Below are 63640 nucleotides of genomic sequence, written 5' to 3'. Positions count from 1 at the left end.
GAGAAGATATTTGCAAATGACACTACAGATAAAGGGCTGGTCTCCAAAATCTATAAAGAACTTCTCAAGCTCAACACTCAAAAAACAAATAATCAAGTCAAAAAGTGGGCAGAAGAGATGAACAGACACTTCTCTGAAGAAGACATACAAATGGCTACCAGACACATGAAAAAATGTTCATCATCATTAGCCATCAGGGAAATCCAAATCAAAACCACATGAGATACCACCTTACACCAGTTAGAATGGCAAAAATGGACAGGGAAAGAAACAACACATGTTGGAGAGGTTGTGGAGAAAGGGGAACCCTCTTACACTGTTGGTGGGAATGCAAGTTGGTACAGCCACTTTGGAAAACAGTGTGGAGGTGCCTCAAAAAATTAAAAATAGAGCTACCCTATGACCCAGCAATTGAACTACTGGGTATTTACCCCAAAGACACAGATGTAGTGAAAAGAAGGGCCACATGCACCCCAGTGTTCATAGCAGCAATGTCCGCAATAGCCAAACTGTGGAAAGAGCCGAGATGCCCTTCAACAGATGAATGGATAAAGATGTGGTCCGTATATACAATGGAATATTACTCAGCCATCAGAAAAGATGAATACCCAACTTTTACATCAACATGGATGGGACTGGAGGAGATTATGCTAAGTGAAATAAGTCAAGCAGAGAAAGTCAATTATCATATGGTTTCACTTATTTGTGGAACATGGAGGACATTAGAAGGAAGGGTAAAATGGGCGGGGGGAATTGGAGGGAGAGATGAACCATGAGAGACTATGGACTCTGAGAGACAAACAGGGTTTTAGAGGGGAGGGGGGAGGGGGGATTGGTTAGCCCGGTGATGGGTATTAAGGAGGGCACATACTGCATGGAGCACTGGGTGTTATATGAAAACAATGGATCGTGGATCACTACATCAAAAACTAATGATGTAATGTATGGTCACTAACATAACATAATAAAATAAAAAAAAAAGATTTTATTTATTTGTCGGAGACAGACAGCAAGAGAGAGAGAGCACAAGCAGGGGGAGCAGCAGGCAGAGGGAGAAGCAGGCTCCCTGCTGAGCAAGGAGCCCAACGCAGGGCTCAATCCCAGGACCCCGGGATCCTGACCTGAGCCAAAGGCAGACGCTTAACTGACTGAGCCACCCAGGTGCCTCAAAATACTTTTATCACATCACAAAAAACCCTGTAATTTTTAGGTCTAACCACCCCAATTCCCCAGGCGCCCCGCAAAGTGAGTTTCTACATATCGAACCCACGTTTGCCACTCTAGCTTGGCTAACTGCCAGGTTTCCTCACAGAAACCCTGGTAGCCTTATATTTCCACTGGTCATTGATAATTTGCTAAGGATAATGACAGTGCTTCTTCGCCTCTATTTCCCTGCTCCCATGAAGATGGAGATTCTTCCCCAGGAAAGATCCTATTATTTGGTGGACATGCAAAATGCCCCCAGTTCTGATACAACATTTAACAGGAAATGAACCAGCCTTCTTCAGAATTACCCTATCAGTGATGTGAAACAGTTTCAGCTATAAGAGGCATAAAGAAATGAAATGAGGAACAACAGCAGTACTATCAAATGGGACACAGCCATAGCAAAGCAAAAGAAAAAATGACTACCTAGATTTTCCCAATTCTTTTCCAGTTGCGTATTCTGAAAAGAAGAAAAAGAAATTCTTCCGCACTTTATTCTGTAGGAAATGAGGATGACTCATCTTTCACAAGTTTTCACTTCTACTTAACATTTCTCACATCATTTTCCTTTTATTTTAATGCAAGCAATACACATCTTTAAACAGTTTTAAATTCCCAAAGTCCCATACTTTTATTTCTACCACTTTATTATCTTTCTGTATTGGTTCCAGACCTTGACTTCCTACCTCATCCCCTCCCCACCCGCAATTTCATGCAAATAACTTCCTACATTGTTATCACTCAAATTCTGAGTAAAATCATCAATATAAGAGCAGTACTTTGTATAGTGAGATGATGAAGGCAAGCGATAGAGTTGGTCTTATTTTGTTTTTGGAGAAAAGGATATTTTCTGACTTTATTGTAGAAAGTCACTCCGAGTTGTCAAAAGATATACCTCCCCGGCACTCACCTGTTATTCTCAAAGTATATTTGGCACCAATCTGCTACTCCATCTATCTCTGGATTTTTTTTCTCAGAGCAGTTATGAGGATTCCAATCACAGCCATGGAAGGTAGCACAGCATGAACTGGGAATGGCAATGTAAAAGAGTCAATCTCTACAGAAAGATTAGACACTGCTTGATATTATGGACCCCAAGTAGCCAACCATAAAAAAGGTTCCATGTTCTAAGAATCAGAAATAGCAATTTCCTTGAGGGAATACCCAGCTTTGGACTGAGTCGGGAGTTAATTTCCTATAATCACAGCCAAGGGACTAAAGAAAGCACAGTGAAACCGACTACCTCAGATTTAAGAAGTCCCCTTACTCAAATTTGTAGAGGACTATAGTCCAGAGCTATTAGAGAGTGTTTATCTTCCTCCTGCTTATCAATAAGCAGATACTTAGTACTATCTTGACTGGGGTATTTACATACACGTTCTTTAGGAAGATGACAGCATTAATACAAATATTTAGAAGATATGTAGGAACATAATCAAATGTTCAACACTTTGAGTATTTATACCATACACATATCAAGGGCCAGTACATTCTAGGGGATAAACCGCAGTGTTCAAAAGGCAGTAGATAGGGAGGTATTAGCACTCCTTGTATTACTCCAGGTGGAGTTTGAAGTTATTTGAATCATAGTCTAGTGAAGAAAATGATGAGAAAAGAACATATCATGCATGAAAATCATGGGAGAAGGTTCACAGGTATAAAAAATATGGCAATCTTATAGGGGGTGCTGACACTCAGGAGGAAGAATTTAGACATCGCCCATAGTGAAATAGGAAGACTCTTTAGGATAAGAATCACATGAACAAAAGGAAGATAATTTCTTCTTAAAGGAATCACTTTAAAGAGCTCCCCTAACAGTTAAGGGGACACTAAATTTGCTAGGAAGATAATAAAACATTTTAATTCTATTAACAAAAAGAGATTTGGGGGGGTGCCTGGGTGGCTCAGTAGGTTAAGCGTCTGCCTTCAGCTCAGGTCACAGTCCCGGCATCCTGGGATCAAGCCCCATGTCGGGCTCTCTGCTCAGCGAGGAGTGTGCTTCTCCCTCTCCCTCTGCCCCTCCCCCCGCTCATGTGCGCACACACTCTCTCTCTCTCAAATAAATAAATAAAATCTATAAAAAAAGAGATTTGGTGTTCAGTTCACTTTTCATATTTGAACAACATGATTTTTTTATTTTTGCTTCTTGCAAATTATTTTATTTTTTTTGATGTAGTGAGCCACGATTCATTGTTTTCGTATAACACCCAGTGCTCCATGCAGTACATGCCCTCCTTAATACCCAGCACCGATTTTTTATGGTCTTGAAGAAAAAGATTGATAAAGACTCAAGAGTAGACTGAACCTGAATATGGGTCTGAGGAAGAGATAGCTACTTAAAGCCAAAGGTCCCTAGAACTGTCATCTGCATACAGACCCCCACGTGCTTCTCCAGTACGAGGCAGTGACACCACCTGCAGCATCTTGGTGACGATCTCAAAGGAAAACACACACCAGGTCACATCAAAAAGATTCCTAGGGAAAGAAATACAAGGGAAGCTGAGTAACGGAGGCATCAAACAAAAATGGTGAGGGTTCATAGCTGTTCGTGACATTATAGTAGCTAGTTCAGATGAGTACAGAAATGAGACTAGTAATGATAGCTAACATATGAATACTTACTGCGTGCCAGGCACAGCAGAGCATGTGCTCTCTATTAGTTAATCATCATCCCAACAACCTCATGAAGTAATTATACCCATATTACAGATGAGGAAATTGAGGTTCACAGACACACAACTATAATAATGTCAGAGTTGCATTTAAACCTAAGGTTTCTGACTCTTAGTTTATGCTGTTAAATTACCTCCAATCGTAAACTATCATTCAGCAGAAAATTGGATTATGACCCTTCCGGCTTTCTCTTCTTCTTTGGTCTTGTTAACCACCTTCTACACATACATACCCTTCCAAATGAGTTTCTATTGGCTACTACAATCTATTAGACCTTTCATATTCTGGAAGACATCTTGATTTACTAAAAGGAACCACAGCTCTTTGGATGACTGATTCTCCAACGGCTAAGGCAGGGAATATACAAAATAGGCATCCTGTAGTGTAAGAAAGTAAGGAAAGTGCACAAAAAACACAACAGTGGGGGCATGCCAAAGGGACATGGGCACCAACATGGAGCTTCCAGTGGACAAAGCTGAAACAGTCTTTTTTTTTTTTTAAGTTTGTCAGTCTTTTTTTTTAAGGTTTTATTTATTTTATTTGACAGAGAGAGACAGAGATAGTAACAGAGACAGAGAGAGAGAGCATGAGTGGGGAGGAGAGGGAGAAGCAGGCTCCCTGATGCGGGGCTCAATCCCAGGACCCTGGGATCACGACCTGAGCTGAAGGCAGACGCTTAACCGACTGAGCCACCCAGGCACCCCAAAGCTGAAACAATCTGAGAAACAAATAATTCTTCCTACAGAAGAATGCTAAATAATTTATGTAGCTTCTCACCCTCCAGGAAGTAGAACTTAATTTTTCCCAACCCTTCTTAACTGTGGTATATAAAGTGGAAAAAGTAGGTTTACAGAGCAGAAACCTGGCAAACATTACCTTGGCCAGCTGATCAAGGCCTTGACATGACATGATAAAAATGGTCTTCCTCCCAAACACCCATAACCCAGTCTAATCATGAGAAAAGCCATCAGACAAATTCCAACTGAGGCACAGTCTACAAAATACCTGAGTGGTACTCCTCAATACTGTCAAGGTCATCAAAACAAAGAAATTCTGTGAAACTGCCACAGTCAACAGGAGCCAAAGGAGACATGACAACAATGTAATGTGGTATCCTAGACTGGGTCCTAGAATAGAAAAAAATATATAAGTTAAAAGTAAGAAAATCTGAATAAAGTATAGACTTCAGTTAAGAATAATATATCAGTATTGGTTCATTAATTGTAACAAATAGAGCATACTAATCTAACATGTTGATAAAAGGGACAACTGTGTAGGGCAGAGGGTGGGTGGATATGGGAGCTCTCTGTACTATCTTTGCACTTTTCCAGTAAATCTAAAATTATTCTAAAATATAAAGTTTAGGGCGCCTGGGTGGCTCAGTTGGTTGAGCGACTGCCTTCGGCTCAGGTCATGATCCTGGAGTCCCAGGATCAAGTCCCGCATCGGGCTCCCTGCTCAGCAGGGAGTCTGCTTCTCCCTCTGACCCTCCTCCCTCTCGTGCTCTCTGTTTCTCATTCTCTCTGTCTCAAATAAATAAATAAAATCTTTAAAAAAAAAATAAATAAAATAAAATAAAATATAAAGTTTATTTTTAAAAAAATCACAAAACCTGGAGAAAGAAATACAGTCAAATCCCAGCCTTTATCCTTATTAACTGTGTAACCTTGTACAAGTCACTATCTGAGCTTTGATATCCCTGTTTATAAAATAGATACTCTGTTTTAGGGGACATCTGCAAGTTAGCAGACTAGGAAGCTCTGTCTAGGCCTTCCATCCCCGACCCACACTGACATTTAAAAAAAAAAAAAAACTAGAGGAGACAGGGAAGATGACAGAGTAGGAGGATCCTGGGCTCACCTCCTCCAAGACACACCAAGGCAATGACTTCATGTAGTGCAATGCACTCTGAAAATTACCTAAACACTGGAAGAACAGATCCTCCCAAAGCCAATGACATTACCAAAAAAAAAAAAAGGCCATATTGAGAAGAGTAGAAGGGGCAGAGACATAGCCAGTAATCAAATGCCTGCCATGGTGACCCACAAGCAGAAGGTATATCACAGGCATGGAGGTCCTCTCCTTTGAGGAGTGAGGGGATCAAGACCCAGACTGGGCACCCCCCAGCCCTGGGGAACTACACCAAAAGGAAGAGCCTCCATTATGTTTGTCTGTGAAAATCAGCAGGACTCAAAACTGGAAGATTTGGAAATCAGCAGGGCTTGACTCCAGGAGAGCCATGGGGCTTAGGAAACAGACTTCGCTCTGCACCCTCTACACTCGGTCTGAGACTCAGCACGGAAACAGCAGTTTGAAAAACACCTGTGTTATACATGAAGGAGATTTACTAATTTTAGGTATGTGCTGGAGACACAGGGATCTCCTGGAACTTTCCCCAGGGACGGGAGTGCTGGTGGGCAGCACCATTTTTCCTGCCCTCCTTCAGTCTAGCTGGCCCAGCGCTGGTGGACACCAGTTCTGATGCTCTCCATCTACCTTGCTAGCACTGCTTGCCCTGCCTCAGTCTTCGCCTGCCAGCCCGCCCCGGCAGGAGCCCCTCCAAAGCAACTACTGCGTCACCACGCCTGGCAGGTAGCCCAGCCTGGGACAGGCACCCCTACAAAGTGACTTCTGCCCTGGGAGGAGGGTAGGATTCCTGCCCCATCCAGCAGCATACCCACAGCCACTCTGGCCAGCCCACTCAGCCAGCTGTACCAAGAGACGGTTGCACCCAAGAGCCACCAGCATCTATAGCCCAGCCTCTCAGCCAGCTACAATGGGAACTAATTCCACCTACCAGCACCACCAGCATGCTCGCAGCAGTCACACCAGTCATTGCTGACAACAGGGCTGAGGGCCAGCCACGCCCCCGAGTGTACCAGACACAACAGGAGGACATATGAACCCACAGAGGGGACACTCCCACAGTGGCTGGTTCTGTTGACCAGGGAGCCTGCACTATTGGGCACCACAAAATGCCTTCTTCATAAGGCCACTACTTTCAGGACCAGAAAACATAGCTGACCTACCTAATTCAAAGAAACAAGCACAGAGACTCAGACAAAATGAGGAGACAGAAGAGTATGTTCTAAACAAAAGAATAACACAAAAGTTCAGAAAAAGAACAAAATGAAATGGAGATCAGCAATCTATCTGATAAGGACTTCAGAGTAATGGTCATAAAGATATTCACCAGACTTGAGAGAAGAGTGGATGAACTAAGTGAAAACAGCAACAAAGAGACAGAAAATATGAAAAAGAACCAATTGGAGCTGAAGGATAAAATAACTGAAGTGAAAAATACGCTAGAGAGGGGCGCCTGGGTGGCTCAGTCGTTAAGCATCTGCCTTCAGCTCAGGTCATGATCCTAGGGTCCTGGGATCGAGCCCCTCATCAGGCTCCCTGCTCAGCAGGGGGCCTGCTTCTCCCTCTCCCACTCACCCTGCTTGTGTTCCTGCTCTCGCTATCTCTCTCTGTCAAATAAATAAATAAAATCTTTAAAAAAAAAAAAGAAAAAATATGCTACAGAGAATCAAGAGCAGATTAAAAAATATAGAAAAACAATCAAGCAATCTGGAAGACAGGGTAGTGGAAAGCACCCAAGCTGAAGAGCAAAAAGGAAAAAGATTTTTTAAAAATGAGGATAGGTTAAGGGACCTCGGAGACAGTATGAAGCATACTAACATTCACATTAGAGAGGTCCCAGAAGGAGAAGACCCAGAGAGAAGGGGGCAGAAAACTTATCTGAAAAAGTAATAGCTAAAATTTCCCTAACCTGGGGAAGGAAAAAGACATCCAGGTCCAGCAAGCTCAGAGAGCCCCAAACAAGATGAACCCAAGGAGGTCCACATCAAGACACATAATTAAAATGTCAAAAAGTTAAAAATAAAAGGAGACTCCTTAGGGGCACCTGGGTGGCTCAGTCGGTTGGGTATCCACCTCTTGATTTCAGTCAGCTCAGGTCATGATCTCGGGGTTGTGAGATTGAGCCCCATGTCGGCTCTGTGCTCAGCGTAGAGTCTGCTCGGGATTCTCCCTCACCTTCTCTCTTTCCCTTTCCTCTCTCTCTCTCAAATAAATAAATAAAGAGAATCTTTTAAAAACAAGAGAAAAGCAAATAGTTATGTACAAAGAAAATCCCATAACACTATAAGCTGATTTATTAGTGGAAAATCTGTAGGCCAGAAAGGAGTGGCATGTTATATTCAAAGCACTGAAAGGAAAATACCTGCCACCAAGAATACTCAACCCACAAGGTTATCATTCAGAACTGAAGGAGAGAGAGTTTCCCAGAAACAAAAGATAAAAGTACGTCACCACTAAAACTGCCTTATAAGAAGTGTCAAAGGGAATTTTTGAGGTGGAAGAGAGAAAGCCATAACTAGAAGAAAATTATAAAAGGAAAAAAATTCACTGGTAAAAGCAAACCAAGTAAAGGTAGTAAATCAAACACTTATAAAACTCATATGAAGGTTAAAAGACAAAAGCAGTAAAAACAATTGTATCTACAAAAGTTAGCTAAGGGATGCACAAAATAAAAAAATGTAAAATATGACACCAAATACATACAATGTGGAGTGGGGGAAGTAAAAATGTAGTGTCTTTAGAATGTGTTTGAACTTGAGTGGCCATCAACTTAAGACAGATTGCTATATACATAGGATGTTACATATGAATCTCATTATAACCATAAACAAAAAACCTATAATAGATACAGAAAAAGTAAAGAGGAAGGAATCCAAGCATAACACTAGAGAAAGTCATCAAATCACGAGTGAACAGAACAAGAGAAGATGAAAGGAAAAGAGAACTATAAACACAACCAGAAAACAATTAACAAAAATGGTAATAAGTACACACCTGTCAATAATTACTTTGAATGTTAATGGTCTAAATGCTCCAATCAAAAGACACAGGGTGAATTAATGGATAAAAAAACCCAAAACCCATCTATATGCTGCCTACAAGAGACTCACTTCAAACCTAGATACATACAAACTGAAAGTGAAGGAATAGAAAAAGATATTCCAGGGGCGCCTGGGTGGCTCAGTTGGTTGGGCAACTGCCTTCGGCTCAGGTCATGATCTCAGGGTCCTGGGATCGAGCCCCACATCGGGCTCCCTGCTCTGCGGGAAGCCTGCTTCTCCCTCTCCCATTCTCCCTGCTTGTCTTTCCTCTCTCACTGTGTCTCTCTCTGTCAAATAAATAAATAAAATCTTTAAAAAAAAAGATATTCCACATAAAGCAAGAAAAAAAAAAGGCTAGGGTAGCAATACCGATATAAGACAAAACAGACTTCAAAGACCATAACAAGAGACAAAAAAGAGCATTACATGATAAAGGGATCAATTCAACAACAGGATATAACAATTATAAATATATATGTACCTAACAGAGGGGCACCTAAACATATAAAGCAAGTATTAACAGACCTAAAGGGAAGCATTAACAGTAATTCAGTAAGAGTAGGGAACAGCCCACATACATCAATGAATCACCCAGAGAGAAAATCAATAAGGAAACCATGGCTTTGAACAACACACTAGACCAGCTGGACTTAACAGATATATACATTCCATCCAAAAATAGCAAAATACACATTCAAGTGCACATGAACATTCCCCAGCATAAATCACGTTAGGCAACAAAACAAGTCTCAATAAATTGATGAAGACTGAAATCATATTTATCAAGTATCTTTTCAGACCACAATGGTATGAAACTAGAAAACAATTACCAAAAAAAAAAAAGGGAAAAACACAAACACGTGGAGGCTAAACATGCTACTAAACAACCAATGGGTCAACTACAAAATCAAAGAGGAAATCAAACATACATGGAGACAAATGAAAATGGAAACACAACAGTTCAAAATCTTTCGTACACAGCCCAAGCAGTTTTAAGAGGGAAGTTTACAGTAATACAGGACTACCTCAATATGAAAAATCTCCAACAGTCTAACCTTACACCTAACAGAACCAAAAAAAGCCCAAAGTTAGTAGAAAGAAGGAAAAAATAAAGATCAGAGAAAAATAGAGTCGATCCTTCAACAACATAGGTTTGAACTGTGCAGGGCCACCTACATACAGATTGTGTTTATTCTTTTTCAAGATTATTTATTTATTTATTTGACAGAGAGAGAGAGAGAAGAGAGAGAGAACAAACTGGGGGAGTGGCAGACAGAGCGAGAGGAGGAAGCAGGCTCTTCACCGAGCAGAAGCTCAATGTGGGGCTCGATCCCAGGACCTGAGATCATGACCTGAGCTGAAGGCAGACGCTTAACTGACTGAGCCACCCAGGAGCCCCCAGATTTTGTTTTATAAAGTACAGTACTGTAAATGTATTTTCTCTTCCTTATAATTTTCTTAATAACATTTTCTCTTCTTTAGCTTACCTAAATGTAAGAATAGAATACATAAATACAAAATATGTGTCAATCAATTGTTTGTATTCTCAGTAAGGCTTCCAGTCAACAGTAGGCTATCTGTAGTTAAGTTATGCAGGAGTCAAAAGTTGTATGCAGAGTTTCGACTTGGCAGGGGTTGGGACCCCTAGCCCCCACACTGTTCAAGGATCAACTGTAAATGAAATAGAGCCCAAAAAACAATCGAAAATATAATGAAACTCAGTGCTGGTTTTTTGAAAAGATAAACAAAATTGATAAACCTTTAGCCACTCATCAAAAAAAAAAAAGAAAACTCAAAATCAGAAATGAAAGAGAAGTTACAACCAACACCAGAGAAATATAAATGCTAAGAGACTACTACAAAAAATTATATGCCAAAAACTGGACAACCCACAAGAAACAGATAAGTTCCTAGAAACATACTCTTCCAAAACTGAATCAGGAAGAAACAGAAAATGTGAACAAACCAATTACTAATAACAATATTGCATCAGTAATCAAAAAAATCCCAGCAAACAAAAGTCCAGGACCAGAGGCTTCACAGGTGAATTCTACCAAACATTTACAGGAGAGTTTAATAACTATCCTTTTCAGGGGCACCTGAGTGGCTCAGTCAGCTAAGCATCTGCCTTTGGCTTGGGTCATGATCCTGGGGTCCTGGGATCAAGCCCCGTGTTGGGCTCCCTGCTCAGCAGGGAGTCTGCTTGTCCCTCTCCCACTGCCCCTCCTCCTGCTTGTGCTCTCCCCCTCTCTCTCGCAAATAAATAAAAATCTTTTAAAAAAATAACTATCCTTTTCAAACTATTCCAAAAAATAGAAGAGGAAGGAGTATTTTCAAATTCATTCTACAAGGTCAGCACTACCCTAATACCAAAACCAGACAAAAGCACTACAAAAAAATTTACAGATTAGTAATCTCTGATGGACAAAGATGCAAAAATCCTTAACAAATTATTAGCAAACAAAATTCAACAATACATAAAAGGTTCATTCACCATGATCAAATGGGATTTATTCTAGGGATGTAAGGATGGTTCAATACCTGCAAACCAATCAACGTGATACTCCATATTAACAAAATAAAGGATAAAAATCATATGATCATCTCAGTAGATGCAAAAAAAGCATTTGACAAAACTGAATATCCATTCAGAATAAAAACTCTTAGGGCGCCTGGGTGGCTCAGTCGGTTAAGGAACTGCCTTCGGCTCGGGTCATGATCCCAGGGTCCTGGGATCGAGTCCCACATCGGGCTCCCTGGTCCGCAGGGAGCCTGCTTCTCCCTCTCCCACTCCCCCTTCCTGTGTTCCCTCTCTTGCTGTGTCTCTCTCTGTCAAATAAATAAATAAAATCTTTAAAAAAAAAAAAACCTCTTATAAAAGAGGGTCTGGAGGGAACACACCTCAACATGATAAAGACATTATGTGACAATCCCACAGATAGCATCATAATCAATCATAAAAAGCTAAAAGCTTTTCCACTAAGATCAGAAACAGGAAAAGGATGTCCACTCTCATCATTTTTACTCAACATAGTACTGAAGTCCTAGACAGAGCAATCAGACAAAAGAAAAGGATAAAAGGCATCCAAATTGGTAAGGAAGAAGTAAAACTATCACTATTTGCAGACTGCATGGTACTTTACATAAAAAACCCTAAAGATTCCACCAAAAAAAACTATTCGATGTAATAATTGAATTCAATAAATTTGCAGCATACAAAAATATACAGAAATCTGTTGTTTCTATACACTAATAATAAAGTAGCAGAAAGAAAAATTAAGAAAACAACCCAATTTATAACTGTACCAATAAAAATAAAATACCTACGAATAAACTTAACCAAGGAAGTAGACGACCTGTACTCTGAAAACTATAAAACACCGATGAAAGAAATTGAAGACTACACAAAGAAACGGAAAGACATTCCATGCTCATGGTTTGGGAGAAACAATATTGTTAAAATGTCCAAACTACCCAAAGCAATCTACAGATTTAATGCAATCCTTATCAAAATACCAACATTTTTCACATAACTATTAACAAATGATACTAAAATTTGCATGGGAACATAAAAGACCCCAAATAGCCAAAAAGATCTTAAAAAAGAACAAAGCTGGAGGTATAACAATCGCAGATTTAAGATATACTAGAAAGCTGTAATAATCAAAACAGTATCATACTGGCACAAAAACAGACACATAGATCAATGGAACAGGATAGAAAACCCAGAAATAAACACATGCTTATATGGTCAAATTAACCTAGGACAAAGGAGGCAAGAATATACCATGGGGAAAAGACAATCTCTTCAACAAATGGTGCTGGGAAAACTAGACAGCTACATGCAAAGGAATGAAACTGGACCACTTTCTAATGCCACTCACACACACACACACACACACACACACACACACAACCCCTCAAAATGGATTAAAAACCTAAAAGTGAGACCTGAAACCATAAAACTCCTAGAGGAAAATATAGGCAATGATTTCTCTGACATCAGTTTTAGCAACATTTTTCTAGATATGCCTCCTCCAGCAAGGGAATCAAAAGCAAAATTAAACTATTGGGACTACACCAAAATAAAAAACTTTTGTACAGTGAAGGAAACCATCAACAAAACAAAAAGGCAACCTACTGAATGGGAGAAGATATTTGCAAATGACATATCTAATAAGCAGTTAATATCCAAAATATATAAAGAACTTATACAATTAAACACCACAAAAACAAAGAATCCAATTAAAAATGGGCAGAAGACACGAACAGACATTTTTCCAAAGAAGGCATCCAGATGACCAACAGATACATGAAAAGATGCTCAACATCCCTTATCATCAGAGAAATGTATATCAAAATCACAATGAGATATCACCTCATACCTGTCAGAATGGCTAAAATCAAAAACACAAAAAATAACAAGTTTTAGCGAGAACGTGGAGAAAAAAGGAAACCTCATGCATTACTGGTGGTAATGGAAACTAGTGAAACCACTCTGGAAAACAGTATGAAGGTCCCTCAAAAAATTAAAAATAGAATTACCATATGATCCAGTAATTCCACTACTGGGTATTTAGCCAAAGGAAAGAAAAACACTAATTTGAAAAGATATATGCACACCCTACACCCTATGTTTACTACAGCATTATTTACAATAGCCAAGATATGGATGAAACCCAAATGTCCATCCATAGCTGAGTGAAGAAGATGTGGTATGTGTGTGTACACACATACAACGCAATATTACTTAGCCATAAAAAAGAATGAGATTTTGCCATTTCCAACAACATGGATGGACCCAGAGAATATAAAGCTAAGTGAAAAAAAGTCCATCAGAGAAAGACAAATACCATATGATTCCACTCATATGTGGAATTTAAGATAAAAAATAGAGGAACAAAAAAAAGGCAATCAAAAAAACAGATTCTTAAATACAGAAAAACTGGTGGTTACCAAGGGAAGACTGGTGGGGGGAGGAGTGAAATAAAGGAGATAAGAGTACACTTATCTTGATGACCAGAGTAACACACAGAATTGTTGAATCCTTATACTGTATTCCTGAAACTCACATATAACACTGCATATTAATTTTACTTAAACATGGACATTTCTAAAGAAGAGTAAACTTAACAAAGGAGGTGCCTTTAATGCCAGAAACTACAAAAGGTAGCTGAAAGAAATTAAGGAATACACAAATAGAAAGATGGCATCCCATGTTCATGAGTTGGAAGATTCAATATTGTTATGATGTTAATACCACTGAAAGCAATCTACAAATTCAAAGTAATCCCTATTAAAATCCTAATGACATTTTTGCAGAAATAGAAAAATCCATCCTAAAATTCATATGGAATCCCAAGGGATTCTGAATAGTCACCATAATCTTGAAAAAGAACAAAGTTGGAGGTCTCACATTTCCTTATTTCAAAACTTACTAAAAGCTACAATAATCAAAACAGTATGGTACTGGTATGAAGACAGACACGCAGATCAATGAAATAGCCCAGAAATAAACCCTCACAGTTATGTTCAAATGATTTTCTTTTTTTTTTTAAAGATTTTATTTATTTATTTGAGAGAGAGAGAGAGAGAGTACAAGAGGAGGGAGGGTCAGAGGGAGAAGCAGACTCCTTGCTAAGCAGGGAGCCCAATGTGGGACTCGATCCCAGGACTCCAGGATCATGATCTGAGCTGAAGGCAGTCGCTTAGCCAACTGAGCCACCCAGGCGCCCTCAAATGATTTTCAATAAGGGTGCCAAGACCATTCACTGGGGGGCGGGGGAAGCTGTCTTTCCAACAAATGGTGCTGGGACAACTGGATATCCACATGCAAAAGGATAAAGTTGGACCCTTGCCTAAACCATATACAAAAGTTATCTCGGGGTGCCTGGGTGGCTCAGTCAGTTTAGGAACTGCCTTTGGCTCAGGTCATGATCCCAGGACCCGGGGATCGAGCCCCATGTCGGGCTCCCTGCTCAGCAGGGAGTCGGCTTCTCCCTCTGCCCCTCCCCCTGCTTGTGCACTCACGCTCTCTCTCTCTCAAATAAATAAAATCTTTTCAAAAAAATTATCTCAAATTATCAAAGACCTAAATGTAAGAGCTAAACCTATGAAACTCTTATTAGAAAACATAGGAGAAAAGTTTCATGACACTGGATTTGACAAAGATTTCTTGGCTGTAACACCAAATGTACAGGGAACAAATAAAAAATAGGTAAGTTGGAATCCATCAAAATTAAAATCTTTTGTGCATCAAAGGACACTGTCAACAGAGAAAAGGCTACCCATAGAATGGGAAAAAGTATTTGCAAATTATATAACTGACGAGGGATTAGTATCCAGGATAAAAAAAAAGACTCCTACTACAACAAAAACAATCCCATTAAAAAATTGAAAAGGACTTAAATAGACATTTCTCCAGAAAAGATATACAAGAGGCCAACAGCACATGGAAACATGTTCAACCTCACTCATCACTAGGTATGAGATAACAGAAAATACATATATGGGTCTCTGCACCTGGTTCCCCATTTAGAACTCCTAAAACCCTTATAACTTCTAAGTGATAAGAGCATAAGGAGTGTCTCTTATTCTAATATTTGGTCTTTAACCTTGTACCTGATACAGGGCTCCTAAATACCTTGTTATTTCCTAAGTGATAACAGCATTAGGAGTATCTTTTGCCCTAATGAGGCAACTCTGGGTGGGCTCCTCGATGGGGGCTGGTCACCGAATAACTAAGCCATAATTAGATGTTGGAATTTTCAGCCCCACCCTTCATCCTCCAGAGAGGGAAGTGAGGCTGGAAATGGAGTTAATGACTGATCTTGCCTAAGTGATGAAGCCTCCATAAAAATCCCAAAAGTAGGTAGGAGATTCACAGAGCTTCCAGGTAGGTTAACACATCCAGGTACCAGTCAGGTGACACATCCCAACTCCAAAAGGACAGAAGCTCCTGCACTCAGGACCTTCCCAGAGCTCACCTTACATATCTCTTCATTTGGCTATTCACCTGTATCTTTTATCATATCCTTTAATAAACTGGTAAATGTTAGTAACTGTTTTCCTGAGGTCTGTGAGCTGCTGTAGCAAATTAACTGAACCCAAGGTTATAGCCAATCAGTGAGAAGCACAGGTGACAACCTAAACTTACAATTGGCATCTGAAGTGGGGTAGGGGGAGTCTTGTAGGATTGAACCCTTAACCTGTGGGATCTGACACTATCTCCAGGTGTCAGAATTGAGTTAAATTATAGGACACCCAGCTGGTGTTGCAGAGAATTGTTTGTTGTGGGAAAAAAATCTCCACATATTTGGTGCCCAGAAATGTCAAAAGTAAAGTGTTCTGTGTAAAAGTAAAGGAGGCACACAGGAGAGGAAAACAGTAGGTTTCCCAATATAGTAGTGAAATGCCAATCAAAACCACGATGGAGGGGCGCCTCGGTGACTCAGTTGGGCATCTGCCTTCAGCTCAGGTCATGATATCAGGGTCCTGGGATCAAGCCCAATATCGGGCTCCCTGTTCAGCGGGGAGTCTGCTTCTCCCTCTCCCTGTGTCCCTCCCCACTGCTGGTGCTCTCTTGCTCTCTCAAATAAATAAATAAAATATTTAAACAAACACAATGGAATACCACTTCACACCCATTAGGGTGGCTATTATTCCAAAAACAAAAAAGGAAATAACAAATGTTGGTAAGGATGAAATGGGAACCCTGTGCACTGCTCATGGGAATGTAAAATGATGCAGCCACTGTAGAAAACGGTATGGCGATTCCTCGAAAAATCATACATAGAATCACCACATGATCGAGCAATTACACTTCCAGATATGTATGCAAAAGAATTCAAAGCAGGAACTCAAACAGATATCTGTACTCCCATGTTCATAGCAACATTATTCACAATAGCCAAAAGGTGGAAGCAACCCAAGTGTCCGTTAATGGACGAGTGGCTAACCAAATTTTCATGTGTACATACAATGGAATATTATTCAGCCTTAGAAAGGAAGGAAATTCTAACACACGCTACAACATAGATGAACCTTGAAGGCACTATGCTAAGCAAAATAAACCAGTCACAAAAGTAAAAATAGAGTGTTAAGATTCCACTTATATGAGGTACCTAAAATAGTCAAATTCATAGACACAGAGAGTAACATGGTGGTTGCCAGGAGTTGGTGGGAGGGAATAATGGGGGATTAATGTTTAATGAATACGGAGTTCCCGTTTGGGAAAATAAAGAAGTTCTGAAGATGGATAATGATGATGGTTGCACAATGTGAATATACTTAGAGCCACTGAACTGTACACTTAAAAATGGTTAAAATGCTATATTTTGCTATGTATACTTTGCTATAATAAAAATATATAGAGAGAGCACACTAAAACAATCTCCCAAGTGTTGTGAGACTGAAGACCTATGTAGAAAAGCTTTGTAATCTATACAGCCCTTCACAAATACTAGCTCTTTTTAATCATTATCACCCTGTTTACCCCAACCTGATACCATTATCCACATGTTCTGTCCAGCCATGTTCACCCAGCAGCACACTGTTGGAGTGTAAGTGTGGTACAGTGATAGCCACCTTCGTTTTGCTAAACCCTGGATTTCACGTGTCACTGCAACAGTCTCCCAGAGTTCTGGTCCTGAAACAGAACAAGCCCCCCAAAAGACATAAGTTTTAGACAAGCCTGATTGGAGTCTCGAGAAAAAACTCAGAGACTTCCTCCTCTTACCCAGTTTTCCCCAATGCTTGGTTTGGAAGCAGTCCTCATTCAGCAGCAAGAGGTCACCATGCCATTGCCAAGAACAAGGAAAATCTTCCTCCAATTCAGCTGACCAACTAACTCCCTGGCCTGCTACCACGCAATGTATCTCATAAGACAGCCCTTGAGCAGGTGAACAATCGGGAACCTTCCAGATTCTAGGAAACAAATATAGGAAATGTATTCGTTGAGCATGAATTGAGAATAGAAGTACTTAGATAAGAAATAAAAAATGAGGGGCACCTGGGTGGCTCAGTTGGTTGTCTGCCTTTGTCTCAGGTCATGATCCCAGAGTCCTGGGATCGAGCCCCACGTCGGTCTCCCTAATCAGAGGGGAGTCTGCTTCTCCCTCTTCCTCTGCCCCTGCTCTCTCTCACTCACTCTCTCTCAAATAAATAAAATCTTTAAAAAAAAAAAAGAAATAAAAAATGAAAATGCTAAAATCAAAAGACCAGAATGACCAGCTTTGATGGACTGCACAATTCTCGATATTGTAGCCTCAGAGCTGAACCCTCAAATACTCACAGAAAGTATAAATATTGCTGCAGAACAGGTATGATAATGCAGTAGTGCAAAATTTAGGAATGTTTCTTTCTGGAAAGCAAGCCAATTGGAACCTACATCCAGATACTGACCAGGATCTGTGTCAGCATTCAGGTGCTCTCTGAGAGCCCCAAGTTTCCTTAGCTATTACAGGTGCTGCTCATTGAGAATTTCTCCAAACATGGATAATGCTGCAGTGCCATCTGGAATCTTCTTCATGCAGTGATGTATATCCAGGGGTTGCTGCCTTTGCAGATAGTCCCTGGAGACCAATGAGGGCTCTTATTCCATAGCTCTTTGAGGAACTTAAAATGTAGATCAAACATGAAGTAGTACTTACCCCAGCCTTGGAAGTTTGACCTTCTATGGCCAAGTCTCTGTGCCCTCACAATCTTGAATGTCTTTGCTTGCTTCATTTATACCTTATCCAAGATTCTTAGTATCATCAACCAGACTAAATAACAACTGTTTTCCACAGAACTTTCTGCCAGTGCCCCACAAATCTTGACTGCGGTTTCCCAAATTCTTTGATTCTCCACAACGCACCCTTTCTCTTCTGTACAATTCCCCCCAAATAACACTTATTCTAAATATAGTCCCACTTGTGTAGAAATGCATCTTTCCTAGTTTTCCCCCCACCTCTGCATACTGCACCTATGTTGTTGTGTTAACTGAGGTTCAGTCATAACACCTACAACAACAGCATCAGACGCCCTATCTTCTGTCTTCATTTTGTTATAACCTATAGGCTAAAGATACGTATCACTCCAAGATTGCTGCAGTGAAGGAAAACGACTCTGAGGAACAAGAGGCACTGAGGCAGGAGTCACTAGCACGGGGCCTATAAATGAAACCCAAATATACAAAAGCTTACGAAACATCCCCTGCACACACCTCCTCTTTTATAACCAGTAGAGTAAGGTTGGTTGAAGAGAACCAACAATCCATTCTCTACAAATGACCGATGACAGCACAACAAGCCCCTGGTTATAGGTGCCTCGACCTATTCTTGGGTGGTTCATTGTTATAAGCCACCAACCTAGGGTCACCAAGTCAGATGCTCTAAGTTCTTTTCCAAAAATGGTAATAAAATATGTTGAGTCACTCATATTCCCTCAGTTATACTGGGAGGCAACAGCTACAGCAGTTAAACATTCAGTCTCCGAGCCAAAGCAATCTGAGTTCAAATCATGCTTTAGCCGCTTGTTGAGTACCAGCAGTCAATGATCTTTTCTGAGAATCCCGTAGCGACGCCCTCCGCCAGCTCGCTCCCTCACCACCAAACGCATGGAGCCCAGGGGCTACACAAGAGCAGACAGGGGTCTGTTCTCCCTTTACCTCCCCATCTCCTCGGCTATGGTGACGCCTTGAATTTGAGCGCTCCGCAGTCTCTCATTCCCTAGACTGCCACGACTCTCTCTCCTCATGTTGCTTGGTACACTCCAGCTTTCACAAACTAACAGGCACGCTGCTGGGGCGGGACCAAGCACTTCCCCTCCCCAACAGGGCGGAACTAAAATGAAAGGGCCAAGGTTGTTAGCGAATGACTTCCCTATTACCATGGTAAAGCGGCTGCCGCCATCTTTATTGTGATCGATGATTCCTCGTGTTGGTCTAAGAAAAAATGAATAATAAGGGATTCTACAGACTAAAATCCTGCAAGTTAGTCTGGCGCCGCCCTACTCTAGGTCGGAACGGAGTTCTCTTCCGGCCGCAGCCCAGCCCGGAGTGGTTAGCTCTTGGGGACAGAGCGTGCGCCGGCTGATGACGTAATGACGCCAGGGGAGGGGCCATGTGTACGCCCCGCCCAGGTGCTTCCGGCTTACGCGCCGTGCAGAAGCGTGTTTAGCGCAGAGCTCACGCGCCGTACGGAAGTGTGCTCTGGCGCACCGGAAGCTGCCGGAAGAGAGCGATGGCGGGTTTGACTGTGAGAGACCCTGCGGTGGATCGTTCTCTGCGTTCGGTGTTCGGTGAGACGAATTCGTGGAGCCAAGCATCCGGGAGGGACAGAAAGAGACAGGGAGCAGCAAGGAATGCCCCCTGCACCTCTTGAATTGTTGCAGGAGCTGGTGATGGGTCGGGCTTGCAGCTCTACCTGCCTATCCTTTGGGGCGGCCAATCTAGTGGACTCGCGGGCAAAGTGATGCTCTCTTCCCCTGAGGTCTCAAAGCCTTTCCATGATGTGGCTGAGGAAGTTAAACTAGCGTTCAGCTTCTATGCGTTTCTCCTTTTATGAGCTTCAATTATTGTTTGGAATCGAGGGCGCATGGCAACTGTCCCGTACTACTTCCCACTCCCTATCCCAGAATACAGATTATATGCTGAGTATATAGAACTATATGTCCACTTCCCGCCCTCTCAAAAGGACTTTCATCCTCTGCTTTTTACCGTAACATTTTAGTTCGATACTGGTAGCGGCCACCTGGAGTCTTAAAGTGGATTGTAAATGAATGAATGAACGAATGATTAAGATCTCGTCGAAGAAATTTTAAAGAGGATCAGGTCTATTCTGAGTAATCTTTTCAGATGAAATAGGTTTCTTTTAAGTACGTGTGGTGATTTTAAAGCACCTTTTGGAAAGAACATAACAAAACAGATTAGAATAATTTTTAAACATCCTCCACTACATTCATGGTTATTCTTGAGTGTGTGTGTATGTGTGGAAATACGGACATAATGTGCCAGTTTTTAAAATACCAAATACATTGGTATTTTTAGTAGTTATCGATAAGACTTGCAGATCTTCAGGTAAATACCAGTGCGAAGGTATTTATTTTCACCGAAGTTAAGGAAAATCATAACACTTGTCAGATAAGTCTGAGAACTTTTAAAAGTGCCTATACCTTTTATATTTTAGTCTTAGTGGTTTATTTGTTTTGTAATTAAAGTCAGCAGACAAGATTGAAATGTCTGAAATACCATGGAACTGGGATTGTAGGAACACTATTTTGAGGTAGTTGTTACATTTTCAATGATGTAAGTTCTGATTCTGTTTACTTTCTCACAAGGGAAATAGGTTACAAACTCAAGAGTTTTAATATATTGTCTATTTTCTTTCATAGTGGGGAACATTCCATATGAGGCTACCGAAGAGCAATTAAAGGACATCTTTTCTGAGGTTGGACCTGTTGTTAGTTTCAGGTGAGATTCTCCTTTGACTACTTGGCGTTTTCTTTAAAATCACAAATGTGGCCCTTAGTAATAATAGCAAGGTTTTTACTGGTGACTTTTCACATGCATCCTTCTATTTGTAACAGCTTTATTCAGGTATAATTCACATACCATACAACTGACATTTATTTTTACTAAAAGATACTTTTTTTTTCATTTAAAAATGTTTAAAAAAATATTTCAGTGAAGCAGTCAGTTATAACGTTATTTGTCTTACAGTGGACCAAATTAGAACATAGCCATGTTAGCAGGAACACTATATGTGTGTAACATTTGTGCCTGATACTTGGTTCTGCTCTTCCAGGTTGGTATATGATAGGGAGACAGGAAAACCAAAGGGTTATGGCTTCTGTGAATACCAAGACCAGGAGACAGCACTTAGTGCCATGCGAAACCTGAATGGGCGTGAGTTCAGCGGGAGAGCACTCCGAGTGGACAATGCTGCCAGTGAAAAGAACAAAGAAGAACTGAAGAGTGAGTATGAACCTGATTTGTACACAACATGAATTAGTAAAGATGTAACAATGAAGATTTTTCCATTTGTGATATATTTTAGCACTCGCTGAAATGGTTAGCCTCGTAGCTTCTTGACCCACTTTAGGCGCCTGCGTTAGGGAAGTGTATATCTTTGAGAAACAAGGTAAAGTTGACTTTAGAAGTCCTTCAGTTGTGAAGGAGTTGGTTGACAGTTGAAGATGAATTCAGGCTCACCAAGTCATTAGTTGCACTATGTCATTAGTTTACCACTGCTGTAACGGTTTGTCAGATCTGTAATTGGTGGGATTACTAAGGCATTCTGGCTTCTTTCACGAGGCAACAGATCAGGGATTCCATTTTGAAATTAGCATCTTTTTCTATTCTTTTGCTTTTAAAAATTAGCATCTTTATCTATTATTTCTCTTCTGAAATGACTTGTCAGAGGAAATCGATATGCCTCATCCCTAATTCAGGTTAACATTGTCCACCTATGTGATCCTAGTCCCAGCTTTCTTCTGAGAGCAGAAAATACACTCTTGTCACTTTCCTCTGCAGAAATAAGGACTTGCAAATCACTTACTTCTCAGTTCCAGAGAATTTAAAGTTACAACGGGTCCTGGAAAGGAAGCAGCCCTGGAAAGTAAATACTTGAAATGATTTAGCTCATAATTTTGCCTCCTTAACTTTTTGTACTTTCTTCCCGATCAGGCCTTGGCACTGGTGCCCCTGTCATTGAGTCACCTTATGGAGAGACCATCAGTCCTGAGGATGCCCCTGAGTCCATTAGCAAAGCAGTTGCCAGTCTTCCACCAGAGCAGATGTTTGAGCTGATGAAACAAATGAAGGTGGGAGGAGGCATTAGGTTAAGAACAAATCAAATCACATCAAATTTTCGAGGAGCTAATTGATCAAGTGAATGGAAATAATTCCCTGAGCTCAAATATAAGGTGTGCCTGTTGACCACCACTTCTTGCACCTTCGATATGCCATATGTGCACAGCATATTTTACATTTCGTACAAAGAGCTTTCCATTTTTTGTACACAGACACAACTATACAATCTGGCTTTTTGTGACCCATAGATATCAGATGTAGATATTCAAATGTGGCTTTTCTCCTAAATGGTGGTATTATGGTATTTGAAATGCCTCTTCCTTCTCTTGCCTGACATGACCAAAATTTTGTGTGCTATGCCAAAACCGATGATAGCTTAAAAAGCTTCTTGAATATTATATTTCTCAGATGGGAATGGCTCTAAATCGCTATTAATTTCTAAGTACTAAGTATTGAACCTGATGATGAATCTATTTATCTTCTCAGCTCTGTGTCCAGAATAGTCCCCAGGAAGCACGGAACATGTTGCTTCAGAACCCTCAGCTGGCTTATGCTTTGCTACAAGCACAGGTAGTGATGAGAATTGTGGATCCAGAGATTGCCCTGGTGAGTGCTTCTTATTCTTTTATGGAAACGCCACGGTAAACCTTGAGTGGGGTAGGAACTGCCTGATTGCTTTGTTAAACAGATAGCTCATAGATTTGTCTTTTCGTTTTTTAGAAAATTCTGCATCGCCAGACAAATATCCCAACGCTGATTGCAGGCAACCCTCAGCCAGTCCACAGTGCTGGGCCTGGCTCAGGATCCACTGTGTCAATGAACCAGCAGAATCCTCAGGCCCCTCAGGCCCAGTCTTTGGTAGGGCTTTATCTCCTGACGTTTCTTTTACGTGTTTTGAATGCCATTTTCATGTTAAGAAGATAATACTGAGAGAAGAACAGTCAGGAGCTGAAGATGATAATTTCAATTCCCGGACATAAAAGCAATTTTCAGTTTGCAGAGTACATGGCATCTGTGCCAAGTTTGTGAAACAAAGAGATCCTTCCTGTGTGTCCTTTTATATAGGCTAATTTGATATTTATGTGCATGTGTGGTACTATGGTTGGCACTTTGTTATTCTACATCCATTATCTCATTTAGTACTTAGACTCTAATTGAATGAGGTTGGCACTCTTACTATCTCTTTACCAGTGGTAAAAAGTAAAGCTTGCTTGCCAAGAATGACACAAAACTGAAGCCATAAGAAATCAGTACATTTGAAAACTGAAAATCTTCTGTATAGAGAAAAAGAAACTGCAAAGACAAATGACAAATTGGGAAAAACTGTTTGCCACACACATGACGGACAACAGGCTGATTAAGAGTTCTTAGTCATGTTCAAGAATGTTTATTGCCACATTATAATAGTGAAACATCGAAACATCCTAAATGTAAATCAGTGGAAGAATGGGGAAAATGTTGTATATTTATCCAGTGAAATACTCTATAACAGTTAAATAAATTGCACAGGTCACCATGAATGACTTTCAAAAACCTAATTCCATGTAGTAGTAAAGATGAACTAGGATACATGGTATTAACACAGATAACTCAAAAGTTACAAAAGTGAAAATAAGTGACTGTGGAAGCCTTCCCAAAATATGGGATGTATGTGTTTGCACATATCCCAAAACCATGTTGAATGAGTTGCAAATATGTCTAGTACATAATGATTTACATACAATTTCAAAACATCTGTAAAAATTCTTACGTGCTTGTCTTAAGAAGGGGACACAGGATGCAATTGGGGAAGACCATAAGGCAGATTTCAAATATATATATTTATTTCCTAAACTGTATATTTATTTTATTTTCTATGCAATTTATATATCTGGAATTTTTCATAAGAAAAGTGTTCGACCTCAAAATAAGGTAAACATAAACAGAAAGAACAGTAATCTACCATTTTTTACCATTCAGATTAGGAGAGGTAAAGAACTTGAAGTCAACCATAGGTGCCACGTATGGCCTCACAACACAGATCAGACTTGTCAGTCTCTGCTTTTAGAATATGGTCCATCTTAATTGTGTTCTATATAACCAGGCTCATCATGTGTATTGTCCAGAGGCATATACATACTCTGTTTTTTCTTTTGGTTAGGGTGGAATGCATGTCAATGGTGCACCTCCTCTGATGCAAGCTTCTATGCAGGCTGGAGTTCCAGCTCCAGGGCAGATACCAGCAGCTGTAACAGGACCTGGTCCTGGTTCCTTAGCTCCTGGAGGTATGTTTCAGTTACAGTCTTCACCATTTTGGTATTTTGCTAAAGTTTTGTTGTAGCAAATGTTCTAATGTCGCCAAATTATTATGTGGTAATGAGATCTTTATATAAAATTAATACACAGCTAGGAAGCATATATCCTAGGTGGAGGAAATAGTTGATCTCTTATATACAGAGAGCAGGGAAAAGGACCACAAAATGGAAAAGTATGGTAACACTTCCAAATTAACAAAGGGGAAATGGAATGAATGGAAACTAGCCAACAAAGCCAGCAAATAGAGGGAAAAGAAAACAACATTGTGGAAGTAAGTAATAATAAACATAGAGTAAAGAGGAAGGAATAAAATCTCATACAGTCGTTATTCTGCTAAATGTGAATGGACTGAATTTTCCCACTAAAAGCCAGAGACTTAGATTAGGTTAAAAGGCACATTAAAAAAAAAAAAAACAGACACAAAATACAGAGTCACATTTGTTATTATTATATTTAACAGATACGAAATTGCATTTCACTAAATATAATCAGACCAAACAACAAAAGGAAAAAAGAATTTTTAAAACTGTATATTTTGGGGCACCTGGGTGGCTCAGTTGGTTAAGCGACTGCCTTCGGCTCAGGTCATGATCCTGGAGTCCTGGGATCGAGTCCCGCATTGGGCTCCCTGCTCAGCAGGGAGTCTTCTTCTCCCTCTGACCCTCTCATGCTCTATCTCATTCTCTCTCTCAAATAAATAAATAAAATTAAAAAAAACTGTATATTTTGATTGAAAGTGTGTATATAGAAATTACTACTGACTATTGCTATTATGCTTGTAGCTTTTATCATTCAACAATCATAACTAAAAAAGTTATGAGTGAAATAGTGGTTCCCTATATGAAACTCCTATATGAACACATGATATATATCCATATTTAAAGTTTTTTATGCAACATATTTGCCTCTTGTTAATTTATCTAATCTGGGTTAGATTGACTACAACACTACTCATAGAGCATAATTGAATCTAAATTGTTCTGTTTTGTAGAGAAACTGGTCTACAGAGCAAGTTGACAAGGAATAGAGGAAGGGATTTTATTTTTTTTTTTTTTAAAGATTTTATTTATTTATTTGACAGAGAGATAATGAGAGCAGGAACACAAGCAGAGGGAGTGGGAGAGGGAGAAACAGGCTTCCCACCAAGCAGGGAGCCCGATGTGGGGCTCGATCCCAGGACCCTGGGATCATGGCCTGAGCTGACGGCAGATGCTTGACAACTGAGCCACCCAGTCGCCCCTAGAGGAAGGGATTTTAAAAGAAATTTCAGCAAACTCATGATTTTCATTTATCTATAGAGTAAATATCTTTCAGTGAAAGAAACGGATTCTGTATTTTATACATTTTTGAGTCATGGGTGCCTAACTTACCTTAAAATATCACAAGTTGAAATGTGGCCCTACTACACATGACAAGTATGCAACCCATGACATAGGCAGCTCATAACATGAGCTGAAAAACACCCAAAGTTGTCTGTATCCTGTTCAGTGACAGAAGTGCCCTGATCATGCACTTGAATGTGACAGGAGTGTCAAATTGCTGTAAAAGTTTCTAAGTGTCTGCTCTCCATTTCTGTACTTGTCCTGAATTGTTAACATACAGTGTGTGGATCAGCGTTGTCTGTGGACCACACTTCGAGTACCTTTGTACTAATAGACAAGTAAAGATATTGAGGAATAAAGTAGTGGAACCAATAAGCACGATTTATTATGGGAGATTTATGTCTTTTGACTGAAGAATACACTTTCGCCCCCAAATGACCATGGAACAGTTAAAAAAAAAAACAAAAAACACATACTTGGCCATAAAATAAAAACAAGTTTAAAAAGTAGAGATTTTGCAGGCCACATTTTCTTAATATAAGCCAATAAAATTAGAACTAATTTTATTGTAATAAAATTTACAGTAATAAGTTACTGAAAATAACCTTTACTTGGAAAAATAAGGAACATACACTAGGTAATCCTTGAATTAAAGAGAAAATAAAAAGATTTATAAATTACCCAAAAGACAACAAAAAGTGTATCTTATACAAAAAAGTATGGGAAATAGTGAAGGCAGTACTTAAAATGAATATCTTCAAATGCCTGTGTTATTAAGGAATAAAGGATCTCTACTAGTTTTAAAGAATTAAGAAAATAATTTTTTAAAGAAACAAGAGATCGGGCGCCTGGGTGGCTCAGTTGGTTAAGCGAGTGCCTTCGGCTCAGGTCATGATCCCGGAGTCCTGGGATCAAGTCCCACATCGGGCTCCCGGCTCGGCGGGGAGCCTGCTTCTCCCTCTGACCCTATCCCCTCTCATGCTGTTTCTCTCTCTCTCTCTCAAATAAATAAACAAAAATCTTTAAAAAAAAAAAAAAGAAACAAGAGACCAAAAAGAGGAAATTAATAAATACAGAAGTTGAAAGTAAATGGGAAAGGAACTTAAATTACTGAATTTTCAAGTGGTATTTTTTGTGAGTTTGTAGCATTTCTATTTCTGAAGTTATTAAAACATCACTCAGATTTTTGAAATACCCTGTGCAAAGCTCCATTGACAGTTGGTGAGAAGGGGAAACAACCTAGTAGAAAAGGAGGCAAAGAAAATGAGTAGGCACTTAATAGAAGAGCAAATCCAAATGGCAACAAAAACAAATGCATTTGTAGTCATGGGATTGCAAATTAAATTACAGTATTTCACTTTACTTAAACCCATCAGACGAACCAAAGTCTCAAAGAGAGATGACACTATTGGTGGGGAAAGTGGGATCATAAATTGCCAGTAGAAATGTGAAGTGTTTCAGCCTTTTTTTTTTTTTTAATTTTTTTTTTAAGATTTTATTTATTTGTCAGAGAGAAAGAGAGAGAGAGAGCACAAGCAGAGGGAGTGGCAGGCAGAGGGAGAGGCAGGCTCTGTGCTGAGCAAGGAGCCCGATGTGGGACTCGATCCCAGGACCCCGGGATCATGACCTGAGCCGAAGGCAGACTGAGCCACCCAGGTGCCCCGTGTTTCAGCCTTTTAAGAAAGTAGTCTCACATTTAAAATTCATGTACACTTTGACCCACCAATTCCACTTCTGGGAAGCTAGCCCCATACAAATAAAAGTGCCATCATGTGATAGTGTATAATATGAGAAATTATGCCCATAAGTCCTTCTGCCACTGCTTTCCTCAGATTCTAAATCTTTGTATTGTTTTAGTGAATGGTCTGAATAAATCAGAGAGTGGTTTGTGGTTAGAAGAGACCTTTGAAATTATGTAGACCTGTGGTTCTCAAACTCTAATGTACAGTAGAATCACCTGATTAGCTTATTAAAGCGCAGATGCTGGTCCCCACCGCCAGATTTTCTAATTCAGCAAGCCCGAGGTAGGGCCCTGGAATTTGCAGTTCTAACAATTCTTTGGTGATACTGACACTTCTGGTCTGAGCAGCACATTCTGAGAACCACTGGTTTAGACCAACTCATTCACTTTACAGATGAGTAAGCATGGGCAAATGTTAACTTTATCAAATCACTTGTTCAAAATCAGTTACTTAGTAGTAGGGGTGGGGCTAGCACGGGTTCTTAATCCATGGCTCTTTGGTGCCTGGCTTATTAAATGGAATAAGAGAATATGATGTGGGGGCGCCTGGGTGGCTCAGTTGGTTTAGCGTGTGCCTTCAGCTCAGGTCATGATTTCAGGGTCCTGGGATTGAGCCCCATGAGCCCTGCATGGGGCTCCCTGCTCAGCAGGGAGTCTGCCTCTCTCTGTCTCTCCCTCTGCCCCTCCCCACCATTCGTGCACGCTCACTCTCTCTGAAACAAATAAAATCTTAAAAAAAGAAAGAATATGATGTGTACTTGATCTTTTAGTTAAGTATTAATGAACTGCAAACAGTTCAGCTTGTCTTTTCTCCCTACTTACAGCATATAAATTTCCTTTGAGGAAAAGAGAATTATTGCTACGTAGAAAGGACGAGACAAGGACTTGTGGTACATAATTTTTCTTTGTATAGCAGTCCTCCTATCCCAACTGGTTAGGGTAGAGCAGTGGTTCTCAACCCTATTAGACCCTGTGGCCTCTTTTTATTTTGTAGTGACTTTTTACTATCCTGGAATGAAATGCACAGATGTAACCTACTGAACATGAGTTCCCAAAAAAATATAATACCCTAACTATAATATAAAGAAGTTAAAAGGAAATTAACCTATAGTAAAGAATATTTTTGATATGCACGTGTTCAGGCACAACTACACAAGAAACCAAAAGGTAGCAGTCAGATGCTTGCACCTATCCCATCAGTGTAAAAGCTACAGATGCAGACAAATACAGGTATGATGTTTTGGCAACTCAAATACCAGAGGGACTGTTGACATTAGTGTTGTGATTTTCTCAAATGGTGAAAACTTTTGGTAAAGTTCTTAACAAAAAATGCAGTACCTGGAATTGACTCAGTAATTGTATTTCTGGAAAATTCAATATATATGTTTACAGCTGTAAATAGGGCAAAGAGCTTTTTTGTTTACAAATATGGCAGACTTAGGTTCTAAGTTCAGATGACTGTAAACAGATTTTCATTTGTGTTAACGTTCACCAAGACATTTGAAAATTTTGCAAAACAAGATAATTCTGGATTTTGGAGGACTATCTCAGACATTGCAAGGCATCTAGTATCCCTGTTGGCTTCTCATTAAATGCCAGCCATGCCCCATAAATCTTTTCACAACTAAAATCCACAAATTTACAAAATACCCTGGGAACAGTATTGCCTCCTCTGAGAGGAGTTTTGTGGGCAAGTGCCATCATTCTCCTATATCACAGAACTTCTGCCAAGGTTTTAGTAACCAGTGAGATTAAGTATTCTCATTTAACTCATTTTTCTGTCACTGAAGCCTAGAGTTTACTAGCAAACTTTATCTTCTGTATAACTGCATTGTTTAGTGATAGTTATGATCTTTCTTTGTAGTTTTCTGCCTGGGAGGCACAAGAAGGGAATTTGTTAATTCAGCCACTGTCCTAATTTTTTTCTACACGGTCCTAATTTGTGTTTTTCTTTCCTTCCCTTTATCTTCTAGGAGGAATGCAAGCCCAGGTTGGAATGCCAGGAAGTGGACCAGTGTCCATTGAACGGGGACAAGGTAAATAAATGTTAATATCTGATTAATGTGGACTGGACTCAGAAATGTTGTATTTATCTGCACTGTCTTAATATGGCAGCCACTAACCACTGGTTATTTGAATATTAAATTAATTGAAATTAGGTAGAACTTAAAATTCAATTTCTCATCACACTAGCCACATTCCAAGTGTTCGACGGCCACATGTGGTTATGGCACCACATACTGGATATGGCAGATATAGAATATTTCCCTCATTGCACAATATTCTGTTGGGGACAGCGCTAGTCTAGACTTTCCATCTAGTGACTCAGAGCCCAGCTCTACAAGAATCAAAGCAGATGGATCCTTTGTTTCTATTTAATTTATATCACCTTTTCATAATAGCCTAATGACACTGCTGACATGTTCTCTCTCACCCTTGTGGATATCTGTTGACTGAGTAAGGAGCTTTAATAATGAGCATGTAACATGTAGAAGCCTAAATCTAAGCCACAGAGAAAACTGGGAGGGGATCAGAGGTCTGTGAAGCCTACTTGGTAAGAGTATGTTGTACTGTGGCAGTAACACTGGATACCACAGCAAGAGCCACTCCAGAATCTCCAGATTATTTCCCTCTGTTGCTGGAGTTTGAAGAAACAGAAAATGCAGTGGTTTGGTTGAAAACAACGTTAGGAGGAGAGAGAGTGAGAAAACAGAAGCAACTAACAGTAGAACTGAGGGCATACTATAGGCCAGGCACTTTAATTTTCATAGACAATTGTGTGAGTTAGGGGGCAGCACCTCAGTATTCAGATAAAGAAATGGAAGCTCAGAGTTTTAAGTTACTTATTCAAGGGCACATGGTAAGTAAATACTGCTGAGTAACGTGGACAGGACTTGGGGCACTCATCTCTTCCAGCTAGTAAGTGGCAGAGCAAGATTCTGAAGTCTCTGACTAAAATCTTCCTCTTTCTGAAAATCCACACCGCCTCTATTAACTTCCAGAAACACTCTTCAGTGTCTTCCATTCTTATTCATGTTGTCATCCTGATGAGAAAGAACTGCTTTGGGCAGCACAGAGAAACTTAAGTTACTTCTTCTTAGCATATGGCCTATAAGTGAAACCCATTTTTTAAAAGCAAAATATTAAGGTGGAGCCTGTGTACTATATTCCTCGTCTACGGTTTGTCCATTAGGGTTGGTTGCTGAAGTGACAGAACGGATCATCTGGTCAGATGGTTGACAGTGGGACAAGCTCTTGACCAAATGCCTCATCTAAGCAGCCTGTGCTTTTGTGCTGTTGTGCCCCCACGCCCTTGACCACTCTCAGTAGATGGTGTGTGCACCCACAGTATTTCTGCACTAGGGAGAAGGCATTGGGGTTCCAGTCATATTTTTCTTCTTCCCAAGCCATCAATCAGTCAAACTTCAGCCGTTTAATATATATTTCCGCAAGACCTCTTTTTTCCCGCTATAGTTCTCTTCATTTCTCTGGGTCAAAAGTTAGCAAAGGGAAATGACTTGAGTTCTGAAGGTATATGAGGTGTGTCTTCTCGAAGAGATAAAGTGAGATGAGTTTCTTTTATAGTTTTTGTTCAGTACCCAGCAGAGGAAGCAAGAATCTTTCCACTTGTACCCAGTTTTCTTTCTTTTCCTGGAAGCCATACTTCTTATGCACCTTTGTAATGATAAAAGGAGACAGTGAGGTTAGTTTAAGAAGACACTTCTTGCCTTCTGCCACCTCTGTGTAGTGTTGGTGCCCTTGTCATCTCATTAGTCTTTGTCTGCTGTTGTCATGGTGTTTGGTTATCACCGGGGACTCGTAGCAGCGGAGTATTTTTTGAGGAGTGATATTCTCTTTCTTTGTCTAAAGGTCATTCGCTGCATTTCCCACAGAGATTTTTGTGCTTTAAAATATGGCAAAAAATCGTACGGTCCACTTCTGTTATGGGCCTCTTCAGAAAAATCTTGCCTTCCAGATTCAGTACAATCTCTTTCATGTTTTGCTTATGAAACTATGTTTATGTTCTTTGCCTAACTAGAGGTTTAGAACCATACTTTTTATGTTTTGTTTCTTTTCTTGTAATGGTATAAGGAGATTTAGGTGGACTCGTAGTAGCAGAGGTGAAAATGGAGAGTGGCTGAATAAAATCAGGGGCCCACCGGTTTCACCTTAGGAGGCAATCTCATTACAGCAGAAGAGTTTCAGATCCCAAAGAAGCTACTTATAGGAAGATTTTGTAGCCTGGGGCAGGCTCCTGAACTCTTGGCTTTTTAATTTACATGTGTAAATCTCCACCGTCTGTATGTGTATGATTCTGTGTGTGTGTGTGCGTGCGTGCGTGCGCACGCGTGCAAGCTATTTTAAGTGTCTGCTCTTTCTCCTTTTGAACTTACTGCTCACCTAGGAACCCTACAACACTCGCCCGTGGGACCCGCCGGGCCTGCATCAATTGAGCGAGTTCAAGGTACCCATTGTATCTGCGGGTTTCCTTTTGCTTGTGGTGTTCAGGGTGGGACGTTGAGAGGACAAGGGCTGCTTGGCAGTCATCCTCACGTTCGGAACCCAAAAGGGTAGTGTTTTGGGCTTTTGTTTTTACATTTTTTCCTGTTGGGGCCACAAGCCTAAGATTGACCTCTTCACACAGGGCAGAGAACATGGATGATATGGGCATCTGTCCGAGGCTGTACTCCCTCCCTACTGGTGTCAGGAGGCTTGGATGGAATAGCAGTCTGTAAGGAGACAGCAGGTTCTTGCAGAGCCATGGCAGTGTTCACATATGCCAAGACCCTACCTCTCTTTTGTGACTCTGGTCCTTGAACTAAGATTGATTATAAGGAAAACCAGGAGCCTAAGTTTCTTCAGGTTGCAGTGCTAGTCCTTGGCAGGTTACTCCCCACTTTGCTCTTTATATAATTCCATCCATACCTCTGACATGGCACAGATGCTGCCTACACCCTGCTTCTGTTCTTGAGCTGCAAGAGGAGTCTGCCGTGGTGAGGTTTCACCCGCTCTCAGGTGTCTGAATTATGTTGTCAGTGGTATATAGAGTCATTTCTTGTTTCCTTCTGTGTCCTTCACAACAGTAACTCCCTGTTTGTTTCCCTGTCAGTGCCGATGCAGGACCCCAGAGCCGCTATGCAGCGTGGGCCCTTGCCTGCCACCGTCCCAACTCCTCGAGGTCTACTGGGAGACGCTCCAAATGACCCGCGTGGAGGCACTTTACTTTCTGTAACTGGAGAGGTAGAGCCTAGGTAAGCGCTAACATAGAAGGAAAAGACTGCGGGGATCCGAACTTTCCCTTGGTCTGAGAACACTGTCGTTCTGTACCTGTTTGCCTACTTCAGCAGATAAATAAATATTCATGGCCGCTGTCCGAGACTAAGGATGCACTTCTCCTTGGACAGAACTGTATCTGTTGAGTATGTCATTTTGAATGAACCATGGCTACCCGAGTCTTTAGAAATTGGAAATTCTAGCACATACCCAAACGGGAAAAACTTCTGTTGCTTCTCGGTATTAGCAATAATGATAAGATGATGATGATTGATATGAATGGGGATTATGCCTCTGACTCTGCTGTGAGTACTTTACTTAGATCATCTCATTAAATCCACACAACAGCCCTGTGAGATTGGTACTAATACAGTCCTATTTTACAGATGAAGAAACCGAGGCATAGAGAAGTTAAGTAAATGTGCCCAAGATCACACAGCTAATAAGGGATAAAGCCTAGATTTGAACCTATAGAATAATCCACGTTCTTAAGCACTGTACTACATACTCGTTCTATACAATGGATATCCATTACCTCCTCCTTAATTATGAGTGCCCCAAGCAAATATGAAATTCTAGAATACGTGCGTTTATATCTCCATAGCTTTTTTTTTTCTTTTTGGACCTGTTTGGTGTTTATTCTCTTAGCATTTATAGACTGATGTTTGCATCAGTTCTTTGATTTTTTTACTTAACTGATCCTTCTGGTTGACTCTTTTCTTTGTTGTTTTGTTCTGTTTTAAAATGTAACATTTTTCTCCATCTCTAGAGGTTACCTGGGACCACCTCATCAGGGTCCACCCATGCACCATGTCCCGGGCCATGACAGCCGTGGCCCACCCCCACATGAGTTGAGGGGAGGGCCATTAGCTGAGCCCAGACCTCTAATGGCGGAGCCAAGAGGACCCATGCTAGATCAGAGGGGTCCACCCTTGGATGGCAGAGGTAAGGGGAGACCACGTCACAAGGCCGACTGGTAGTTGTGGGCTGATAATAAACCCAACTGTCTTAGGTTCTAATCTGGGATAAAGAAGGCTGGGGCAGTGGGATTGGCAAACATATTTAAGATTTATCTGCAGACCTGTAAAACTGGGAAGGAGAAAACGGTCTCGTGTACAGTTGACTGTTGAATAACACGTTTGAACTGCACAGGTCCACTTACACATAGATTTTTTTTTATATAAATATAGTGCAGTACTGTAAGTGTATTTTCTCTTTCTTAACGATTTTCTTAATAACATTCTCTTTTCTCTAGCTTACTTTATTGTAAGAATGCAGAACAATACACATAGCATACAAAACAGGTGTCATCAACTGTTTTATGTTTTTGGTAAGGCTTCCAGTCAGCAGTAGGCTACTAGTAGTTAAGTTTTGGGGGAGTGCTCCAATCCTCGCCTTGTTCAAGGGTCCCCTGTAGTTGGGGGGAGACGTGACTGGAGGAATAGATTTCTTTCTTTGATTATTGTTTCTTTTTGCAGTAAAGATGAGTAGCTACACAATGGTTTTCTTACAACTTACTTTACAGGCGGAAGAGATCCCCGAGGCATAGATGCACGGGGGATGGAGGCACGAGCCATGGAGGCTAGAGGATTAGATGCCAGAGGATTGGAGGCCCGTGCGATGGAAGCCCGTGCGATGGAGGCCCGCGCGATGGAGGCCCGCGCGATGGAGGCCCGTGCGATGGAGGCCCGTGCAATGGAAGTCAGAGGGATAGAGGCCAGAAGTATGGATACAAGGGGCCCGGTTCCTGGCCCTAGAGGCCCTATGCCTAGTGGAATCCAGGGTCCCAGTCCAATTAACATGGGCGCAGTTGGCCCCCAGGGATCCAGACAGGTATGTGCGATACTCACGTCTTGCTTCTACATGAAATCGTGATCTATTCCGGAATTGACCGTTGAGCCTGACTATGACTGCTTTCTGATTTGGGCTATTTCTCAGCTTGTTAGAACAGGAAGATTAGAAAACTCCCTTCTTCTAGTTTCTTTGTCCCTTAAGGTGGTTATTTTCTGGCCACCAGGATTGTAGCAACCTTGTCCCACAGTTTAAGGAGTTCTTCCATTCAGAGCAGAGCCCCTGCAGATTTAGGAGACAGAGTGTGTATCACTAGAATCTAGGCATGGATAATTTGAAAAACTTCCCCCAAGCGATTCTAACGTACAACTGTAAGAACTGCATTAGAGCATGTGAAGAGCTATTAGCAGTCATTTTGATAATCTTAGGTTTGCCGAAACCTATTTTAGTTTACTTTCATCACGTAGCCTAAGTGAACAGTGGAATATGAAAGGCAGGTTTTACTAACGTTCACCTTAAAACCTATGGAACTGAATTCTTATCTCTTCTTTCTCCTTATTTGGCTCTCTCTAGCTAAGTGTATTTGGCGATCTCTGATCGTCTATGTGTTGTCATCTCCTCCTTCTCCACACACAATTGGTTGTGGGGAGATGGTATGTGTGTCTGTTCCCTGAATTTGTATGTGCTAGCACCTTCGTCTCCCTCTTACCCCTCCTTCCTCTATGTACTTCTTCTCTCTTCCCTCTTCCATATGTTTATGTGTCTTGCTCCCCTGTGTGTGTATGTGTGTGTGAGACAGAGAGAGAGAGGGAGGGAGAGTGTCACTAGAATGGAACATGTCAGTCATCCAATTCTCTCATTTTATAGGTTTGGAAACTGAGATCCAAGAATTCAGGTGGCTTATCCAAATTCACACAGCTAAAAAGTGACAGAGCAAGGAGTAGAACCCCCTGTTTTTTTCAGTGTACCACTCAATCCTGTTATCTGCACATCATGTATTGTGTATGTGTGTGTCTACCTCCCCCTCTTTAATAGGAAATACGAATATGTTGTTTTCTGGCACGTGTAAAAGAAAACTGTTCTCCTTTTTTCAAATTGTGCTTTTTAAAAATGTGTCTGTGGGCCTTGATGTTTATTCTGCCCTCTAGGATCAGTAGCCTTATAATAGAAATGGTTTTTATTCATTTATTCAGTCATTCAGCAGATATTTATTGAGCACCTACTGTGTACCAGAGAGAGCTCTAGGTACTGAGGATATAGCAGTGTGAACAAAACAAAGTCCCTGCTCCCGTGGAGCTTGCATTCTAGCTGGGGAGACTGACAACAAGTAATTACATGATGTCATTATATAATTCTGTCAGTAGTTTTGTGGAGAAAGACATTGAAAATAATGTTTGGAGGGCGCCTGGGTGGCTCAGTCGTTAAGCGTCTGCCTTCGGCTCAGGTCATGATCCTGGGGTCCTGGGATTGAGTCCCACATCGGGCTCCCTGCTCAGCAGGAAGCCTGCCTCTCCCTCTCCCACTCCCCCTGCTTGTGTTCCTGCTCTAGCTATCTCTCTCTCTGTCAAATAAATAAATAAAATCTTTAAAAAAAAAAAAAAAAAGAAAAGAATGTTTGGAAGACCATTCTGGATAATGTGTTGCTGTTTTGTCTCTGCTAGTGCTTGAACTCATTACTCTGTAATATTAGGTTTATATAGTTTTCATTAGTAGATTGTATAAAGCCTATTGGATCTGAGTGGAAAAAAAAAAAATTTTATCTTCAAACTTTTTTTATATTGTTTAAATTAATATGTTTACTCATATATAAGAGAGATAGACCCTTGCTTCCTCCCCTGTATCCGTCTCCCCTGTGACCCCCATCCCCTATAGATCATTGCTTTTATTCAATTTTGGATGTATCTTTCTAAAAAAGAAGAAGATATTAGGAAGAAATGCATCTGTATTTCCTTTCTTTCACTGTTCTGTGCTTTGTTTTTTTTTTTAACTTTACAGTATATCCCTAATTCATAATTTTAAATCAGATTTTAAAATTAACTCCAGTTCACCTAGTTGGAAATTTGTTAGTTAAAAGGCTTATTATTACTAGGGTGATTATATGACTTATCCAAACAGGGACATGTTTGGAGTGAGAGTGCTGTTAAATAGTTACTCTGGGGCAAAAGCATAAACTGGGACTTAGGCAGACCTTGGATGTGTGGTCACCTATATTGTGACTTGTCTGCCTAGAACATGTTGGCACTCCTGGAAACTTTATAAATGGCCATTATTGAATGGTTAGCTCATGATAATAATACCTCAAATTAGTATTAACTGTGAAGCTTCCAAAACGTTCTCCTAGATGTTTCAGATCTGTAACGTAACTTTAAGGTTCAGACCGGTCTCTGGATTCAGTATTGATAAAGAACAGAAAGTGATAATGAAGTGTATTATGCTTCCTTCCCTTCTTAAACAAGATAGTGAAAAATGATTTTAACCATTTTTGATTACTCAAGGTCATCATTGAATGTGCCTGTTATTGTATGTGCTATAATAGAAAGTACAGTTACCTCCTGTTTGGTTTCTGGTCTCCTTCACCATCAGGCTGTCGCCTGGCTCTTCACATTGCTGTCATGGTATCTGCTCCTAACAGTGTATCCACATTTTGTTTTGTGCTTTGCTGCTTCTGATCTACTGGGGAAGCAGGTAACTAAGTTTGTTCACAGTTTGTGTTTCATAAGAGTACCTAAACTCTGGGTGAATGCCTGAGTGTGAACATAACAACATAGGGACCTTTAACAGTTATTCTTGGTGCTCTGAGGCCTTTTCTTTGGGTTCTGGTGGTCTTCCCAAAGATCGAACTCACTGAAGATCTTAAATAAGTATGATATAACTGCATTTTGTTCTTTTAACTTGAGTCATTTCTTGGTCTGTATCTAGCAGAAAGCATCTGCTGCATATTCTCTCTGGAAAGTTATAAAAAGCAAATGTTGGGCTAATAGCAGTCTTTTTCCCAGAGGCCTTCCCATCTCCTTTCTGCCTCTGCCATAATGATCGTCTCTGCCTTACTTGTGGGATAGGGCCCTTTGGGGCGAACTGCCTATGTCTTATTGAACTAGAGGTAGGCGGTATCTCTGTGAATGAAGCTTCCCCAGTGGACCAGCATACATTATCTCTAGAATCTGCTGGCTTTCATTTCTGTTTCCACTGAGCACTAGTTTCTAGGATGTTCTCAGTTTTCTCTGTGCTTATGCAGCTGGATTTTGCTTGATTTGATGGTACTGTGTGATATTTGTTGATGATGCTAGAGCTGCTGTAAGCAAATGTGTCTAACTCGCTAGTTAATCTCTTGCTAAACCTTGCCTCCTGCCATTGCTAACAGTAGAAAATGATCTTCAGAGTCATTAATTTGCTTTTTTTTTTACTCATATCCATAATGAGATCATATCTTTCACATTGCTGTTACTGGATTCTGAATACTATATGAGAAGTTCTGAAAACTCTCCTCCTCCTCTCTCTTTGTGCACATAGGTCCCAGTCATGCAGGGAACAGGCATGCAAGGAGCGAGCATTCAGGGTGGAGGTCAGCCTGGGGGCTTTAGTCCTGGCCAGAACCAAGTTACCCCACAGGATCATGAGAAGGTAAGCAATACTGTCCGTCTCCAGAGGCATACATCTTTTGGATTCCTCTTTTCAGTTACGATGTGGAGGTCCTGGGTCTTTAGAGTTCATTTGGAAGTGATATTTACTCTTACAAGTTTTTATGATCTTGTTATCTGAATATCTGTGGGCCTGGTCTTAAAATTCTTAAATAGATGTATGTAAATGGCAGCTTATCTTACATTTCAGACTCATCGGCCAATAACAGTTTTTTGTGCTGATTGACCTGAAGCTCTAAGTCCCTTTTCTTCCCCTCCCCTTTCTGCTTTATCCCTAAAAACAATAGCAGATTCCCCATGAGTATATATGTTTCTATATTTGACCATCATGGGGAGCTCACGTCTGATGGAAAGACTAAAACTTGTGAAAAAGAGAGACTTTTAAAAGGGGATTAAAGGGGCGCCTGGGTGGCTCAGTCGATTAAGTGGTTAAGCGTCTGCCTTCGGCTCAGGTCATGATCTCAGGGTCCTGCTGGGATTGAGCCCCACATCAGCTTCGGGCTCCCTGCTCAGTGAAGAGTCTGTTTCTCCCTCTGCCCCCCTCCCCCCACTCATGCTCTTGTGCATGCTCACGCTCTGTCTCTTTCTCTCAATTAAAGAAATAAAATAAAAAGTCTTTAAAACAGGATTACAAACTGAAGACTTCCCAAGGTCCACAGATAGCATGTTAGTCTGCAAGAACTTTGGGTTCATGCAGGTGTCTGTTTGATTTGAGTCTCCTAATCTTAGGTATGATTGTACTTGAGCTTTTCATTGTGCCTTTTCTCACCAGCCGTTTTCGGTTTGATTTGGTTTGGGGTGGGGTTTTTTTGCCTGCACTATTCTATGTGTGAGGTATCCTTCCTTTTTGGACAGAAGCTGGTGGTGGTTTTTTAGCTGCCATCATTAAAACTCATTCCCTTTCTTTTCTCTTCACAGGCTGCTTTGATCATGCAGGTTCTTCAGCTGACTGCAGACCAGATCGCCATGCTGCCTCCTGAGCAGAGGCAGAGTATCCTGATCTTAAAGGAACAAATACAGAAATCCACTGGAGCACCTTGAAAGGTGAGCAGACTTAACCTGCCTAAGTCGAACAAACTCCTTGTGCATTTGGGGTATTAGATACTTTCAGCCTTAACCAACAACATTCTCCTGATCTAAAGACTATCCGAGGCCCACACTCCTCGTGGCTAGACTCTTCACCCTTCATTAGGTCAGCCTCTGTCAGGGTAGGGAAAGGCAACAGGGTATCTGTTCAGTTGTTGAGTTGGTTGTAATCTTTTTTAACCTTTCTTTCCTAATGGCAAAAGTAACGTGATCACTTTTACAAAATGAATCAAATACCGAAATGGAGAAAAGTCGGGGTAAGAAGCTCTGCTTCCTTAACCTCCTTCCCCAGACAACCTCTAAGTGTAGTTTGTTGTGTATCCTTCCAGGATCAGTTGTGTTATTTTACTCCAGCTGTCCCATCAAAATGGAGAAAATACAAAGCATTTCAATAAAATGTATAAATATTTTGGTTTCCAGTATTTATTTAATATTAACTATTTTGATGTTAAACTGTTAGAGCACATATTTCAGGGTAGTGACCGTCCACCATCACCATCAGTCCCTTTACGTTTTAGAGGTTGCTGTACACTGCTGCCCTTTCTTTTTCTTCCATATCTGTCAGATAAAACGGATCATAATCATGGAGCCATCTGATTCCATGTATTGGCATTTCTTTTAAAAACCATTTTGCCCAATATCTTGTATTTCATAAATAATTGTTTTCTTGGGGAGCCTGGGTGGCTCAGTCAGTTAAGCATCTGCCTTCAGCTCAGATCTTGATCTCAGGGTCCTGGGATCGAGCCCCGCGTCGGGCTACTTGCTCAGTGGGGAGCCTGCTTCTCCTCCTGCTTGTGCACACGCTCTCAATTCTCGCTGTCAAATAAATAAATAAATAATCTTTAAAAAAAATAAATAATTGTTTTCTTTTTTCTTTAAAGATTCTTTTAGTTTTAAATAATCTCTGTACCCAACTTGGGACTCAGACTTACAATGCTGAGATCAAGAGTCGTATGCTCTACCAACTGAGCCAGCCAAGCACCCCAATAATTCTGTTTTCTAAAAACAGTTTAAAATTCACATTGTCCCAATGTCAGCTGGAATATCACATTTTGAATTTCTACTTGTTACTCCATCTGTATTATAATCCCATTCATATATTATCATATAATAGTGAACTCATTTACAGTACTTAGCAGTCTTTACCAAATATATTGTTTTAATCCATATTTGCAAAGTTACTAAAACATCTAAACTGGAAATATGCTTCATATCTGTATTTAGACTTTGTTTTCTTAATAATTTTATTTATTTATTTGACGGGGGGCGGGGAGAGCACGAGCAGGTGGAGCTGCAGGCAGAGGAAGAGGGAGAATCAGGCTCCCCGCTGAGCAGGGAGCCCGAAGTGGGGCTCGATCCCAGGACCCTGGGAGCATGACCTGAGCCGAAGGCAGATGCTTAACTGACTGAGCCACCCAGGCATCCCTGTATTTAGACTTTAAATAACTGAACTATAATGAGAAGCTATCATAGATGGATAGCTAGCCAGACTTTTGGTATGACCACTACTTTACCTTTTTAGTCCAGATGCCCAAGGCCATTTTTTTTTAGTAAAAGTATAGACTATTATATTCAGAGGAATAGATTAAAAACTGTTCTCCTCTTTTACTTTTTCTAATTTATTTATGTCAGAGAAGGTATTCCCTACAATATGGGGAAATTACTCTTTTTAGATAGTGGAGACAGAAATGTTTCTGGAAGTTCTTTCATTACGTATTCTAGCTTATAAGATATTTCAAAGCCTTGCACATACACCACAGGGCAAAGGTTTTTGCTTGTTTTACATTTTATTTTGAAATAATTATAAATTCACAGAAGGTTGGAACAATAGTACAAAGAGCCTCTTGTACCCTTCCCCCAACTTCCCCCAGTGATAACATCTTGAGAAGCTGTTGTGCAATACTTTTTTGGTTTGTAGTACAAAACCAAGAAACTGACATTGGTACATTACAGTTAGCTAGACTACAGACCTTATTCCATTTTTACCATTTTTTAAACCTACATTCAGTTTTCACCATTTTTTAAACCTACATTCATGTGAGTGAGATGTGCTGTGTGCATGTAGTTCTATACAGTTTTACGTGGGCAAGGTTTTAATGTGTATTTGCTGTTACCCGTGCATACTGTGGCCAAAATGTTGGCTCTCTGTCCATCCGGTACCTTGCTGGTTGTGATCCATTTCTGCTATCACTTGTGACAGGTCTCTCTACTATTACTGGTAGATCAGTGGTTTTCAACCAGAGGCAGTTTTGCTCCCTGTAGGACATTTGGAGATGTCTGGAGACATTTTTCATTGTCACAACTTTCGGGATATGGTATACTACTGGCATTCAGTGGGTAGAGACCAGAGATGCTTCTAAACATCCTATAATCATAGGATATCTCCCCCCCGCCCCCCCCGCATAACAAAGAGTTCTCTGTCTCCAAATGTCAGTAATGCTAAGGTTGAGAAACCCTGCTATAAGAGGTGATTACTTTGGGGATCCTGGAGGCAGACCCCTTAGGAATCTCTCCCTGGTGATTTGCTCTTTTGCATAGCCTCCCTCCCCCGCTTTGAAATTTTTTCTCCTGATGTTTGGGAAAGAGAACTTTGTCTCCATTTCTAATGGCTTTCTCCCAACTTTTCCTTACAGGTTTTCAAAAATACCTGGCAACAAATCGGGAAATTAATTCCATAACTTTGTTGAAATGTTGCAAAAAGATGACTTCTGCATCCTAACCCTTGAATGACTCAAATTGGTGCCAGGTGGAGGATTCCCATCACCTTCTCTCAGAACAAAATCAGTTCATTCTGTTGTCTTAGTTTGTATATTTTCTGTGACTTGAAATAAACTTTGAACACAATTTTAGTATACTGCAAATTGATATACACGACCTTTTTGCTTTTAAAAGGCTGAACACCAAGGGTGAAACCTTAGATGTGTTTTCAACCCTTACCGCAGTATTGTACTTTAATGTTATATTGCCATAGTTCTGTTTTTCCTTTAAGTTAACCACTTATTCTTCTTGGTGATATTTGAGAATTTCTCAGAAGCAATGTTTTCTGGAACTTAGTTTTTGCTTTGTTTGCTTCCAGCAGGAATAATAAGATTTGCCCTTTGAGAACTTGCTAGAACTTCTGAGTTTACTGGGAGAAAATAGCCCCTGCTTAGAGCTATTAAATGGTCAGAAGGCCAACAAAGCAAAGAGCCTAGCAGAGCAGTGTATTTAGTTTAGGAAAATCTAATGATCAAAATGCACTTTTTTTTATCAATAGCAGGTTTATTCACATGCATATTTCAGAGCTAAGACAAAAATGTTATATTGGCACTGGTTCAAGTGTGTCAGCAACACAGGAGACTGTTAACATTTACCTGTCTGTTCTAAAACTCTTCAGTCTTGGTAGTCAACCTTAAAAGTTAAAGAAGCCACTAACTTTTCACATGTTCAAGATGAAGTAAAAACTAAATAGAAATCAAAGGAACAAAATACATTTCATTCTGCCTTCTAGATAATCACTAACTTATAGCCTTCCCCCATAACCAAATTTATTTTGGGAAATTAAAACATAGAAAACCCTAAAACTTTTACATTCTTCTCATTTATTTTAAGAGGACCAAATGTAGATCACAAGCAGTCAGATTGCCCATTAGGCCTGCCCCTGCCTGCTTCCTTACAGATGGATGTGACAGTAATTAGTGCCACTCGCTCTGACCTATGGCTCCTCCTACCTAGTATTCTCTCTCTCATAGTGGCATTAAGGAGGAAAATGATTTCTCTCCCATCAGGCCAACCTCAAGAGGTTAAGAGATGCCTTAATAATTAGTAAAGTTCCACTGGAACTATTCTTTGAACCTATTTATATTCTCAGAATCCTACCCTCTGGGTGAGGATTATGGTCAAGTGAATTAAAAGCCTGCCATAGGCTTAGAGAATGTAATAGCATATTGCTTACATGTCAAGCAAAAGAATGCAATGATAATCAACTTTATGAGAGACATTGAAATTGAGGGATTTTCTATTCTGATATATAAACGTTTACTACGACAAAAATTTGCTGAATAAGCTACTTCATATTACAACCTAGGAAGAAAAATGCTCAAAACAGCTGAGGAGCTTTCTGGGTCTCCTGCTCATCCCCAATTCAGGCTTGGATGTTGATTATACATAGGATTTATTATTATCATTACCTTTTCTGCCTACTTCCATGAATATTCTAGGCCTTAACATGTTGATTTTAGCAGTAGTCCTATCTCAAAGTATTGATACAGTAAGACATTGAAACCGAGAGTGAAGCCTTTCTCATTAGGAACTCATTATGTAAGTTTCAAGGAACACTAAGATTCCAGATCAAAATCAACGAAGATCAAATTATGTAGTCAGCAGTTGTCTAAGAGGAACCAAATCATCCAGGTTCCATTGTGCATTTTCCTAAAGCCTTATTAAATTTCATTTAGATTGTTGAAATCCAGGAAATCAGCAACAGCAGGGATATTCCAATCTGTTCCTACGGAAATATCCATTACTATTTTTTCTGATGTCCAATTAATAAATGAAACACAATTAGCTGCCGTGAGTTCATGACACCTTTGTTTTGTTCAGACTAGTTACTGAAAATGGATCTTACTAATCCTTCAAGTCATACAGATTTTTGGATAATTAGAAACAACCATCTGTTCATTTTTGGTCACTTAATGGTAGAGAAATAGGTGCTATAATGCTAATTTAGTAGAAACAGTCTTACAAATTTAATCAGTTGACTTGTCTTTGGGCACAATGAAGTATGGGTTTTTTTTCCCCTCTCTTTTAAGGGCCCCTCAGTCTTCGCTTCTACTGATCACTGTGTCTACTAACATCCCAGAGCCAGGTGGATGGGAGAAATAAAAAGCATTTTGATAGGAGATAAGACATTTTGCTTATGTCATTAGGTGAATGATTCCTTAATAAATAGGGAAGAGCCGGAAAAATGGTATCAAAGTTTTAAATTAAATTAAATTAAACCACCTTAGTAAACATGATGATAAAGAGCCCCTGTTGACTAAGTCATCTTAAGATGGAGTTCAAGTTTTTGCAATTATTTCCAACAGAACCATGTAAGCTAATGATAATATATCTGACTTTCAATTATAATTTCAATTATAATTAGCATCGTTTCAAGATTTTCTTTCCCAAATGGAGAACCTAGATTAAGTAATAAGATAAGATTCGTTCATTAAGCAAAGAGGAAAATCCTTCATTTCTTGACAAGCAAAAATAAGTAAAGCAGAAATTGCTATTCACACTGGATAAGATCATGTTTTAAATAACAGTAAGAATGTACATAGTGTTATATAGGGATGGGGTTCTTGGTGATTTTATGTTCATTGTTTTATTATTTATGCTTATGATTATGTTTTGTCATTAATTCTTCAATAAATTTTTTATTTAAAAAAAATCACCCTATTTACAAATTTTCTTTGAAGGTGAGAGGGAGGGGAAAATATGACCAAAGGCTGGGAGATTCCAAGTAACACTTGGAATCAACAGTATCACCTGGGGTCAAGTCATGTAGCTGTCAACCACCTCGGCTCTCAGGCCTTGTTGCAGTCGTGGCATTCCAGAAGGATTTACAGTTCTTTTCCCAAGAAAGGATCCATGGCCTTTGCAATTATCGTGGCCTCGTGAAGATCAGTGACATCCAAGTTGAATCCAATCAAAAAAGAGAGGCCAGGGAGTCAGAGCCTGAGGCATGTTACTGTCCTTAAAGGGCTGCCCAAACCTGATCAGACTAAGTTGTTGGGAGATTCAGAGGAGAGACTAAAATGCAGAGTAGCATCCTCATTCCTGTAATTCAGAAGTTTTCCTTGTTGAAGTAGAATTGAACCTTCCTGGGATCCAGACTGGAGTATTGGTGACAGCGTTTGCTCAGGCTCTTTGCCAGGGTCTGCGGACCACATAGGAAGACTCCCACCACAGACCTGCAGGAATCGAACAATTGAAAGGGCTAGAATCCAGCGAAGGGCTATGTCGGTGAGGCTGGAGAAACTGCCTCTGCTAGGCCTCTACTACTCCCACAACCTTGCCTATTCAGGCATTCTGACTTCCTCACATTCTTCACGGTAGTTTTCTCACCTTTTCTGCCCGCAAGCCCCCAACGTGCTCTCAGCCCTTGTCACACTCTCCGCGGTCACACTCTCCGCGGGCAGCCTTGCCTGTTCTGTTGAGAACAGAAACTCAGGAGACAACGGTGCAGGGTACAGGTGAAGTGCTAGACCCTGGAGCCCAGCTATCTGGGTTGAAATACCAGCTCTGACACTTACCCCAGCTGGGTGACTTCAGGCAAGTTTCTTTAACCTCTCTGTTTCAGGTTTCCCCCCTGTAAGACGAGGATCAAAATAGGCCCCACCTCACTGGGTTGTTTGGGGGTTTGAATGACAATGTATGTAAAGCAATTCAAAAAGTGCCTGGCACATAGCAAGTTAGAGCCATCCACTGTGCATCTACCCCACTCCAAAATTTCTCACACTGAAGAGGTGGTGAGCCTTCTTGCCAAGGATAATCTTTCTAACTGTGCTCTGGGTCTTTTCCTTGAGGCGCCCCTCAAATCTACTTTTAAATCTCTAGATTTGCCTGTTCTGAACATTTCATATAAATGGAATCATACCGGGGCTCCTGGGGGGCTCAGTCGTTAAGCGTCTGCCTTTGGCTCGGGTCGTGGTCCCAGGGCCTGGGATCGAGCCCCGCATCGGGCTCCCTGCTCAGCGGGGAGCCTGCTTCTCTCTCTCCCACTCCCCCTGCTTGTGCTCTCTGGCACTCTCTCTCTCTCTCTCTGTCAAATAAATAAATAAAATCTTTTTAAAAATGAAATAAAATAAATGGAGCCATACACTAGGTGGCGTTTGAGGTCTGGTTCTTGAACTTAACATGCTATTTTCAAGGTTCATCCATGTCATAGCGTGTGTCAGTACTTCATTCCTTTTTTACAGCTGAATAAGATCCCACTGTGTGGATATACCATATGTTGTTTATCCCTTCATCTGTTGATGGATACTTGAGTTATTTCCACTTTTTGGCTATTCTGCATGCATTCATGTACAAGTTTTTGTGTGGAGAGCAAAGGCTGTTTTCAGTTCTCCTGGGTATATACTTAGGAGCGAAATTGCTGGGTCAGGTGGTAACTCTATGTTTATCATTCTGAGGAAATGCCAGAGTTTTCCCCAAATGCCTCACTGTTCCACATTCCCACAAGCGATGTGGGAGGAACTCTCCTACAATTTCTCCACTTGTTCGCCAACTCTTATTGCCCATCTTTTTTTTTTTTTTAAGATTTATTTATTGGGGCGCCTGGGTGGCTCAGTCGTTAAGCGTCTGCCTTCGGCTCAGGTCATGATCCCAGGGTCCTGGGATCGAGCCCCACATTGCGCTCCCTGCTCCGTGGGAAGCCTGCTTCTCCCTCTGCCACTCCCCCTGCTTGTGTTCCCTCTCTCGCTGTGTCTCTCTCTGTCAAATAAATAAATAAAATCTGTTGTAAAAAAAGATTTATTTATTTGTTTATTTATTTATTTATTTGAGAGAGAGAGCTCAAGCAGGGTGAGGGGCAGAGGAAGAAGCAGAGTCCCCGCTGAGCAGGGAGCCCAATGTGGGGCTCGATCCCAGGACCCTGAAATCAAGACCTGAGCTGGAGACAGAAGCTTAACCAACTGACTGAGCCACCCAGGCACCCCTTATTGCCCATCTTTTATCATGGCCACCCTAGCCCTCTCCCCATTTTTGCATATTTACTTTATTCCTATCCACTGGCTCCTGTTCTGTCTATAAGTATGCTTAGATCATCGTTAAGTTAAATAAGCATTTTCTGGACCCTGCCACTCCTCCAGCATTGTTGACCACACTTCTCTAATATTTCCTCCCTTGGCTTCTGTGACACCATTTCTCCACATTCTCCTACTTCCTCCTTGGCTCATTTTTCTCCCTTCCCACACAATGTAAGCATTCCTCACTCTGTCCTCTGCCACCCTCTCTCCTGGCAATCTCATCCATTCTCACAACTTCAGCTATGGTCAGCTCAACACAATAATTAACATAATCTCTTTCGTTTAAATGCTGCTTTACTGTTTACACAGCATTTTTCATGTATGTATTGCTTAATGTTTACAACAATTCTGCAAGTGAGTAGAGAGGGCATTTACTAATATAACCCCCATTTCATAGATAAGAAATCGGAAGATCAGAAGACTTTCTAGCTCAAGGTCCCATAAATGGAAAGTGTCAGAACTAGCATTAGGACCCAGGATCATCTGAATCCGAGTGACTAAGTGTTCTCACCACTGCCTTCATGAAGCCTGCCCTGACCACCCCACGTGGGCATAGACTTTCCTTCCCTCCATGTCTACGTACTTGTTTCATAGAGTGCATCATTCTGTTTTGAGTTGACTGTATGCACCTCTTATTAAAATGTGTGCTCCTTGAGGGCAAGAACCATATTCTATTTCTCTTTCAACCTCCAAAACTTGTAGAATAGTGAGTGCTGAGCTTATAGAACGTAACCAATAATGTCTGTGGAATTGAACTGATCTTCAGCTGCCAACTTGTTCCAGGAACTTATCTAATGATCAGCTCAATCTCCTTCCCCTTGAAATAGCTGATTTCATGGCACCAGGTTTTCCTATATGCTCTAGCATATCTCAAAACTCTTCAGAAAGACAGAGGTCAGGTTATCAGTTAACTAGATAATACACTCTAAACCTTTCTTACTTTAAGTAGGGATTATTAAGGCCAAAAACAATGCATTTGAATTTTTCCAGTTTTCTATTTTATTTGGTAATACTGATCAGAACTGAGTCCCCTTGCCTCACTGTTTGAATGGGGAATGTAGGGGCAGAAAACATCTCATCCATTACAAGGTCATAACCCTTATTTGGCTAAAACCCCGGATGAAATTTTGTTCAGCTTGGAGCGAGAATCTAAGAATGGTGCAAATAGTTTCTGCCCCAGAGATCTTTTTCCTAAGAGTGTTCAACACGCTGTAATAGCTTTCCTAAACCCTAACTCTGCAAACTCAACTAACTAGAGGAGAATACACTTACCTGGGGTGGGCATTAGCTATTGTAGAAAACTCATTGTCCCACATGGGTCTCCCAAAGGAGGTTTTCTGTTTCAGACCTGTCAGGATGTCAGTGGCCTTGTCAAAGTTTAATGCGGCGTGACCGGCCTGGATTCAAAGAAATAAAAGTTAGAAAAAGCAGGTCCTGACAGCTGTCTCTTCCTTCAGCCACTTTTAAACTTGGGGGTGGGGGTGAGGGCAGGTAAGAAATCATTATTTCCAATCAGCACGCATGACCTTGTCTGACATTGATCTTGCATCTAACATGGGAATTAGTGTTTCAATCAATTGTTTGAACTCACTATGTTGCTGTCCCATCCGGTGAGGAAGAGACGGTAGTTTAGAAAATCCACTTTGCCTAATTCCTCCATCTCACGTTCCAGAGAAGCCAACAGGTCATTGAACCAGGCAAAGGCACCTGTCTCCCTGCAGATCCAGTAGAAATAGATCTGGAACCAGCAAGAGAGAACATAGCCTTATTCAAGTGCCTTTAAAATGTCCATTGTGGTGACATGACTATTATATATACTCTATATTTGTTGGTCAAGTCTACAGGTGACCTGAAAAATCAGTTGTACAGAGCAGCATGAACGTCCAGAGTTCTCACGACTTCCCTTAAGGAAAAAGACTTCCAACGTCATCTATGGTTCAAGGTGATTTTAAACTCCAAATTGAAAATGAAGACCCTGTTCCTATGATGAATCTTATAGAAATGGATGCCTTGGCAGAGAGAAGAGATCACTCACTCTCATAGCTCCAGGGATCAGTTGTGAAGAGCTTAAGCCATGAAAGCAGTGGACCTGTCAGTCCCAGACCAGATGAAAAGAAGTATGAGGGAGTTACCGTTTGTGTTTTAAGGTTGTGATCTTCACGCTGAAATTTGTACCAGATGGATTTTAAGATGGAAGCAAAGGGGGTGACCCCAATTCCTGCTCCGACCAACACAGCCACTTCATATTGGAAGACATCTTCACTGACAGTGCCAAAGGGACCATCCACCTCAATCCTGGCAGCAGACAGAAGACAATGGGCAAGTGAAGTCTCACCTCCAGCCCCAACCTCAAACATCCCTCCCAGGACATAGCTGTTCCCATGGTTCGTGTAGTGCCTGTTTATCTTCATCATATTCGATTGCACCAGACTTAAGGTTCAACAAGGAATCGCTTTCTCTTTTCTGCCTGTCTGCCTCTGCTCTGGGTCTCGGCTGCTCTCAAGGACCCACCTGGGAATTGGTGACTGCTGCTGCTCAAAAGCCCTGATGAGATTTTCTGTCCAGTCCCCCGCCGCTCTGATATGAATAGAGAAGAAGTCTTCCTCTGGAGCAGAGGTCAGAGTAAAGGGATGCCACTCCAAATAAGAGATGGAGGGACAATTAACAAAAATATACTGTCCCACTTCCACGCTGAAGCCACGCTTGTTCATCTGCAATTCCAGAACTTTGGATGGGTGCATGACAACCTGCGAATGAAGCACAGAGGCCAAAGGAGGCAAACTCAAATGGTGATAAGGGACAGGCAGATGAACTAAATCAGTAAAGCGGGAGGGCTGGCGATGGTGGTGAACTGCGAGCAGAAGTCCTTTCAAAAGGGGGCACCAGTGACTTTGCCCAGATGGTGGGTGCACTATGGAACCGCAACTCAGCGTTATCGGGTTGCCTGATTCTTCAGTAGAAGATAGAAGGGCCATTTTTCTTTTACTGTGAAAGCCTCCCTCTGGATGTTTAAATGTCAGCAACCAATTCAACTTTCCAAGCAATCAGTGTGCGGGCCAACCGAAGGATGTCTGTGGACTGGCCCAGGCCACCTATTTGCAGCCTCTGACGAAGACCCATGCTGATGATTTCTGCCAAAACTTTTCTCCATAGTTCTGTCCAGCACTGGGGGAACTAAAGTATGTTGCCTCCAGCTCTTTTTTATTCCTTTCAGAGTGACAACATCACAATCTATTCCTATAATCAGGAAGAAAAGAACTCTTATGACAGCTAGAAGAAAGTGCATATTCTTTTTTAAAAAACATTTTTTAAGATTTATTTATTTATTTTAGTGGGGTCGGGGAGAGGGAGAGAGAGTCCTCAAGCAGACTTGGCCCTGAGTGTGGAGCCCGATGCAGGGCTCCATCCCACAACTCTGAGATGAGGACCTGAGCCAAAACCAGAAGTCGAACTTTTTTTTTTTTTTTAAAGATTTTATCTATTTATTTGACAGAGAGAGACACAGCGAGAGAGGGAACACAAGCAGGGGGAGTGGGAGAGGGAGAAGCAGGCCTCCTGCGGAGCAGGGAGCCCGATGCGGGGCTCCATCCCAGGACCCTGGGATCATGACCTGAGCCGAAGGCAGACGCTTAACGACTGAGCCACCCAGGCGCCCCCAGAAGTCGAACTCTTAACTGACTTCGTCACCCATGTGCCCCAAGTGCATATTCTTTTTTTTTTTTAAAGATTGTATTTATTTATTTGAGAGAGAGACAGATAGTGACAGAGATAGCGAGAGAGAGCACAAGCCAGGAGGAGAGGGAGAAGCAGGCTCCCCGCTGAGCAGGGAGCCCAACGTGGGGTTCCATCTCAGGACCCTGGGATCATGACCTGAGCCAAAGGCAGACGCTTAACCGACTGAGACACCCAGGTGCCCGGAAGTGCATATTCTTTTTTAAAGTTTTTTTTTTTTTAAAGTAATCTCTACACCCCATGTGGAACTTGAACTCATGGCCCCAACATCAAGAGTCACACATTCCTCCCACTGAGTCAGCCAGGATCCCTGGAAAGTGCATATTCTTTACCTTGGTAATCACGACCTTCTGCTGCGAGCGGTAAAATCGGAGAATCCGTTCAAAGATATAAAGAACCCCTGGTGCAAGGATCCACTTGCAAGACTGCACAGAGAAACAATAAAGAGTGAGGTTACATATTAATCTCCTGTTGAGGATTTATATGTGTAGCAGTTCATTTCTTCATTCAATAATATTTATCAAGTTCTCTGATGTGTATCATTATTAAGCCACTAATTTTGCCAAATCTCACAGACGGAAATGGAAAGGAATAAATTATAATGGTTTTGTTTGCTAATCTGTTACTCATAAAGCAGATCATTTCCTGAAGTTTTACAAGTCTCACTAGGAAGCAAAGAAAAGCACAAAAATAAAATATGTGGTAATTATACATATAATGTATATTATATATATTCTTAAATTATATATACATTTTAATTTTAAGACTCCAAGACAGTCTTCCAGTACAATTTGTCCAAACTGAAAAACCAAGAGAGAAGCAGATGATTAAAAGCAAAACAAACTAACAAAGAAGAGAAAGCCCATGGCTGACACTATTGGTAACACTATATAAAACTTGGTATTTATCCATCACATCTTTTCTCAGATGCTCAAAACACCTAACATAGTACTATACTTTTTATCTTCTCTACATTTTTTTTTAAAAGCAGTCTTTCTATCCCTGAGATCCTCTCAAAGGTAGCAGGTTGCTCCAATATGCACAGGAGCTACTAAAAATGTATTTCCTAGCAATGCTAAGTCATGTCCTTTCTTGCAAAATTGCTTCAGTGTGAAACATCAGAACTGTGTGGAATGAGGTTTCTTATGCTGTTTCAGGCAAACAACTTCCTTGGGTATCTCCAGGGAGGAAAGGGGCAGAGATGTGGCAGGTGAACTTGAGAGTGGGTATTATACAATTTGATGCTACTCCTGATTTGGAAAAAAATTCTCCATGTCTTCAGAGAAAACACACAAAAAATATATTTAAGAAATGGCTAATAACAACGTGGCAAAAAAAATTCTGACCTCAGAAGTAATCAGAGAAATGAATATTAAACCAAAATAACACTCTAGCCTCTCAGATTGGAAAACAACATTAAACAATAATGCCCACCATTAACTGGGATGCAGAGAGATGGGCACATTCACATGTGCAGTCAGTGGAGGGACAAATTAGTAGCATCTTCCCAGAGAGCAATTTGGTAATACATCCCAACAGCCTTAAAAGCATTCCTTCTATTTGACCCAGAAATTTCACTTCTAGGAAATGGAGCATAAAGATATAATTAAGGTGTGCACAAAGTATAAGAGTATAGGAATGGCCTTATTATTTACTAAGAAAAAAATGACAAAAATGGTATACCACACAGATTTTTTTGCCAATACCCAACTGTGTTTTTAATTTTTATTTTTATTTCATTTTTTTGTATTGAGATATAATTGACATATAGCATTACATTAGTTTCAGGTGTATACCATAATGATTCAATATTTGTATATATTGCAAAATGATCACAATAAGTATAGTTAATATCCGTCACCATACATCATTGCAAAAATTTTTTTCTTGTGCTGAGAACTTTTAATATCTACTATCTTAGCAAATTTGAAATGTGCAATACAGTATTATTAACTACAGTTTCCATGCTGTACATGACATACCCATGACTTATTTATTTTATAACTGGAAGTTTGTACCTTTTGACCACCTTCACTCATTTTGCCCACTCCCCACCCCCTGCCTCTGGAAACCACCAATATGTTCTCCATATCTATGAGTTAGGTTCATTAAAGTAAGATTCTACATACAGTGAGATCATACAGTATTTGTCTTTTTCCATCTGACTTATTTCACTTTGCATAATGCCCTCAGGTCATTAAAAATGATCACATTAAAAAATTGACAAAAATGGTATACCATAGAGCTTTTTAAAAACAAATGTTTCAGTGAAGCCACAGAAAGAGAAATTAAGAAAGCAACACCATTTACTATTACACCAAAAATAATAAAATAACTAAGAATAAAATTAACCAAAGAGGTGAAAGACCGTACTCTGAAAACCATAAAGCGTTGATGAAAGAAATTGAAGATGACACAAAGAAATGGAAAGATATTCCATGCTCATGGATTGGAAGACAAATACTGTTAAAATGTGTGTATGACCCATAGAAATCTGCAGATTTAATGCAATCCTTATCAAAATACCAACAGCATTTTTCACAGAACTAGAACAATCCTAAAATTTATGTGGAACCACAGAAGACCCCAAATAGTCAAAGCAATCTGGAAAAAGAAAACAAAACTGGAGGTATCACAATTCCAGTGTTCAATTCCAGATTTATGTTAGAAAGCTGTAGTATTCAAAACAGTATAAAAAATATAAATAAATAAATAAATAAATAAATAAATAAATAAATAAATAAAACAGTATGATACTGGCACAAAAATAGACACATAGATCAATGGAATAGAATTTTAAAACCCAGAAATGAACCCACAACTGTATCATCAATTAATCTTCAATAAAGTAGGAAAGAATATCCAATGGGAAAAAGACCGTCTCCCTGACAAATGGTGTTGGGAAAACTGGACAACAACATGTGAAAGAATGAAACTGGACCACTTTCTTATACCATCCACAGAAATAAACTCAAAAATGGATAAAAGACCTAAATGAAACCATACAAATCCTAGAATAGACCATAGGCAGTAATTTCTCTGACTTCGGCTATAGCAACATTTCTCTAGATATGTCTTCTGAGGTAAGGGAAATAAAAGTAAAAATAAACTATTAGGACTACATCAAAATAAAAAGCTTCTGCACAGCAAAGGAAACAATCATCAAAACTAAAAGGCAGCCTCCAGAATGGGAGAAGGTATCTGCTAATGACATGTCTGATGAAGGGTTAGTTTCCAAAGTATATTAAGAACTCATCAAACTCAACACCCAAAAACCAAATAATGCAGTTAAAAAATGGGCAGAAGACAGAATAGACATTTTTCCAAAGAAGACACATAGATGGCCAATAGACACATGAAAAGTTGCTCAACATCACTCATCATCAGAGAAATGCAAATCAAAACTACAATGAGACATCACCTTAGACCAGTTAGAATGGCTAAAATTAACAACGCAGGAAACAATAGATGTTGGCAAGAATGCAGAGAAAAGGGATGGATCCCTCTTGCACTGTTGGTGGTAATGCAAATTGGTGCAGCCACTCTGGAAAACAGTATGGAGGTTCCTCAAAAAGTTAAAAATAGAACTACCTTATGATCCAGCAATTGCACTAGGTATTTACCCAAAGGATACAGAAATACTAATTCAAAGGGATACATGCACCCCGATGTTTATAACAGCACCATCCACAATAGCCAAATTATGGAAAGAGCCCAAATGTCCATCGACTGATGAATGGATAAAGAAGAAGTGGTATATACATATATATATATATATATATATATGTATATATATATATATATATATATATATATATATATAGGAATATTAGTCAGCCATAAAAAAGAATGAAATCTTGCCATTTGCAACAACATGGAGCTAGAGAGCATTATGCTAAGCGAAATAAGTCAGTCACAGAAAGACAAATACCATATGAGTTCACTCACATGTACAGTTTAAGAAACAAAGCAAATGAGCATAGCAAAAAGAAGAGAGAGAGAGGCAAACCAAGAAACACACTCTTAACTCTAAGAACAAACTGATGGTTACCAGAGGGGAGGTGGGTGAGGGGATGGGTCAAATGGACATGGGGATCAAGGAGTGCACTTGTGATGAGCACCAGGTGTTGTATGGAAGTGTTGAATCACTAAATTGTACATTTGAAACTAATATTACACTGTACATTAAATAACTAGAATTTAAATAAAAACTTAAAAATTTATATAGAACACATTTTAATATATATTTATTCAAATTTATTTTATTTTATTTTCTGACTTCAAGGTCTTTTTAAATCTTATTGAGGGAATTTTTTGCTAATCCTCCGGTATTAGAAAAAAATTTACCAGATGGTCTTAGGATGCTTTTATGATTTCTTTCCTTTCTTTAACACTTAAATCCTTGATCCATGCATTCCTGATTCATATTTTAGTGTAAAGTGTGGAATCAAGATTCAGCTTTTCTTCCTGGATGGATAACCTATTGCCCTAAAAAATTGTTGAATGATATATATTTTTCTCAACTGATTTGAAATGCCAACTTTAGGGAATTTTTAAAAGATATTATTCCCATTTTTGATGAGGATCAAGATACTGCTCTTAATTCTGCAACTGATTTAAAGACTTTAATCATCCCCAGAGCACTCTGAGACACCACAAGTTTACCTTTCCCTTCCATTTATTCCTCCATCTAACATATTTTATGAGCATGTAAAGGTAAACCATGATATCCACAATAATTATCCCAAGGCACACCTTGAGTTCCCTGGAACCCAGTTTCTTGGTTGTCCACTATTTAATAATAATTTCCAAGCATGTTCTTATAACACCAAAGAAAACTGACTTTGAGAATGCTTTAAAAAAAAAGAAGCTGAACTTATAGAAACAGAGACTAGGAAGGTGGGTAACCAGGGTCTGGGATGGGAGGTGGGGAAGTGATGGAAAAATGCTGGTCAAAGGGTATGTGACTTCAGTCATAAGATGAATAAGCTCTGGGGATCTAATGTAAAGCATGGTGACTGCAGTTGATAATACTGTATAGCATACTTGAAATTTGCTCAAAGAGTAGATCTTAAGCCTTTTCACCACACACACAAAATGGTAACTGTGAGGTGATGGATGTGTTAATTAATCTCATTATGGTGATCATTTCACAAAGTATGCATGTGTCACTCACCACATTGTATGCTTCAAATATATACAATTTTATTTGTCAATTGTACTTCAATAAAGCTGGGGGGGAAAGAATGCATTTCTTCCCCCCAAGAAAATTGACTGGATTTCAGTGGTTAAGAGTGCAGTCTTTGGAATCTGAAAAGCCTGGGCTTGAATTCCAGTTCCACTAGTTACTTACTGTGAGAGCCTGACAGTTGAATTTCTTTGAATCCTAGTCCTATTGTCTCACAATGGAGACCAAAAAATACCTACCTCATCGATTATTGCTATGTATAAATGAGATAATCCATATTACACAGCAAACCTGTCCCATGGTAAACACTATTAATAATGTGAGGTATCATTATTACTTTTAGATAGGGTCTCACAACATGCAATAACCATTAGTCCTTCCTCTTCAGGATCCCCTGCTAATGGTAATTCCCTGGCCTGTTGCCAGGGATAATGGAGTTCCTTGATGGAAGGAGCCTTGTGAATATATCCTCCATTGGACTCAGCACAGCACTGAACTAGTAACAGGAACAATAATAAGAGTAATAATAACAACAGGGCGCCTGGGTGGCTCAGTTGGTTAAGTGACTGCCTTCGGCTCAGGTCATGATCCTGGAGTCCCTGGATCGAGTCCCGCATCGGGCTTCCTGCTTGGCAGGGAGTCTGCTTCTCCCTCTGACCCTCCCCTCTCTCATGTGCTCTCTCTCAAATAAATAAATAAAATCTTTTAAAAAAAAAAGTAATAATAACAACAATAGCAATAACAGCTCCTAACTAGAGTCTATCCTTGTCTCTGGGGTTCTTACCTCAGCGGGGAGCCCTTCAAATCGGGGATGCTTGCAGTGGGAGTCATGATCATCCCAGTGCTTGAAAGATTCTGCACACCTGTGAGGATGACTCTCATTCAGGCTGTCTTCTGTTTGACCCCGGACAATTCCACTGAGACAGACAAAGAAGGACAGTTGGAGGCAAAGAATTATGCAAGGTCAGGGGCTGGGGCATGAGAATGAGGGTTCAAGGACCTTACCCAATGCCGTGAATCCCTAAACCAATGAAGTAGATGATAAAAATATGGTGTGTGTACCAGAAGACCTCAAAATAACTCCTCCGGATGAACTCCATAGCTGAAGTCACCATGAGAACCAGAGCTATTGTGATGATCACTCCGGTGAGACCAGCAATGCTGGTAAATGTCAGATACTCCACTGTCTACGAAAGGAGAAATTTCAGCCTGACACAGTGGGTGCCAGACACACCATGCCCTTCCATACTCGTGACCAGATCGCCGACGCTTTGCCATTGAGTCAACTCACCATGTTTGGGGACTGGATAGGATTTAGCCACGAACCTTCCCCTTTCTCTTGATGAGATAGGGTGGAGAGAATGGAGGCAAGGGATCCATCTGTGTCCTGTCGGCTTCTGCTGTAGTGTTCAAAGTTGAACAGGTGTGCAATGATGTGAATAGCTAAATGGAAAGATGATGGGGCACGTATTGCACTGAGCACTGGGTGTTATACAAAAACAATGAATCATGGATCACTATATCAAAAACTAATGATGTAATGTATGGTGACTAACATAACATAATAAGATTAAATTAAAAAAATAAAAATAAATAAAATATAGTTATATCAACAACAACAAAAAAAGAAAGACGACGGGGAATTGAAAGGTGTCTCAGAAACCTCACTGCCCGCATGCCCCACTAGCAAAGGAGAATCCTGTGGATAGTGTCTAGCAGAATGCTCAGTCCATGGAAGGTGCCTGATAAATCTTGATTGCAGAGAGAACCAAGATTTTTTGTATTCTCATTCTGTTCCCAAATGAATCGAATATAAGTTCCATGAAAATAGGCCTACAGGGGTGCCTGGGTGGCTCAGTCAGTTAAGGGTCTGCCTTCGGCTCAGGTCCTGGGATCAAGCCCCGCATCGGGCTCCTTGCTCAGCCTGCTCCCCCTGCTTGCGCTCTCTCACTCTCTGTCAAATAAATAAATAAAATCTTTAAAAAAAAAAAAAGAAAGAAAGAAAATAGGCCTACAACAGTGCCTGGCAAATAGTGCCAGGTGTTCGATAAATACTTTTTGAATATCTAAACGCAGAGGTCAATGAAACTATATTCTGAATGCTCATGAGCTTGCAGTTTTGTGGTCTGCCTCAGTTACCTGTGTGTAGGCAGATCATATATGCTACCAGCTTGTGGAAGGTGAGGTTGTGATCCAGTTGCTTTCTCAGGGTGCACCTGCAGAACTACAAATGGAATGTGATCAAGGTCCGGTGTCTCCGTGCAGTTGATAAAATTCAGCAACCCATAACCAGCATGTCTTAAACAAAGCATACCAATACCCACCCCCCACACCAATACTTGCCTACCCCCTTGGCTACCAAAGGAGATCCCTGGCTTCCATTCCTAGGGGTTTGAAGATATTGGGCTGTCCCACTGAGGAGTTCAGGGTCTCTTGTCTTTAATGTGAAAGTTGACCTAGGAGTGGTTGGGACTCACTGAGCAGGTGCCCCTCAGGAAGGACAGCAGATTTCGACACACAGGAAGCAAGATCAGCATGCTGTTAAAATTCAGGCAGCGAGCAGAGGCTCGGGCCCAGGCCAATGCCGACTAGAGCAGAGGAGAGAAGAGACCATCAGCTGCTTCATCGCATCATCTAGGAGGTGAGCACAGCCCAGTCCACTTGTCTGAGACCTGGAAAAGGGCAGGGCAACATCTTCCTCACCCCTTTCTCAGTAGCCAGCACACTAGGTCCAGGCTCTCTGCAAAATGACAGAACATTTGCTGAACTTACCAGTGAATTGAGAAATTCTCATGACAAGTGGCTTGGAAATATTTGACTACACATCTAACAATATGAAAGAGAACAGGATTCAATAATTTCACATTAACAGATACATTCTATCGATGTAATACTTTGCAACGAGTATTTTCGCCTAATCCACTCAATTATTGGGGCACCTGGGTGGCTCAGTTGGTTAAGCGTCTGCCTTCGGCTCAGGTCATGATCTCAGGGTCCTGGGATAGAGCCCCTATGTCGTGCTCCCTGCTCAGCGGGGAGCCTGCTTCTCCCTCTGCCTCTGCCCCTCCCCCTGCTCATGCTCCCTCTCGCTCTCTCACAAACAAATAAATAAAATCTTTAAAAAATATACTCAATTATTATTTTATTGTTTGTCATTTGTAAAACAATCTTGAAGATTGTATGTTTTTATTTGCATTTTAAATAAAGCTTATATATTTAAAGTATAATTACAGACAGTGACTTTCTCTTTCCTGTATTTTCTAACATTGCAATTATAAGCAGATATAATTATAAGCAATATTACAAATATTGCATTGTAATAACCATGCAAACAAAAAAATTTAACCATTTATATTTAAGACGCCTTTAATGATTGAATACAGCTTAGGCAAAACTAGTGAACCCCTCAGAGCAAACATTTTAAACTCAGGCAAAGATTTGAGAAAGGAGAGCTTCTGAGAACAGAATTTCAAACTGATTTCCTTGGGTGGCCAGGCAGCATACACCAAGATCAGTCTGATCCAGCAGTAGAAGTTGCCAGAAAAGGAGACTGGCCAGCCTCACATGTGTGCCCATCAGCGACTCACCGAAAGGAAGAATATGGGTTAGAGTTAACGATTTCTCCTTTTTTTTCCTAACTCTTTTTTTCTCTCTTTTTTTTTTCCTCCCTAAATTTTTCTAATAATCTTTTCAGCACAAAAACTCTTTTTCATGTGACACCTAAACCCAGGGCAATGTGACATCAAGCCAAGTCAAGATCCACCTAACATCCGTAATGGCTTCCCGCGTTTGGCAGCGCAGGGAACAGGAGCCGCCCTACTGTTTTCCATTGCTGGCTCTTCCATATGATCTGTGTTTTCTCCCTCCGCTGAGTCACACTCCGACTGTTTTTCAGAGAGACATCCTGTTCCATTTCTGAGTAAATTTTCTCTGCGCATCTCTAAGAACCTGCCTTTCCACATTGGAAAGCAAATAAGCAATTGGAATTGCTTATTTGAGACACAGAGGTTTCTTAAAGCTATAATTGGCAAGTGAGTGGAAAACATAGGACTACACTTTCATAGTTCCATATTCTGGAGGGGCTATCTGTATGGGATCAATTCTTTTTAGAGGGAATCTTTTCTCCCCCCATTGCAGCACACCGAAATATCCCAATTTACATGCACTTTTTGATATCAACACCACCTGATGTTCAAATTCAACTGCTGCTATCATTAATGTCTCACTGACTAGGGATTTAAACTGCTTATTCTGTTACTTATTCGCTCTGCTTCATAGTGAATCAAATAACTCTGTATTTTCTTAGAGGAAGCACAAATTCAAGAAATAACTACAGAATGATTAAATAAATTATGGCACATCAATGCCATGGACGGTTAAGTTCTTAAAAGGATGAGAGCTATATGCAGGGGAGTAGGAGTGGTAAACGTTTAAGAATCAGCTTTCAGGGGAAGAGGGGAGATTGGTTTCCAGCCTTTGCCAATTTACATGATGTCAATACCCCCGCCGTGGCAGATTTCAAGATACCAATTTGATGTCATTGAACACCATTGAATATAGGGCTGGGAAGAGATGCACATAAGTGGCTATTGCAAGCTGATATGAGCTAGTTCCAGCACATCACTAGTTACGTACTCACATGGAAAGCTATCTGAAATACATTAAGTGTAAGAAGCAATTTCCAGCCAATATCTACGATGTGATCCCTTTTTTGGTGAAAACAAAACAAAACTCAAAGAAAACCCCAAACAAAACAAAACAATGGCAAAAAAAACTCTTTGCTACTTTATGTGTTTATCCAAATTCATAGAATGGTGCATACACCAGAAAAAAAGAGCGAGTTTTACTATATACAGGAAATTAAAAAGTGAGTAAGAATGGTACCTACCTCAAAAACAAAACCTATATGTCTGATGCATTCATGAGCTTAAGTCAGTGCATCTACACAAACACACACACAGACTATTAACAGTGGTTATCTCTGGGGAACGGATGGGAGGGCAATTTTCACATTTTTACTTATACACTTCTGTATCATTTGCTATCACGGAAAGTAGCAGTATTTATCATTAAGTGTTTTTAAAAAACGAAGTGAATGAAATGTCCACAGGATATCAGCATGATTCATTTTTCTGCTGCTGACATTTTGGTCATAAAGCAATTAAGCTCTTAATAACAAGTCACATTTATTGCATCATTCTCTTACTAAAAAGCTATTTTTAAAATAAATTAACACTTCCTTTGGAGTTTAGAGTTTCCAGAGAAGGATCAAGGAGCAACATTTAAAATGGAAAACAGCAGGGTGAAATAAGCCATGAACAGAACATTCAAATTGGTTGTGATCTCAACATGGATCCTTTGATTATAGAGAGAAAAGAAGGATTTTTTTAAAAGGACAAGCTGTCTTTAAACATGTACATCGGATGGGTCTTTGTGGAAAGCCAATGATCTCATCAAGATGAAAGTGATTTAACCAAATCCCTTCCCTGCTACTGAAAAACTCACTAGAGTTAGCAGTTAGATTTGCTTTTCTAATCAGATAGTGGCCAGACTGATGAGCCTGTGAGAGAATCATTCTCACCTCCATGCTTCTAACTCTGGTCACCTAAACATTGACGTACCCTATCTGGCCCCCACCCTCCCTCTTCTATTCTTTACCTACCGCTTCTACAGCCTTCTCTGTCCTGTTATTCTCACCCGACCCCTGCCTTTCTTCAGGCCTTGAGTTCTGCTGCGCCCCTCACCCCACAGACCCTCTAAGTATCCCTCTTATTTGATGGAGAGGTGTTTTTCTGTGAGATCAGTCCACAGCGGTGGCTTTCAAGTTGTTTGTTTACTTGTTATAAACCAAACTCTTTCTGGAAATCATAAGCAGGAGTCCATAAGACTGATAAAGGCTGAGGGGCACCTGGGTGGCTCAGTGAGTTAAGTGTCTGCTTTCAGCTCAGGTCATGATCTCAGGGTCTTGGAATCGAGTCCCATGTCAGGCTCCCTGCTTCTCCCTCTGCTCCTCCGTCCCACTCGTGTGTACTCTCTCTCTCTCTCACACAAAAATAAATAAATAAAATCTTTAAAAAAGACAGGTAAAGGCTGCTTTGGTTGAAGTAGGGGCAGGGGCAGGAGTGCTACCCAGTTAGCTTTCCCCTCACACCCTATAGGAGTACTTGAGTCGTTTGAAAATGACTGCTTAATAGTTTTCTTTACTGTGTGTTTTTATCATTGGGTCTGGGGAGTGTGCCCTAGATAGGGCTGTCAGATTTAGTGAACAAAAATACCAGATGCCCAGATAAATTTGAACTTCAGATTTTAAAAAGTGAGTAATTTTTTTTAGCATACCTATGTCCCATGCAATATTCAAAATATATCAAAAAAATGATTTTTCTGGAATTCAAATTTAAGCGGGGTTGGGGGGGTCTCTTGGGTGGCTCAGTCGTTTAAGCATCTGTCTTCAGCTCAGGTCATGATCCTGGGGTCCCAGGATCAAGCCTCCCCACCCCCCTCGTGCTCCCTCCTCCCTGGGCTTCTCCCTCTCCCTCTGCTCCTCACCCAGCTCATGCTGTCTCTCACTCACTCTCTCTCTCAAATAAATAAACAAAATCTCTAAAAAAAATTCAACTGGGTATCCTGTATTTTTTTCTGGGGACCCTAACCCTAGAGGAAATCAGGGCATTGGGTCTCAAAGGAACCAAGGTCACAAACAACAACAACAAAAACAACAACATCAACAACAAACAGAGATTCTCCATATCACAACTGTGATACTCACCCCCAGGATTTCTCTTGTGTAGTAGTACTTATCGGCTTTCTCATATGACAGGAAGGCATGCACAAAGAGGAAAACGTTCAGCCCCAACCAAGTAGCCTGGAGGAAATAAAAAACAAGTACCTCCGAAACAAATAATACAACATATGTTAAAAAAAAAAAAAAAAGAAGAAGATAGCAGGAGGGGAAGAATGAAGGGGGGAAAATCGGAGGGGGAGACGAACCATGAGAGACTATGGGCTCTGAGAAACAAACTGAGGGTTTTGGGTGGGGGATGGGTTAGCCCGGTGATGGGTATTAAAGAGGGCACGTTCTGCATGGAGCACTGGGTGTTATACGCAAACAATGAATCATGGAACACTACATCAAAAACTAATGATGTAATGTATGGTGATTAACCTAACAATAAAAAAATTTTAAAAAAAAACAAGCAAAGACTCAAGTAAAATTTGGGTATGGG

General features: G+C 40.5%; 2 protein-coding genes and 1 pseudogene across 5 annotated transcripts in view; 1 reads left to right on the top strand and 2 right to left on the bottom strand.

Annotated features, from left to right (window-relative positions):
* Positions 1 to 3542: 3542 nt before the first annotated feature.
* LOC110575585 lies at positions 3543 to 19523 on the bottom strand (annotated as a pseudogene).
* A 409-nt stretch (positions 19524 to 19932) lies between these two features.
* On the top strand, positions 19933 to 42757 carry CSTF2 (cleavage stimulation factor subunit 2). Of its 2 annotated transcripts, XM_044911648.1 has the most exons (15): positions 19933 to 20066; positions 21159 to 21237; positions 21572 to 21741; positions 22453 to 22589; positions 23065 to 23184; positions 23299 to 23436; positions 24719 to 24842; positions 29910 to 29972; positions 32342 to 32401; positions 33047 to 33188; positions 33980 to 34155; positions 34736 to 35043; positions 38512 to 38622; positions 39558 to 39683; positions 42359 to 42757. In XM_044911648.1, exons 1-14 carry the CDS (start codon positions 20009 to 20011, stop codon positions 39678 to 39680), a joined length of 1809 nt encoding a protein of 602 aa, XP_044767583.1. In that variant the 5' UTR covers positions 19933 to 20008; the 3' UTR covers positions 39681 to 39683; positions 42359 to 42757. The 2 variants fall into 2 exon arrangements, with proteins under 2 accessions (XP_044767583.1, XP_021535195.1); XM_021679520.2 differs by lacking the exon at positions 32342 to 32401 and having other exon boundaries at positions 20001 to 20066.
* Positions 42758 to 44989: 2232 nt separating this feature from the next.
* NOX1 (NADPH oxidase 1) overlaps positions 44990 to 63640 on the bottom strand; it is a 23972-nt gene continuing 5321 nt past the window's right edge. Inside the window, exons 2-13 of one of the 3 annotated variants that reach the window (XM_044911651.1) lie at positions 63184 to 63279; positions 58895 to 59005; positions 58557 to 58641; positions 57709 to 57860; positions 57423 to 57604; positions 57202 to 57334; positions 51562 to 51654; positions 50009 to 50244; positions 49630 to 49792; positions 49089 to 49235; positions 48770 to 48894; positions 44990 to 45661 (exon numbers count right to left, since the gene is read on the bottom strand). In XM_044911651.1, the coding sequence (XP_044767586.1) occupies positions 45535 to 45661; positions 48770 to 48894; positions 49089 to 49235; positions 49630 to 49792; positions 50009 to 50244; positions 51562 to 51654; positions 57202 to 57334; positions 57423 to 57604; positions 57709 to 57860; positions 58557 to 58641; positions 58895 to 59005; positions 63184 to 63279 (1650 nt within the window). In that variant the 3' untranslated portion in view covers positions 44990 to 45534. The remainder of the gene's footprint in view (positions 45662 to 48769; positions 48895 to 49088; positions 49236 to 49629; positions 49793 to 50008; positions 50245 to 51561; positions 51655 to 57201; positions 57335 to 57422; positions 57605 to 57708; positions 57861 to 58556; positions 58642 to 58894; positions 59006 to 63183; positions 63280 to 63640) is intronic. The other 2 variants (XM_044911650.1, XM_044911649.1) reach the window with 2 other exon arrangements.

Source organism: Neomonachus schauinslandi, chromosome X, assembly GCF_002201575.2.
Source record: "Neomonachus schauinslandi chromosome X, ASM220157v2, whole genome shotgun sequence".
Taxonomy (NCBI): domain Eukaryota; kingdom Metazoa; phylum Chordata; class Mammalia; order Carnivora; family Phocidae; genus Neomonachus; species Neomonachus schauinslandi.
The sequence above is the reverse complement of the archived record's forward strand: the minus strand, read 5'-3'. Positions and strand labels throughout refer to the sequence as shown.

Bases quoted from the DNA above. Each gene is read 5' to 3' on its own strand.
- CSTF2 (XM_044911648.1), top strand. From the start codon at position 20,009: ATGGCGGGTTTGACTGTGAGAGACCCTGCGGTGGATCGTTCTCTGCGT. The intron at 20,067-21,158 runs GTGAGACGAATT...TTTCTTTCATAG, and splicing joins TTCTCTGCGTTCGGTGTTCG to TGGGGAACATTCCATATGAG. The intron at 34,156-34,735 runs GTAAGGGGAGAC...CTTACTTTACAG, and splicing joins TCCACCCTTGGATGGCAGAG to GCGGAAGAGATCCCCGAGGC.